Source organism: Cannabis sativa, chromosome 2 (genome assembly GCF_029168945.1).
Source record: "Cannabis sativa cultivar Pink pepper isolate KNU-18-1 chromosome 2, ASM2916894v1, whole genome shotgun sequence".
In the NCBI taxonomy this organism is placed as follows: Eukaryota; Viridiplantae; Streptophyta; class Magnoliopsida; order Rosales; family Cannabaceae; genus Cannabis; species Cannabis sativa.
In genome coordinates, this window is record NC_083602.1 from 29002019 (window position 1) to 29074107 (window position 72089).

At 33.4% G+C, this 72089-nt stretch overlaps 4 protein-coding genes across 6 annotated transcripts; 2 read left to right on the forward strand and 2 right to left on the reverse strand.

The window, feature by feature from the left end:
- The first annotated feature begins 13825 nt into the window (after positions 1-13825).
- LOC133034913 (uncharacterized) lies at positions 13826-15029 on the forward strand. 2 transcript variants are annotated; one of them, XM_061110425.1, is made up of 4 exons: positions 13826-14127; positions 14226-14364; positions 14494-14611; positions 14736-15029. In XM_061110425.1, the coding sequence occupies exons 1-4, from the start codon at positions 14043-14045 to the stop codon at positions 14787-14789; spliced, it is 396 nt and encodes a 131-aa protein (XP_060966408.1). In that variant the 5' UTR covers positions 13826-14042; the 3' UTR covers positions 14790-15029. The 2 variants fall into 2 exon arrangements, with proteins under 2 accessions (XP_060966408.1, XP_060966407.1); XM_061110424.1 differs by having other exon boundaries at positions 14494-15029.
- Positions 15030-15080: 51 nt separating this feature from the next.
- On the reverse strand, positions 15081-17149 carry LOC115718415 (uncharacterized). 2 transcript variants are annotated; one of them, XM_030647192.2, is made up of 5 exons: positions 16757-17149; positions 16565-16637; positions 16402-16450; positions 15986-16109; positions 15081-15404 (listed from the first exon to the last, which is right to left on the reverse strand). In XM_030647192.2, the coding sequence occupies exons 1-5, from the start codon at positions 16772-16774 to the stop codon at positions 15318-15320; spliced, it is 351 nt and encodes a 116-aa protein (XP_030503052.1). In that variant the 5' UTR covers positions 16775-17149; the 3' UTR covers positions 15081-15317. The 2 variants fall into 2 exon arrangements, with proteins under 2 accessions (XP_030503052.1, XP_060966409.1); XM_061110426.1 differs by having other exon boundaries at positions 15081-16109; positions 16757-17111.
- A 504-nt stretch (positions 17150-17653) lies between these two features.
- LOC115719752 (uncharacterized) lies at positions 17654-21396 on the reverse strand. Its single transcript, XM_030648931.2, has 10 exons — positions 20703-21396; positions 20249-20290; positions 20017-20161; positions 19705-19934; positions 19469-19526; positions 19048-19125; positions 18860-18948; positions 18547-18628; positions 18066-18251; positions 17654-17973 (listed from the first exon to the last, which is right to left on the reverse strand). Exons 1-10 carry the CDS (start codon positions 20882-20884, stop codon positions 17836-17838), a joined length of 1230 nt encoding a protein of 409 aa, XP_030504791.1. The 5' UTR covers positions 20885-21396; the 3' UTR covers positions 17654-17835.
- Positions 21397-48712: 27316 nt separating this feature from the next.
- On the forward strand, positions 48713-51864 carry LOC133034914 (uncharacterized mitochondrial protein AtMg00810-like). Its single transcript, XM_061110427.1, has one exon. The coding sequence runs from the start codon at positions 48713-48715 to the stop codon at positions 49703-49705; it is 993 nt and encodes a 330-aa protein (XP_060966410.1). The 3' UTR covers positions 49706-51864.
- Positions 51865-72089: the final 20225 nt, after the last annotated feature.

Here is a 72089-nt window from a genome sequence, read left to right on the forward strand (position 1 = left end):
ATTTTGAAAATTATTCAAATTTAAGTGGTTATGGAAATTTTAAAAAAAATTCCAACTTACAATAAATCTCTATTTAATTAAATATCATGAAAATAATAATATTTAAGTATCATGATGAAAATCAACTTAGATATTTAATTTTTAATTTAATTAAATGTATTAAATTCAAGAAATAAATAATTAAGTATAGAGGAGACTTAATTATTAATTCTAGTTTAATACTAGGAAAATATACTATATTTAGATTGTTCCAAAATCAATTATTAAATAATTAATTTTGATCTAAAATATTTTCCTATTTAACATTAGAAAAATAACTAGTATTAGAAATAACTATCTAGAATATATTTCAATTAACTAAGTGTTTTTCTAAAATTTGAAAAATATCTAATTTAAGTTGTTATAGAAAGAATCTAAAAAACAACTTAAATATTTTCAAACAAAATTTAATTAAATATCATAATTAGGTTGTAACCACCAAATAAAAAAAAATTCTAATTTAAGTTGAGAGAAATATCAACTTAAAAAAAATATCTTAAAAATCTTCAATAACCAATTCCTAGAATTCTCAACTTAGTTTTAAATTCAAAAGATATTCAAATTTAATTTTAAATGAAAATTAGTTAGAAATAACTAATTTATAACTTAAATAGGAATATTTAATGAAATAATTAAAATAAGCTTCAGAAAGAATCTAGTTAGTTTTAGTTCTTTATTTAATTAAATACAAGAAAAATACAGATAGTTTATCTAGAAATAATTTCATTAAACTAAGAGTATTTTTCTTAAAATTAACTTTAAAATATTAAAATGAAAAATAAATTTCATATATTTTAAAAGTTAATTATGCTGCTAATCAATTTTATTAGCTTAAACTAATCCAAGTAACCTAGTATAGTTATCCAAATCAGGCAAATGAGCCTTCACAGTTGGGGTAGTTCATGTGAGGGGGAGCTAGGTTCAGTATGTCGTACCCACTACTATTGGCCCCCAACTCTCACACAAGGCCCAAAAGAGAGGAATTTAACCTTAAAATGAACAACTGTTATTAATTGAATAGGCCCAAAAACTAAATGGGCCTAAATAAAATCTATCATGGTTTGACATTTTATTTAGCAACCTAGTTCATTAAAAAAATGAACAACCTATATGCATCTATAACAAAAAGTAAACATATAGGCTCACACAGGTACACAGATTTGGATGGATCCTATCATGTTACTAGGTCATACACAGATGAAAGAAGAATGTAAAATTTACCTGTTACAAATTATTTACTCAACCTATTGACAATTGAACCATGGGTTAAAATCAGATCATTGGATCTGTCAACAAGTTAACCATGGCAATTTAGATCAAGCAATAATAGGTTTTATAAAACTTACACACAAGCTAAAAACACATACTTCTGCAACAAGTTGAATTGGATAGTTGGATATAGGATTTATTTAATTTTAAATTAAAAAAAATCGAAAAAATAATAAAAAAAATATTTTTTTTTGGTTTTAAATAAATTTAAATAAAATAAATTAATATTTAAAATTAAACCTACAATTTTGAAAAATTAGGCTTTAACAAACCTAAATATCATTTCAAAAAATTTGCTAACCCTCTTTTAAATTTTTCATGTTATTTTATAAATTAAATATTCAATAAAATAAAATGATAATTAAATATCCTTCTCTGATTTTATAATTTAATTTAAATAAAAAAATAACAAAATTTAAAAGTTAGCAAACTATCTTATTTCTATTCAAAATATCATGATTATAGTAATCTTATTTTAAATTTAAATAAGGTCAAATAATTTAAAAATAGAATAATTTAAAAAAAAAATTAATATCTGACCTTAAATTTAAAAAATAAGGTAAAATAATCAAATTTAAAATAAGATATAAAATTAAGCAAAAAGGATAGATATTTACCTATTTTCAAGTTCAAATTACATTAATATCATAAATTAATTTTAAAACATCCAATTAATTTAATTCTGATAATTAGAATTGAAATAGGAATAGTAAATATCTAAATACAAAACTACACAAAAAATCAGAAGTTAATTCCATGAAACAGCATGAAAACTTCAAAAAATCATAACTAATTCAAATAAAATTGAAATTAAGTTCTGTAAAATAGTAAATTGCTTAATTTTTTCCAAAATATCCAATAAAAATAATTCTAAAAACGAAAATTCAATTATTTTTTACAAAATTTCACAAGCATCAATCAATCATCATATAACACACAGATCAACATGAAACCATCCAAATCACACACAAATCGTTTTAAGTCCAAATTTCTTGCAAGCAAATCAATTACCATGGCTCTGATACCAGTTGTTAGAATTTATTTTACCAGGATCTTAGATCTACTCACAAGTATGTTATTTTAACACCCTAAACACGAACTTCTAAAATGATATGAAATAAACACATATAAAGTATAAGAAACCTTACTGTGGTTGCAGCGGAATATAATGTCTCCTTCCACTCAGATCTCTAACCCTTGTATCCTTTCTGTCACAGAGTATCACCAAGATCTGAGCCCGAATGTCCTTCTCTTCAGTTTGGATTCTTCACAATCTTCCAAACTATGATGAGATACCACTTGATGTGTGTGGGCACTACTCTATCATTAAGGGTTTCGAAAAACTAGAAGAAGGAAAGAGAGAGAGAGAGAGAGAGAGAGAGAGAGAGAGAGAGAGAGAGAGAGAGAGAGAGAGAGAGAGAGAGAGAGAGAGGTCGGCTATAGAAGAGGAAGTGAAGGTTCAAATTTTTTTGAAAGCAAAATTTCTGATTTTCAATCACTCTACAAGTGTGAGCCATCACTATCTATTTATAGGTAACCACTAGGTTTAGGTTAGGAATTATTGGACATTAAAATAATAAAAATATTAATTGGAAAAACCCAATTAAGTGGCCGGCCAAGGTGTAGTGGGCCCCACTTTGGTATTTTGCAATTTTACCAATTTTCATTCTTATTTTCTCAAAAACGCTAATTTTCCAATTCTAACCATTTAATTGCCAAAACTAATTATTTAATAACTAAAATTAATTATTAAATAATATTGTCATTTATTATATTTATTAATTAGACTTAATAAAGTCTTCCAATTAATAAACAAAACCTAGAATCTCTTTTCTTCACAAGTTTGCCCTTGCTTAGTGAAAATTCATAAACTAGACATAGTCTAATCTTAGAATTATAATTGATTAATTAAAATCAATTAACTGAGTCTTACAAGCAGTATGGTCTTAACTAGAATGGGGACCATGGGCCTATACTTCTGAGCTTCCAATAAGCTGATCAAGAATTTACCAAGTAAATTCACTAGCTTATTAATTCCTTGTTGCATCCACTCTTGGAACTTAGAATTGCACTCTCAGTCATATAGAACCCTCTATATGTTCCACCATATAGATACGCTATCACATTTAACCATTATTATAATCTAAATAATCAAAGATCCTCTATATAGATTATTTACACCGAGTAGGGACTAATTTACCGTTTCACCCCTCAATGTATTTTGATCCTTAAAACACTTAGCTACCTGTAAATGATATTTAAGTGAACTAAAATATAATCACAGAAATAAGAGCTCTTTCATTTACATCTATTTAGCTAAGCTCGAAGGAAATCATCACTTTACTTTTAAATACCTGTAGAAGTTATAGATTCCATATTTATGTTTAGCGCTCCCACTCAATCATACTATCATGTTCCTAATATGTACGTATTACCTTGACCCGAAAGTAGGTTTAACTAACAAATCAAAGAACATGAATAGTACTCCTGAGATTGAACCTAAGCATATTAGGATTAAGATCTTTTGATCTAAGATCAACTAGTGATATTGACTTGGAAAGATATAACGGTAAGTATTATAATATCTTTACTAAGATCAATATCGGTCCAGTCCAATGTATACTCCATACATTCGAGACCAGTATACTATGCCAATGTTTTGGAAATAACATAACACTTATACAAAGTGTAAGTACACTTCATTGCTGATTATCACATCAGTGTAAATCCAATGCACTGATGAAACATGGACTTTGTCTTTCGAAGCATATAATCACAATCACATTCCACTGTATTGACATCACTGTAATTGTGTATGTCTATATGTCCTGGACTTAACAGATTTTGTGTATATATATACAAATTAAACCATAAACATGAATAAAACGTGTAAGCATAAATGATTTCAAATCCTTTTATTGTTGACAAATCAGATTAGATTGTAATGGGTTTTATTTAGGACATAAAATCCTAACAATGTGATGGCGTTGAGGTGCAGGGAGAAGGCACTTATGTATGTTAGCGGTACGCCAGAGTTTTCATACATGAAGCTACCTGAATACTTGTACATGTTGGAATAGAAGAATCCATGTACCATTACTGACTTGTATTTAGAGGATGAGCGGTTCAAGTACTATTCTATATCACTCGGTGCTTGTAGAAGGGGATTTACTTTCTATCGTCCTGTTTTGAGTATCGATGGCACATTCTTGAAGACGAAGTATGGCGGTATAATGTTAGTTACTGTGGCATACGATGACAACAACCAATTGTTTCCAATTCCTTTTAGTACCGCTGACAATGAGAATAACGACTCTTGGACGCATTTCTTACAAAAGTTGAGGGAAGCAATTGGGGTGGTTGAGAACTTAGTGTTTGTGTTAGATAGGCATCAAAGTATTGACCATGCTGTTTAACTTGTTTTCCCCAAAGCAATCCACTATGCATGCTATCACCACATTGTTATGAATGTGAACTCCAAGTTTAAGACTGATGCTTTTCACAACCAAATATATAATCCACATCGTTCATATTTAATGCCATGATCTAGTTATTGTTTTGGAAATCTCCGGATGCATAGAGTAACAATAGCAATAGATCTTCCTAGGTCTAAAAGATGGCTTTCATGTCCTTCCAATTACAAATGCTGGAATCACAGTTGTACACATTAATTTTCTATAACTCAATGTTGACTTCAACAGCCACCCAAAGCCTTTGCCTGGGAAGATGCATAATGAAGTAAATGAACTCATTACCCCCCATCTCGGATAGAATTGGTCCTATAATTATGGAGAACAGCTAAACATTTAACAAACTATAATAAACTTGTAATTATAGTTGAAACTTTAAAAATTTTCTAAAACAATACCTAATGAACACATCTGTAGTACTCCATGATATAATCCTCCCAGATGAAGTTTTTTCTGGAACCCCTGTGGTTTGTTCATGCACTGCTGATAATAGTCGTGACATATGTTGAGAGAATGATACCCTTCTGACGAAATATCAATGGAAAGAAGTAGTATCGCCTCCTCAGCATATGGACGGCTACATTTATATGTTGCATATAAAGGTTAGAGGAAGCATTTAGACAACCAAATATATTAATTTTAGATTACTTGACTTATAAAATGTAGTAAAATTGTAGATTAGTTTACTTTCTGTAAGTCATTCCTGCAATGTCAACAACTTCCAAAAGAACGATGGACCATAATCACCAGTTTTCAAATCCCGAAGTCGATGGTTGGGAATAAGTCCAGAACACCACTTCCAGAAAGTATCCAACAATCGCTCATCCGGTGGAGCCAGGGGATCAAATGTTGAAGAAGGCCTTTGTTTCTTCTTCATCTTTGTATAGTCTTTAAATCAAGTAGGAGAATTTCTCTTTCGCTTGCCAAACTCAACCCCTCCAAGCGGTGCCTCTAAAGCCAAAATGTCACCATGTGACTCACTGTCACCTATGGAGATAATAGATGCATCGATAGGGGTATTTGGAGCATCCTCATAGGGATCATACTCGTCGGGAAAGACCTCATCATCTTTACCCATAGCAGATGGTGAGGGTGATGCAGCTACAGATGGCCCCGGTGCTGGATCTGCCATTGGCGTACGATGCAGCATGCTCAATATAGTTCTGAGTTGCTCCATAATGAGGTTCTGACCACCCTTTAGCTTTATATGGCTATTCTGATATGCCTCATTTAGCTCGACATGACAAGCGTAAAGACCCTTCTGCTCAGCCTTGATCCTATCCAACCTCCACACTAATTCTCTGTACTCGGCACCACTAAGTCTTGAAGATGATGCAGTGGGTTGAGGGTAAAATATATACCAAAATAATACAGTAAGCATACAGTAATACAACAAATTAATTAGATAATTATTGACATAGTGTCGATAACATGTCAATATACCATCAACAATATCTTAAAAAACAAAAAACCAAATGACTGTCGAAAATCAATCGACAACATGTCAAAATACGATCAAAAATACCTTTAAAAATAAAAAACTAAATAAATGTCGACAGCCTATCGACATACCTTAGAGTTAAAAAATACAATGTCGATAAACATTCAACAACCTATCGACATACAATCGACACTATCTTCAAAAGCAACAAACACAAACAAATGTCGACAACCTATCAATATCATATCGACAATATGTGAAAAAAATATAATAAAATAATCAATGACAAATAATATTAATTAACCGTGAAACTAAACAAAATGTCAACATTCTATCGATATTGTAATGCCCTAAATAATTAGGCACGCTACTCAAGTCACTTATTAAATCCTAATCCCCTAAACGAGATTACTAATAACAATAGGAATGAAAATAAACTTGTAATACTTTAAACTTTATAAACTAAAAGTTACAGATGTTGGGATCCCAAAAACATTTACAAAATATTATTACAAGTCCTTTTCTTTATGCCGGCCTAAGCGGCAAAACAGAGTTTCAAAAACACAACACTGGTAGACCCCATCCCGCTTGGTCTGATATGGCCCGGACATGTACATTCTTCGTCCAGCTCCTGCACTCATGGCTGATCAGCAATAGTCCTACCCTTTCCTGCACAGTAGAGCACCCGTGAGCCAAGCCCAGCAAGACAGTATAAAACATATCAATAATATGCTCATCATATAATATAAACAACAATGCCATTCAAATTTGTTTGTGTGACACAGACCTGCATGTTGCGCTCACATGCCTATTTATGTCTACGTGGCGTAGACCTACGTGTTGCGCTCACACGTCTAAATACAATAAGGCCTTAGAACAGTTCATCTCGGTTCTTGGTACCGAGTCCAACCTGATTATGCCTTGAACTCATAACCCTTAATCTCAACATATATATCACATAATTAATGGTGCCACTGCACTATTTGTCTATTTGCTATAGACCTGCGTGTTACGCTCACACGCCTATATATGTCTATGTGGCATAGACCTACGTGTTCCTCTCACACGTCTATATATGTCTATATGGCATAGACCTACGTGTTACGCTCACACGTCTATTTACAATAAGGCCTTAGTAAGGTTTATCTCGGTTATAATTACCGAGTCTAACCTGGTTATGCCTTGCTCGCATAACCCTATTCATATATATTTACGTAATCCATACATTACATTCTTTCAGTGGTTTATCCTGATAATATATACCAGGTCTAACCAAGTTATGTCTTATACACATAACTCTTGATATATATACATACATTCCATATACACTATAACATATAAAATCTTAGGGTGATAACCCTAACTTGCATACCAAATAGTCTCTCATATAACATATTATTGCATGCTCAAAATAACACTATAGAGATTAATAACCCTAATTCATGCTTTCACTTAATTAGCAATATTATTGTACATCATCGCTTTCTTACCTTCACATAAATTCTAGGGTAATAACTCTAGACCGCATTACTCTCAAACTCAAGGTACTAACTTACCGAGTCTAACTTAATTATGCCTTGTGCGCATAATTCTTTATTACAATATATTTAGCATGGCATAGCATTTACACATTAATAATTACTAGGGTAATAACCCTAGGCCATTAAACCGCTCACTTTAGGGTAATAACCCTAATCTCGGTTTCTAATTTATCACCAATATAATATTCAATATAAGCACCACCGTGCATATCTCTACGTGAAACTACTGTCTTACCTGTTGTCCCGCAAAAGAAGAGATTCCAAATCCCTGGGTGCTCATGACCAGGTGTCGGTAATCCTCAATTCCTTTAATTCAAGGTACAAAGCTACTCAATCTTCAAGCAATTTTCTCAACAATTCTCAAGTGATTTTAAGTGAAAAGAATTAGGTTAAAAAGAGAGGAAGAGGGTTCGGGTATGAGGGAAACAAACTAGAAATTCAATTCTCAATTCCCAAAATTCCATTCTTTTATCAACATAACATAAAGGTCTAAAAGACCAAATTGCCCTTAGGGCCAAAATGCACACACATAAACACTTAAGGGAAAAATATCATTTCATGATTATTTAAACACAAATAAATTTCAGATTAATCATTATTAAATAAAATGCCAATATTTCAATTCAAATTGCATTTCGAGCCTGAACCCGTTCGGTCCAAAATACCCGGTTGTGACTATATCGCGCCAACCTATCAGAACACACCTGAAAAAGATAACATAGGCATACTATATAATAATATAGTCCCAGAAGTACGTAATTTAATTAATTTCATTACTTTACCCTTCCCGGGTCATAATTACTAAAATGCTCCTGGCTCACCAACGGGGTCTTAACATATAATTAATCAAATAAATTCTCATATATTGAACTATATAATAATATAATTCCTCAATTATTCATAATTATCTCATTAGGGTTTTGCTAATCCATTTCTTAAATCTAAGGTATTACAAATATCTTATCAACAATGCATCGATAAAAATTGATAACACAATAAACTATAAAATAATGACTGAAAACCTATATAAATTACAACTAACCAAGTAATCACAACTAATGTCAAACAATATTCATAAAAAAAGTTAAAAAAAAAATGGTACCTGAGTCTCTACCTTGGGCAAAGGAGCATTTTTGACATATTCTGCTGCTTTTTCTGCTTGTCTTCTGAGAATAGTTGGATCTTGGGTGTCCTCCTCAGCCTGTGTGGCATCCACACCAACCTCAACCAAGATCTCCACACCATCATAAGAGATGGTCCTCACATATTCCTCCTCTTCTGTGCGTGGAAGTAGCCCCTTCATCACTTTAAGTTGCTGTTTAAGATTCAAAAAATATAAGAGAAAAATGATTTAGTATTTATTACAAGTATTTATCTTGAATAATTACTCTAAACATAAAAGAAATTCATACCCATGTAGAAAATAATGCACTGAGCTCCTTCTTCCTTATCTCACCCTTGCTCGTCTAGCTAAGCATCCTCAGAAACCGAATCTCATGATTCATGCTATTCCTCTTCCCAACCTCTAAAATAGCCTCATGCACCCAATATTGTACTGTAGGTGTGAAGCCATAAGCTATGTATTTGCACTCATGCTGAACTTCCAAACTCAGCTTCTTCTCGTAGTTGGCCTTCTATTTCAACATATCATTTTGAAGCAAGTGCATAAGTCTAACGAATGAGTGCTTCCCCCAAGGAACATAGAAGAAGAACTCGAGATCTTTGACGTACCTAAGTATGTCAGTCGTAATCAAAACATTACTCTCACGACCTAGTAGCACTACCTCAACAATCAGACTGGTTGAAATATTTGTTGATCAATCGGTCTAGCCCTGAGCGACCAACCTGCATAGCCTTCTCCTCCTATGTTGGCCCTAAGGTAAAGTTCAAGCTTGTAATGAGTGCAAACTCAATCACTCTAAATTTGAGCCCCTTTCGACCAATGTAAAAACGCATCTCCTCCGCCTTCTCAACATCAACCTTCATCTTGTGTAACATTACTTGGTGAAATAACATTGAGGAAAATGTGAGAGGTATGGTATTCCAAAAGTTGCTGAAACTGCTTGCTTTCGCCGTGTTATTCAAATTGTACTCCTTAAACTACATCTTGACTTTTGCAAAAGCACTGGTGCCTCTATATGTGACGTGGCCAGTAAAATACTCGAATGCTGGAACTATGAGTCGTGGAGCCATCTAAAAAAATATATAACAAAAGCGTACGTTAAGCACACCATCAAAGATGCCCCACAAAAAATTGTCGAAAAAAGTCGACATCCTGTTGACATTCTGTCGATATTATCACAATTAAAAAAATGAAAACAATAAAATTGTTGACAAAATGTCGACAACTTGTCGATATTATTGTTAACATAATAAATCAGATAATGCATAAAATTGTCGACAACATGTCGACAAATGGTCGATATTCTATCAACATACATAATATATTCTAACAGAGTATATCTTAACAAAAATTGTTGACAAACCATACATATCTTGTCCACATCCTATCGATATACAGTTAAAAAAATTGAAAAATCTAGTTATGCTCAAATAAAGAACTACGATCGACAACATATTGACATTTCATCGACAACATATCGATATATTCAATAAATTCCAAAAAATATATCCTAATCAAAAATGTCGATAAACTATAGATAAGATGTCGATAACCTATTGATATACTGTAAAAAAAACTAAAAATAGTTATGCTTGAACAATCAACTATCCATTTTTATTTTTGGTCAACATACTATCGATATTTCATCGATAAAATTGTAACCAGTTCATGCAAACAATCAACTACCCCATTTCAATTTTCGGTCGATATTCTATCGATATTTCATCGATAACACTGTAAAAACGTATACATACCACCGAAACATATCCAAAATCTACAAAGAATCAACTAGTCTGAAGAATATACACAAATTCGCATCCAAATCAATGAAAATTTAAATTTTTTATTTAAAAAAAATTACTTTTTCATTGAGCTTAGTGGTGGCGATAGCAACGGTTTGAATCTAGATTCTCTCGGTGGTGGCCTGCTGTCGTTTTGAGCTACTAGTTCATGCTCGCGGTCATCATGAAAAACTCTTGTTCTACGTGGTCATGGTGGTGGTGGTGGTCGTTGGGTTGCCTGTGGGAAATGGAGAGAGAGAGAGATATAGATAGATAGAGAGAGAGAGAGAGAGAGAGAGAGAGAGAGAGAGAGAGAGATGCTAGAATGAGAAAGATGGATGGGACTTTAGGCCTTTGGGTGGGTCTGTAGCCGTTTCGGGGGTTCGTTTGGGCTCTCGGTGGTATGTTCACACCTGTTGGGTTCTCAGTGTGGTGGAGAGAGAGCACGAGGAAGAGAGAGAAAGTCAGAGAGGGAAAATTAAATAAAAATGGTATTTTGGGTAGTTTAGAAAAATAATGGCATTATTTTGTACAAATTAGTAAAATGTATAAATTTTGATATAGGAGATTTTATTATGTATAAATAGGGAAATTTCCCAAGTTAAAAATAGTGGAATATTAAGTTAAATAAAGGAATATTTTGTTAAAATTTAACCAAAAAAAAAAAATACTATCGTTAAATAAAAAATTGTCGTTAGATAACTACTTTTAATATATAAAGAAATAATTTTTTTTTAGAGAATTTATGAATTCCTATATATATACATATTTAAAAAAAATATATATGAAATTATATATTTAAAAAAAAAAAATCAAGTGAAATGAATTCTTTTATATATATATATATATTCACTTAATGTATTTTTACTATATGAACTTAATTTTATTTTATTGTACACATACATATATAAAATGACATTAAACATTTTTTTATTGTAATATAATTTTTATTAACTACTAATAATTCAATATTTATGTCAAATGTTAATAATTAAAATTATTATTCAAGTAAAGTATAATTAAAATAATAGTTATTTATTCTTCTATTTGTCTTATACACTTAATTAGAGTTTATAAATTTATTTAAAATATAAAGATCAGTTTCTTTTTATTTAGTTTAAATTGAAAAATATAATATAATATGTATAGTTATTATGCAAATATTTCAATGTTATGTCAAATGATAAATAAGTTATCCTAACAAAATATAGAAAAGATTTAAATTAAAAAATAGAACTTGTACTTTTAAAGTTAAATATTTAATTCAAATAATGTCTTTTAATTTTCAAAACAATAAAAAACAATTTTACAAAAAATGAGCTTACTAAATTAAATCGTTAATGATGAAGTTATTGATGGTGTAAATAATTAGTTTAGATGTGTTTAGTAATTTTGGTATAAAATTATAGTTGTTAATTTGTTTAGTATTTTTTGTTGGGTCGAGATACAAAATGATCTTAAATTTAAAGATTAAGTTAGTAAATGTCATTTTTTTAAAAAAAAAAAATTAAGAAAATGATCAAATATAATAAATTAGCTAATAAAGATTATAAAAATATTTTTACTACATATTATTTTTTTTAAGGAAATATACAATAATTAAATTAAGCTATATAATATTTTTATTGCATATTATTATATTGTTACAAAAATAAATAAATATATTCGATCATTAAATATATACAACAATATTAAATATATCGCATCACTGAAAATTAATATATCGTAGTAATAAAATTATATACCACAAAAAATTATAACAAAACTAAATTAATACTCAAAATATATATATATATATATATATTATATTAACAAAATTATATATACCACTATTAAAATATGTATACATACTAAAAAATTTATATATAATAAAATAAAAATTAAATATTATCTTAAATAAATGATATACTATAAACAACAAAAATTATATACCATACAACAAAATATATATACCTACAATAAAAAATAAAATAAAATTATATAATATTATTTAAAAAATTATATATGTTATATTAAAATTATATACAACCATAAAATAATTATACCATACTTACAAAATTATATATCACATTTATATATAATGACATAAAAATTGAATATGTACGATCTAAAATAAAATAATATACTATACAATAAAACTTATATACCATATAACAAAAAATATATACCTTATAATCGAAATATAAATATATATAATAACAACAAATAAAAATAAAAATATATAAGATGTTAATAAAATTATATATCATGTCAATAAAAGTACAATAGAACATAAAACTTAAATATTATTTAAAAAAAATAATGTACTATATAACAAAAAATACATATATCATTCACCAAAAATATATACTAATAATAATAAGAATAAAAATATATATTATTAATATATATATGTGTATACTATACTAACCAAATGATATATCACAATTAAAATATATATACCATAACAATAAAATTATATACCACCATTATATATAATAAAATAGAAACTAATTGAATATTATTTAAAATAAATATACATCATATAATTAAAATATATAAAAAATAATAATTAAATATATGTAGCATGCCAATAAAATTATATACATACTTTAAAATATTTGTATTATGCTAACAAAATTATATACCACTATTATACATAACAAAATAAAAAATACATATTATCTAAGAATAATAATATGTTATACAACAAAACAAAAATATACTGTACAACAAAATCTATATACCAACAATCCGCAATAACTCATAAAAAATTAAAAAAAATTGACATAACTTTTAAATAAAAAAAATTTTAGCAAAACTAGTATAGATATACCATAATCTTTAAGTAATTTACTTCTAATTCTAAAAAAAATTATTGATTTTTTTTTATATGGCCAAAGATAATATAAATACTATGTTAAACTTTAATTTAAACTAAAACATTATATATTTAAGTGCCCATAAAAATTAATGACACGTATAGTTATATAAAAATATTGCATAAAATACAATTCAAACCAACCCTAATGAAGCAAAATTATGCATCGTCTTCCTTTATGTTTATTACACATACGAACATAAATTTATATCTGCTTTGTTTTTTTTTTTTTTTTTTTTTGTTTTTTAAGACGTAAATCTACTTTCTTAAAAAAAAAAATGGATGTATAATTTCTAAAAAAAAAAAAAAAAGAAAAGGAGGGAACAGTTTATTTTCAAACAAGGAACCCCAATTAGTTCTCTTACCTGTTCTCCTTAACATACTGTGTTCATTCGTTATTCAATTCCTTTACACAAATAATGGTTTACTTCTTATCAGACTAAACGTTCTAAACAAATTTTATTAGACTAAACGTTCTAAAGGAATTAAGTTGAAGAATCTGGCCTACAAACTTCAATATGCACAAGGACAAAGCCTCGGTCGGGATCACCCGTACATCGCCTTTGTCGGCGCTGGCAGAGCAACACCAGCCACACAAGCAAGGTCAGTTTTTTAGTTTTTATGATGGAATGGAAATGTAACTATAAAGATAAATGAAGAAAATTGATTAAGAGCTACAGTTGTGGTGGTTGTTTATACAGGTGAAATTTTCGAGAATAATAAAGAGATGGAAATGCAAATTCATGTTGAAGGAGGGGACATTTCTTTGTTAGATTCTTCTTCTGGTGGGATTTATGAGAAGTCTCTCCCATGTTTTGGTTGTGGGATTGGTTGGTTCTCGTGAGTACTATCACATTAATATCACTTCCATTGTTTACTTCAATTCAACTGTATCATGTTTTTGAATCAGAGTACAAAGACATTAATTCTCTACTAGTATTTTTTTTCCTGTCATGTTTTTTTGTACAGGTTTCTACTGGGGTTTGTATTTCCACCATTATGGTACTATGCTACAGTCCTTTATTTTGGAAACTATTACCTTAAAGATCCTAGGGAAAGACCAGGACTTGCAGCATCAGCCATTGCAGTAAGTAAACAACACAAACCAAAATACCTTCTGTCTTGTAGAGTTGGTCAAATTTGGTTTTTCTATGTGTCAATGGTTTTGTTTTATTTTATTTTTACTGGCTAATGATGATGATGTTTTGCAGGCTTTAATTTGCTCAGTCGCTATCTTGGTTTCCCTAATTGCTGTTTTCTGTTAGTTGGGTTTCAGTTTTTGACTGGACACAAGGAAAATTCAACCACATGTGTTGAGTTTCCAGTACTAAATTTGGTCATACTAGTATGTATTTAGATCAATGTAAAAAGTTTACTATGAGACCCATAGTAACAGTAACACTTTTAATGAATAACTCTATTTCTAGGAAATTAGGACATGTCTTAGTCAACTTGTTGGAAGTGTATTTATTTACTTTGTTTTATCAAACGCATTATTAGGAAAATTATATCAAAATAAGTCAAAAAGCATCTATTATAAACCACGAGAAGATCTAGAAGGAAAGACTAATGATAATCAATGTATTTATTTTCAAATGAACTACATTTAAACACTGCATATTCTCATCAAATAATGTAGGTAAGGCGAGGAGCCCAACTTCAAGGAAAATGGGTCTTGCTGTCTGATAAAGATACAATCATGCAACTATTAAGGAATAATGCTTCCTAAATGTAAATTCATATATCATTAATGAATTATTGTTTGTTTGACAATGTAATAAACTCTGTCACCTTCAAAGCCTATCTTTTTGAGTCTCACCATCAGAAGACTCCTTGGTCAAAGATGGTTCTTCATTGCACGAACTCTTAACCTCCTCCAACTGCATTTAGGTTTGCGGTCATAACATGTTTAACGCGGGTAAAAAAATAGACAAGGTAACAGACAATAAAGAATCATAAGAAATGGACCACATACAGATCAGAACAAGCAAAGTAAATGTCCTAAAACATCGGTGATGAGGCTAACTAAGTTTCTCTTACTTGGAGGCAAGGTCAGGATCAACACACATAACACATGTACCATAATTAATTCTAAGACATCACCAGCTCATGCTCTGACATTTTCATGTACAATGCATACTCTATCATGTGTGTCCTGTTATTTGCTAAGATCGACCCTACAGATGGTTGTAATAGCAATCCATAGACATACACAAAAACACATATATTCATTCAATGTCGACCATATCATGTAATAATGTACACCTTATTTTCTTATACTAAGCATCAGCCAACCACAACTCAATTGTACTTAAGTCATTACTTTTCATGTAACTACTACTTCAACCAAACTTTGACAAAGTTAAAATATGTGAGAATTGGGTCTTGACTTTTTATTTGTGAAATCATTGGCAACAGCAAGTAAGGGGAGAAAAAAGCAGATTTTGCAATGCAAGCAAACCTCTTTACAGATTTCTTGATGTGAAATGGAAAGCTGGTTGAACTTAGTTTTTAAATCTGACAGTTCAGCTTGTAACTTTTCATAATCAGAGGCAGATGGTCCCCCTAGTTTTTGTTGAATAAACCTGTCACAATGAAAAACAACCACCTTAAATACTCACAAAACCATCTCACCAGGTAAACGTCTCTTAAGAGTAATAATTGAGATTGACTGTATGTCTTTTTCAAACTAATATGTATATATATATATATATATATATATATATATTAACCAGAAAAAAAATCAAGTATACATATATGAAGCCAGATCTTCAATTAACATAACTGGAGCAATAATTGTCTACAGAAAATCAAAGTAACAAAAAACCCTAAACTCATATTAAAAAAGGGGCCTGCAATTCATAGGAAAGAACTTACTCGAGAGCAGCGGAAGGCTTCTCATTTTGCTCATATAAAGAGACCAGAGCTACCAAATAGATAGAAGAATTGTTTATCAACAATCATAAATAATATGAGATTACAAACCCAAAAACAAGAATCAACCCAGAAGAGATATTGACACAAAAATGTAAAATTAAACCTTTGGTGAGAGCATCAACAACACCACTGGACTCTAAATATTTCCTGAAAGCTTCTTTCTTGGCATCTTTTTCCTATATATAAGCACACATTTTACAATTGAATTGAATTGAATTGAGTGATGTTTCTGATAAGATCTGTATAGGCAATAACAGAGAAAATGCAAAATGAGGAAGACATGGGAAAAGCATACCTCTTTAAAGGGTATCATGGTATTGGATGGAATTGCTCTGAAAATGAATTGAAGCTCTTTCTTCCACTTTTCCTTGTTCTTCTTCTTCTTCTTGTCTTTCTTCTCGTTTGGCCATGGAGTTAAGTAAAGTAGTGAGTGTTACTACTTATCAGCTCCAACCAACCTTACCTCAAACCCCACCTTACTCCTTTTAATTCACTAAAAATAGAAAAACATATATGTGATCTCAAGACATTAATGATAAATTTATCGATTTTATTTATTTTTGGAAAATAAATTTATAATGTAATTATTCATAACCAAAGGCCTTTTTATTATATTCAACTCAAAACACAAACACTAAAGAAACAGATTTTCGTCAGATTTCTAAATAAATGAACGCATATTTTTTATTCTTTAAAAAAAATGTACGCATATAATTTCATATATAACTTGTTGGGTATGAAAATGAAATAAAATTTTAAACAAACTTTAGTGAAGTTGATTAGATTCTTATACAAAGTGCTTAGGACTTTTCAATATATTTACGAATTATAATTAATTTTTTATTACATTCTTATAGAACCCAAAGTCATCACTTAAAATATATATATGAATTTGTCATTTTATATATATATTTTGGTTAATTATGAAGTAATCTCTATTAAATTGACCATACATGAAAGCACAGCCTATCCATTTTGAGCTAATTAGCAAAGCCTAGACTAATTAGTACAACTTTACATTTGAAAAAAAAAATACATTAGATCTTCATTATGCCTCAGTATTATTTGTTTGGCTTTGGCTGTAGCCTGTAATATCGCCAATCTACTTTTTTTTTTCTCTTTTTAATTTGGTAATACAATCTTATCTAAGGTATAAAGCACCAATGCAACTGTAGCTCAAAAAAAAAAAAAAAAAATAAAACATTATAAGGAATTTATTATGGAATGTCACTTGAGCATCTTCCTTCCTCTATAAAAAGACCAAAAATCTACGTAGACAATGAAAAAATATAGGGAAAATACTGTAAAAACCCATATTGGGTTCAACTGGCCCAGCATCAAGGGTAAGAGATTACATATGCTCAAAGCTCAAAACTATGATAACCATGAGGAAAGAAGCAACAATGGAAGCATTATGAACAAGCCATAGTTCACATAAGAATCAATATCTTCAATTCTATCAATGTTGCCGTTGAGGTTACTCATGAAACGTGTGAATGGGCACGGTTGTTCCTGCAGAATTATGTTCCTTGTGTTAATAACAATGTCAACAAGAGACCAGGGTGCACGGATGAAAATCTGAACGGAAAAAGTCAATAAGTTACCCCTGGTTTTGTATCAGGAAGCTGATCTGAGTCTGATGCTGTCAGTTTTCTTTCATTGTTGTTGGTTGATTTATCTGGAGAGATCTTGATATCAGATTTGCTAGAGGTTTTTCTTGATAGAGCTTTGTAAGCTGAATCAGTGTGTATTGTTTCCATGACTGAACCAAAAAAGTTTGTGACAGGTACCTATGCAGAGTAAAGGATAGGTTAGTAGGATAATTTGACCTCATTTATGCAAAAGAAAAAAGAGGTTTGTTACATACATAGTGGAAGCTTCACAAAAACAAAAGACAACCAAATATTTGTCTTAATCATGTGAAGTTCAACAAGGGTGACAATGATACTCAACAGAGTTATATTAGTTTAGATTAGATAATTAACGTATATTCTATAAATAAACATGCCTTTTCAGTTACATTAAAAAGAAGATCCATGACTTCTGAGATGCAAAAAAAGCAGGGTCTAAGAGAAACCTTTCTACCTCTTCCAATTGTCGTTGGTACAGATCTGTTCGATAATATGCGGTTGACATCAGCAAGTTTGGGTTATATGATTTGAAAAGACTGCCCAAAAAGACATTATGCCCACAGTTAAATAGGAAAAATAATTGCTCTTCTGTAAGAAGTTTTCCTTAGAACTTTGAAAATGGAAAAAAGCATTAGTCCCTCAGGAAATGAAAAGGTATTTCAAACATGTGATTTCTGCAAAGAAGATACATAGCTTAAATTTCAAGATCTACGCAACAGTGAAGAGATAAGAGATGTGATCATTCAGGTAAATTAACATCAACGTACCTGCTCAATGAGGCATTGTCATACATATTCAGCCTCTCAAAAAAGGCAAGGGTATAATATGTGAAACGATCAACTACAGAAACACCAACCTGTATTTGAAATAGAGACAGAGAAGAAATGATAGCATGGTCAGCCCGGTATATATGTTACTTAGAATGATCAGGAAATGATAACACATTCATACATACATCAGAGTCCAAGTGATGAGAGTATGAGTTTTCTCCTTTCATGCTACTCCCAATAGTCAAAACTCCAGGCGACTGAAGCTGCAAGAAATATGATGTTTTGTATAAAATTAAACTCAATTTTCAGGTAGTCGGTTCTAAATCAAATATTGGATATTCTTGAATCAAAATGTTGAATACAGAAGATTTGAGGACAAGCATGACCAAGACAAATATCAATATAATACATAGCTCTTGCCGGAAAATAAGCTGAAGAGACAGACCGCGGATAAAGCAATCACCATCAACATACTTTAACGTAGAGCAAGTTGTGAAAGCAAATGGAGACAGAGATAATTTATAAATTTATAAAATCAGGTAAATCTATGCAGGCAAAATATCAGTGTGGCAAAATTCAGAACTGAAAGACAAATCAAATTTCAACCTGAGAGAAGAGTGTGGCAGCTTGGCAAGTGTCCACCATAATCATAAGCTCCTTAAATCTAAAATCAATACACATACATGAAACAGCATATGAGTTCCTACTCTAAAAACAAATATTAATAATAAGTCCAATAATGTAATTGTTCAATAGAACATAACAGATATGTACAACAGGTAAACAACATTTTTCCTAGCAAAGTGCAAAAAGGGAATGCAGAAATGCCAAAGCCAACAAACCTACGCTTTTCTTTCATTTGTTTGACGGCATCAGCTAAGTCATGACTTTGGAGCTCTTCTGAGTCCTGAAACTTCAAAAACTCATCTCCCCCATGTCCTGTCATATACAAAAGAATGTGGCTTCCCTCATCACTTAAAAGACGCTTAGACCTTGGAACAGCATTTTCATGACGCCCGGTCAGTACTCGTAAGAAATTTTCAACAGTCACTTCATAACCTCGATAATCCACCTAAATAATTTAATAAATACTTTACATTACGCACACGAACAAGTATATTAATTAAAAGCAAGTCATGGAACAGAAAACTAACCTCAACATTGTCCCCATACAAGTTAAGCTTGTGATTCTCATTGTTGAAAACTTGAGCAGGATACTTGTTTCTAGCATTACAGGCCATATCATCAGCCAACATAAGTATTATCCTCTCATCAGGTATTCCCAGTCGCTTAACGGTCCTGGAAGACAACCATGCAAATCATCTATTAAAAAGAGAAGAAAGATGATCACCTAGACCAAAGGGGGACAAAATCTTTCTTACTTACCTATATAAGGATAAAGTATTTGCCATATGTCGATAGTTAAACCTGGACAAAGACATGTCAAATAAGTCAATCAGTCATGACTCATGAACTACAACGATTAAATCTTCAATTGCCCTACGCTTAAGTTTATCTAAACAAGCTCTTTTGCACATTTAACGCTGCCTAGAAGAGTTTTAGTTCATTCATATTGTATGAATTGTTGCCAATATCGCAAATTTGATCAAACACAATTCCATAATCAGACATCCAGTTCAAATTCTGGCATTAAATTACAACTTAAAGCCAGAAAATTAAGGAAACTAAAGAAACCCCTATCATCTGAAAAGTGAAATTACCCAAGTAACAGAATTCAGAAAATTCAAGAAAATAAAAACACGAAGAAATGAGAAATAACATTAAGATGCATACACTAGATAGTAAGAAGAAGAAGAAGAAACTAAAGTTGATTTGGTACCAGAAGCGAGAGGTGCAGACTAAAACAGCCCAGTTGTTAGTGTGCATAGTGGTCTCAGTTTCAGATGAAGAAGACAAACCAGATGCCACGCAATTGGAGAAATTACTCAAACCCAGAAACAGAAGCAACGCCAGCACCGCCATTGAATCCAAAAACATTCGCATCTTCGACGGCATAAGCATGAAAATCACAAATTATTATGGCCACATACAACTCTGGTCAACGTCTAAATATAAAAAAGGAGTTATATTTGGTCCAGCATTTGAGTGTAGGAAGGAAACCCTACTCACGCCAATTCCAATCTACACCATTACAATTCACAACTTCGATCATAATGGGGGAAACAGCGAACAACCTCCATAGAAGAGCTTGATTTACATCTATTATGAAGGGATGAATCAGAACGGAATGTGTTCCTGAGAAGTGAGAATGATGAGGATCTGATTAGATCGCCAGTAGAGATAGGCTAAAGAACCTTCGGATTTTAGATTTTATTTTGAGAAAATGTGAATTTCCATTAGGCTAGCATCTATCGGTTTGATCGGTTATTTTTCTAAATAAAAATGAATTCGATTTTTAGTTTGGATTAGTGCAATCTGAAAACCGACACATAAGTTCAAAACCTATCCGTTCTACAAAATATAACTACAACTATACAAATTAATTGGGTCGAGCCTTGTCTGCCCTTTAGTTTGCTCTGTGGCAGTTTGTCCGTTTTTTTCATTTTAACTGTCTTGCTTTGCATTTTTCCCCCTCATTATTCGAATATAACTGTTCCCGCCTGCTTCCTCTTGCAATTTTTTCTTCATTTCTGGGTTCAACCAATGAAGAATTTCATCCCAACCATGTCTGATGCATTGTCAATCCGAGAGAGAGATCATTAACTTGTCCAACTTAAACATCCCTCCTCCAAGGCCTGTCAGTAATCGACTGATCTGTAGGATATTTTCCAAGAAAGGATACAACCCCAAAACTCTTAAGAACTTCATTACCAAACAGTGGGTTGGTCGTTTTGCTGTAGCCATTTCGGACTATGATGCTTCAACAGATTCATACACAGTTTTTTTCGGCTGTGAAGGAGATCTTAAGAGAATGATGGCTAAAGAACCTTGGCATTTCCACAACTTACATATGATCCTATGTCCACCAAGTGTTCTGCAAAATGCTACTTTGGAAAGTTACACTCTTACTCCTTTTTGGATTCAAGTGTTCCGATTGCCCTTTCTTAGCAAAACTGAAGCACTTGCAAAAATCCTTGGCAATATGATCAGCAAGTTCCTTGAAGTTTTTGAAGATTCTCTAAATGAAGGGTGGGGGCCTTTTCTTCGAATGCGTGTTGAAATTGATGTCTCAAAACCTCTTTTACGTGGTCAGTTTGTTACTTTTCCTTGGATGAATGATGAACTTTGGATCGATTGCCGTTATGAAAGACTACCGGACTTTTGTTACGAGTGTGGAATCATTGGACATGTTTTTGATAAATGCTCTCGGTTTTTAGAAAAAATAGATGAAGGTGTTGAACCAAATCTGCCATATGGTCCTTGGATGGAAGGATCTTCCCTTCCAAGATCTAGTTATGATCGATACCGACAAGATTTTTCTAAAGAGGGTCCTTGGCCTTTTCTCACTCGGCTGGCTCGTAACACAATCAATCTGATTCTTGAGCACCCACGACATCTTCCTGCTGCCCCTGCCAATGCTACATCTTCAGAGAAAGGCAAACAAGTATTGGATTCCACAAACATCATTGAATCCAATAACAAGAATTTACACTCTTTGCAACTCACTGGTGTATCTTCTCAATCTCCCAAAAGGCTCTCTGTTAAGGATCAGGCTTCTTCATCTTGTTTTAAAGAAATTCCAATTGATAAGTTATCTCCTTCAAATAACAGTGGATTTCATACACCTGCTTCTGCAATTGAATATCCCTCTCGGAGTGCCGCCATCAGCCCCACGGTATCACATATAACACCTAATCTTAATCCATCATTAGCCTCTACTCCAGTGGCCACATACCCCCCCCCCCCTTACCTCCACTCACTTCCAAAAACCAGTATCTCTTTCTATGCCAATCCCTCCAGCCTATATTCACATGTCAACTGAATTCAGTACACGATCCACTATGTCTTCTTCCTCTGTCATCTCAACGTCCACTGCTGCAAATTCACCACCGGTTATTGAGAACCGTATGTCCTCCCTCTTCACCAAACGACAACTTTCAACCTCAGGAGGGAATGTTCGTAATGTGCTAAAAAAATTTCGCACAAGGGGTTCACCACTAGCTGATACTACCAACATCAACTTGCTTCAACAATCAGATTCTTCGTCTGAATATTCAGACAATTCACGGATAGATGAGGATTGTGTTGCTTCCTTGGTGAAGGCTGTTCCACAGCCTCGCCAATTGCCATGAATATCGTCTCTTGGAATGCTCGGGGCTTGAGTAACCCGAGAGCATTCTGTCATTTGCGTTTACTCACCTCTCAGTGTCATCCCGATGTTATTTTTATTATGGAGTCTAAGTTAAAGTTAGGTTCTATTACTAAGTTTCGAAATGCATTAAAGTTTCCTAATGGTATTGAAGTTCCTAGAGTAGGTCTAAGTGGTGGTATTTTATTTCTGTGGAAGTCCAATGTAAATGTATCTATTCTTAATTATGGTAAAAACTTTGTTGACTGTTATATTGGCTTTGTTGATGGTCCATCTTTTCATTTTTCTGGTTTTTATGGTGCTCCATGTTCTTCTCAAAGGCACTTCACTTGGGAATTACTAAACAAACTAAAAGATACAGCACCTCTCTTTCCTTGGTTAGCCATTGGAGATTTTAATGAAGTCATATCTAACCAAGATAAGCTTGGTGGCCCTTTGCGTGATGAGCACCAAATTGATGCCTTCAGATCTGCCATTGATAGTTGTGGTTTACAAGAAATTGATTTCTCTGGTGACAGATTTACATGGCATAACAAGCACACTCAAAACACAAATGTCAAAGAAAGGCTTGATTATGGTTTTCTTAATCAATACTGGTTTGATGTTTTTGTTACTCCAACAATTGAGCACTTGGATTTCTTTGGTTCCGATCACAGAGCACTACGAGTACATATTTCCGTGCCTTCTGCAACACCTGTTCAGAGATTTAAATCTCGGTTTCGCTTTGAAAAAATATGGCTAAAGGAAGAGCAATGCCTCGACATCATCACCAACAATTGGCTTAGTACCGAGACTGATCCCACCAGCAACCTTCTTAATAATCTGTCAAATTGTGCTTCTCAGCTTCAGCAATGGCATCGCTCCAAGTTTGGTGATTTACCTAAAAAAATAAAAATTTCACAGCAAAAGATTGAAGCTCTCAATAATAAACACGATACAAGCACCAGCCATTTTGAAGAGATTAAATTGAGTGAGTCCATTCTTGATGAATTATTAACTCAAGAAGAAGAGTACTGGAAACAACGTTCTCGAATCTCATGGTTGCAATCAGGTGACTCTAACACCCGATTTTTTCATCAAAAAGCATCAAGTCGCAGAACCAATAATACTATCCGCATGCTCACTGATGACCAAGGCATTGAACATACTTCAACTGATGGAATTACTCATGTTGTCCAGTCTTATTTTCAATCTTTATTCACCTCTGAAGGTATTGATGCTGCTGCTCTCCATCAGGTTATTTCCACAGTCCCGAGTCTCATCACAGCAGAAACCAATCAGATTCTAACTCGGCCTTACACAGCTACTGAAGTATACGAGACTCTTAAATCCATGCAATCTGATGGCAGCCCTGGAATTGACGGAATGTCCGTCATGTTTTACACTAATTATTGGGAAATTGTTGGCGATCTTGTTACTCAAACTGTCCTTAACATTCTCAATGATGGAGGTGACCCTTCAAGCTTTAATCAAACAGTCATCACATTGATCCCAAAGGTGAAACGGCCAACCACTATCACTCAGCTTCGTCCCATAAGTTTGCGTAATGTGCTTTATAAATTGGTCTCCAAAGCAATTGTTCTTCGATTACAACCGATCCTTGGTGATGTCATTTCTGAATCTCAAAGTGCATTCCTCAAATCAAGGCTAATCACGGATAATATTCTCATAGCCTTTGAACTTTTGCATTCTCTTAAGCACTTAAAGAGGGGCAAAGAAGGATATGCTGCTATCAAATTAGACATGAGCAAAGCATTCGATAGGGTGGAATGGCATTTCATTCAGCATATGATGTTAACTTTGGGTTTTGATCCTTCAGTTGTCAATCTTATTATCCGATGTCTCTCAAGTGTCTCCTTTTCGTTCCTCATTAATGGCTCTATTCAAGGTAAAGTTCTTCCTACTCGTGGTATTAGACAAGGGGACCCTCTATCCACTTATCTATTTATACTGTGTGCTGAAGGACTTTCAAGGCTTCTACAACATGAAGAATCAAGAGGTAATTTACATGGTCTAAAAGTGTCTCGGCATGCCCCTAGTGTTTCACACTTGTTCTTCGCTGATGATAGTTTGCTTATATGTCGGGCCAACACCAAATCGGCTACTGCTCTTAAGGATTCCCTTGATGTTTATTGTCGGGCTTCAAGCCAAAAGCTTAATCTAGACAATTTTCACCAAATACTCTACCTTCGGTTCAAGCTCATTTACATCAAATTCTCCAAATGCCAGTTAAACCATGTCACGAAAGGTATCTGGGGCTCCCATCATACTCAGGAAGGGATAAGAAGGTGTTGTTTGGAGACATTAAAGAGAAACTTTGGAAACAATTATCTGCTTGGCAAGAACAACTGTTCTCTATTGGTGGAAAGGAAGTTTTGCTAAAAGTCGTAGCTCAATCCATCCCCACGTATGCAATGAGTTGTTTCAGACTCTCCAAGTCTCTTATTCACCAAATTGAGGTCATGATGAATAAATTTTGGTGGGGTTCAAACTCTTCTAAATCGGGTATCAATTGGAAGACTTGGTCTGCTCTTTGTCAACCAAAATCTGAAGGTGGAATAGGTTTTAAGAGTTTCATTCACTTCAACCAAGCTATGCTAGCTAAACAGGCTTGGCGGGTTTTCTCTAATCCCACTTCTTTGCTTTGTCGTATTCTCAAAGCTAGATACTTTTCCAATTCTTCCTTTCTGGTTTCTAACAAAGGCTCCTGCCCTTCTCTTACTTGGCAAGGAATTGTTTGGGGTAAAGAACTTCTTGTAAAGGGACTCAGATGGAAAGTTGGTTCTGGTCAAAGCATTTTGTGTAACTCTGATCCTTGGATTCCTGGTATAACAAATTTTTTGCCTTTGAGATCAAATGGGATTGAACCAGATCAGCGTGTATCTTCCCTCATCACTTCAGCAAGACAGTGGGATTTGGAGGTCTTAAATGCCTCTTTTCTTGCTTCAGATGTGGATAAAATTCTTCAAATTCCATTACCCATTTTCCCTACTGAGGATACTCTAATCTGGCACTTTGAAACAAATGGTGCGTACACAGTAAAGACGGGTTATACATTGGCCACTAATTTAGAAGAATAGCAACCTGTTGTCTCGGGCATTCAAGTTCAAAGCTGGTGGAATAAATTCTGGTCTTTCTCTCTTCCATCTAAAGTGCTAATTTTCTTGTGGCGGGCTCTAAATGATTGTCTTCCCACAGCTGCAACACTTCATCATCGACATATTGCTGATTCTCCTATATGTCCAATCTGTAAATCAGCTACTGAGACCACTATTCATGCATTGTTTTTCTGCAAGAGACCAAAAAAGATATGGCCAACTTCATCCTTTTCTCTTTCCCATGTGATTACTGAACATATGTCCCTTACATAAATTCTCCTTTATGCTTCGGATTCGTGGACAGATCTTCAGATGGAACAATTCATCACAATCCTTTGGCTACTTTGGAATGAGAAAAATAAGGAAAATCATGCTAATAAAACAAAGTCGTATGACATGCTTACTTACTTTGCTCTATCTTATTTGGAAGATTATCAAGCAGCTCAGAAGCAATGTTGTAGCTCTGTTCTCTCTACTGCAGCTTCTCTTGACAGAATGCAACAAAAAACTGAAGCCTCTTGGCTCAATCCTCCCACAGGTCGGCTTAAATTAAATACTGATGCTGCCATCAATCAGGAGACTCGTGTTATAGGTTGTGGAGCTATCCTTCGCAACTCAGATGGAGACATTGTTACAGCCTTTTCAAAGCCTGTTGTAGGCTCTTTTCGGCCTGAAGTTATGGAAGCTCTTGCTTTAATGTATGGATTGCAATGGTTAATTGATAATGGTCTGAATGCTCATTACATAGAGACTGATTCTCTTGTTGTGGCCAAAGGACTACAATCCCCTATTACTTCAGTGTCAGACTTTCATTGTCTTTTATCAGACATTATGCATCTAGTGTCCTACTTCCCTGGAGTACAAATCGGTCATGTATACAGATCTGCTAATTCGGCGGCTCATCTACTTGCCAAATATGCTCTCTCGGTGGACTCTATTTGTTCTTGGTTGGAGGAAATGCCTCCCCCGTTAAATGCTTTTGTATTATGACTGTTCATTTAATATAAAATGCATTTCCAGCTCAAAAAAAAAACTATACAAATTAATTGTTCAAAATTTAATTATCTTATTCTTTTAATTGTTCAATTCCAACCGTGTTTGACAAGTTGATTTGAACAATTTTTTAAATTTTCTGAATTTTATGCTCAGTCCTAATTTCTGTTTTCATTATTTTAAGAAAAATTGTAACTTCTAAAAAGATATAACAATTGCAAAAAAATAAAAATAAAAAATTTGGTCAGAACTCCTCTTTTATTTTTTTATTTTGAGTTTTTGAAGTAAAATAAAATAAATTACATGCATATACGTCTTGTGTTTTAACATAGTTTGAATAAGTTTTGTCTTTGTTCTATTTGTTTGCCTCTAGTTATTTGTCACATGACGTTTGTGAATGTTTCTGATCAAAATATGGATATGCATTATGCAAAAAATGACTTTATGGATGAGAATGATAGAAGATTACTCATCGATGATGGAGAAGGAAAAATATAGATGATCGATAGTGTTTAGTTGGTCGTTTCTCACTAAAAGAAGCATAGACTTTCAGGCCATGCAACATAAAATGGCATCGTTTTGGCAACCTGAGAGAGGTACGTATGCTAAAGAATTGAATCCAAATCATTTTCTCTTCCAATTCTATCGTGAAATCGACATTGAAAGAGTTATTGAAGGGAGTCTATGGACCTTTGATCGTGTCCCTTTAATCTTTGAGCGTGTGAAACTAGGAATAAACTCGCATCAAGTGGTTCTGAATAAACTCAATATCTGGATTCAACTCCACGATATGTCCTCAGGATTTATGTCCGAGAGCACGATTTGTAATGTGGTCAATTATGTGGGAAAGTTTGTTAAATCTGATCCTAACAACTTCACTGGTGTTTGGCAAGACTATCTTCCGGTATTCACCCCTATTAATATTGAAAAACTTTTGAAAAGAAAGATGCAATTGGAGAAAAAGAATGGGCAAACATGTTTGGTTCAGTTTAAGTATGAGGACTTGCCAATATTTTTGCTTTATATGTGGTGTCTTAGGCCACTCGGAACGTTTTTGTGAGTGTTTGTTTGATACACCACCATAATTAATTCAGAAACACTATGATCTCTCTTTAAAAGCAGCACCACAAATATGACAGCACACTATTGGGGGCCCTTGGCTTCCGGCAACCACAAATGGTGGTTCAGGTTCTGAGGCTGGGTTGACTAGTGGAAGATTACAGATTAATGGCGAGGAGCTATCACAAGAATTGGCCACGATTTCAGTTGACTTTTTTGGACAATAATACAATAATTCATGTTTATTCTAATCAAGCTATTACAACACAATCAATAGATGGTGTAGTAAATGCTTTAAAAGGAAATGTTATGATTACTAAAGGAAATTTTGCTTTAATTATCTCTAAAGTCAAAAGGAGAAGAACTCAAGTGGAAGGGTATGATGTTGGGCTTATGGAAGAGCAGCCTATGAACGGGGACTATGGACAGTTTGGGCCTGGGAGTGTTGGGCTTAGTGGTAAGAACATCATTGAGGGAGATGATGATGTCATTACGGTATCTAAAGTGGGCATTAATCTAACAAACTTATATGGGACGGGTTCTGTTTCTCAGGCCTGCCAAGCATTATGAATATCTTGTGCTAGAATTGTTGGGGACTTGGGAACCAACGGATTGTTCAATTCTTTAATTAGGTTATTTCTCATAAAAAAAAAACCCAATTTTGTCATTTTATGTAAGACCAAGTGTGGTAAAAATAGAGTGGAATGGGTGGGTCATTTGTTGGGCTTTGAGGGTATCTCTGTGGTCAAGGTCAAAGGACATAGAGGGGGTCTTACAATGTTATGGAAGAAGGAAAATGATGGTACGTTGTTGGGCTTTTCTCACAATAATATTGACATGAGAGTAGTTATGGGAGATGGTGTTAATTGGAGACTTACGGGCCTCTATAGAGAACCCAATCGAAGCCGTAGGTCCCAAACTTGGAATCTCTTGAAGCTTCTTGCTCGTGAGTCGTCTCTCCCACGGTGTGTAATAGGTGATATTAACAATGTGTTGAGTCAAGATGATAAATAGGAGGTCATCCTTACCCGAGATGACTTTTTGATGGTTTCCAAGAATGTCTTTCAGAATGTAGTTTAGAGGATATGGAACTATTAGGGAATCCCTTCACTTGGGAAAGGAGTCGGAGTACTGATACATGGGTGGAAATTTGTCTGGGCAGGGCATTAATCACGAACTCTTGGCCTGCAATCTTCCTGGGAGCAAAACTATTGAACCTCAAAACTTCTTGGAACCAATGGCTGACTAAAACTTTATCCCTGTCATCGTTTTTGCTTTGAGAACGCTTGGTTAAAAGAACCAATGTGTTTTCAAATAGTCAAGGACTGTTGGGAAACCAACAACAATATGGGAATCTCAAATTCATTGAAATTATGTGCCTCAACTCTTTTGCAATGGGGGAAGGAGATTATTGGAAATTTCAAAAGTAGAATTAAAAAATGTAAGGACCAGTTGAAGTTTCTCAAAGGTAAACGTGGCAATGACTCTAATCAACTGTATGCTGATGTGAAAAAAACATTTATTTGAGATTTTAGATCAAAGGAAAACATTTTGGAAGCAAAGAGCCAGATAATTTTGGCTCAAAGGAGGAGATAAAAACAATAAGTACTTCCATTTATGTGCAAGTAAACGTAAAATGCCATAATCAAATATCCAAGCTTAAGGATGATCATGAGAATTGGGTGGATTGGGATAATGGTTTATCCTCTGTTATGGGTAACTATTTTTCCTCTATTTTTGTTGCCTCAAACACCACCTGTCAAGAAGTTATTGATAGTATAACAAGTGTAATCCCTTATTTGGCAAACATGGAGTTTTTGAGACCTGTTTTAGAGGAGGAAGTCAAGAAAGCAGTCTTCCAAATGCATCTTGATAAAAGCCTAGGGCCAGACGGTATGACCCCGACATTTTACCAAAAGTGTTGGACCATTGTCAAAAAGGATGTGGTGTGGCTGTTGCAACATTTTTTTTTGAGCCCGGTTCCTTTGGGAATGGGTGTGGGGATGCAAATGTGGTCCTAATTCCAAAGAAGAAAAACCCACAATATATGAAGGATTCGAGACCAATTTCTCCTTGTAATGTCTTATACAAAGTGGTGACTAAGGTAATAATAAATAGAATGAAGCCCTTCATGGATTTGATCATTTTAGACTCACAAAGTGCCTTCACTTTGGGACGTCTAATCTCTGATAACGTGATGGTTTCCTTCGAAGTACTACATTATTTGAATGTCCTTTTTGGAAGCTATGTTGTGCAAGATGGGTTTCTCTGAGCATTGGATCCACCTGATTATGGTTTGTGTTTCTACAACCAAGTATAAACTCGTTCATGGTAACCATGAGGTGGGGCCAATTTTTCCAACCCGGGGAATTAGACAAGGTGATCCGCTGTCGCCATACTTAATAATTATTTATGTGGAGGGTCTTTCAGTCTTACTTCAAAAGTATGAGCATAATAGGTGGATTCATGCGTGTGAGGTAGCTAATGAAGCTCTAAGAGTTTCTCACATGCTCTTCACAGATGATAGTTATCTCTATTGCAAAGCCACAACTCAAGAAACTCCACGAATTCAAGAATTATTGAGGAAGTTTGAAATGGATTCAAATCAAAAAGTTGATTTTGTAAAATTGTCGATCTTCTTTAGCACTAATACTGATGCTATTTTGTAAAATCATATTTGTTACATTCTTGAAATGGCTGCTGCTGAGGAGGGGAGCTTTTATCTGGGTCTTCCAAGCACTATGACTCGAAACAAGTCTGTAGTGCTAGAATATCTTTGGAAAAAAGTCAGGAATCGATTGAAGACTTGGGAAGGAAAATTCCTCTCAAAAGGTGGTAAAGAAGTTCTCATTAAATCTCTGGTACAAGCTCTTCCTAGTTACGGAATGAACATTTTTTGTTACCTTTAGAGATTAGTAGAGACATTGAGCAACTGATAATAAAGTTTCGGTGGTAATCCTCTAAAGGTGATCGTGAAGGGATTCATTGGTTGGCTTGGAAAAGACTATGTAAGCACAAAAGAGGAGGTGGAATGGGTTTTAACATATCTCTTTTAGGCAAGCAAGGTTGGAGGCTCTTAACAAGAGCAAATTCCTTATCTTCGAGAGTGTTTAAGGCTCAATATTACCTAAATGGTAACTTTTTGAATGCTCAAATCGGATCTAATCCTAGTTTCATTTGGAGAAGTATTTTAGAAACCCAAAGCTTAGTGCGGAAAGGTGTCTGCTGGTTTTCTGGTGATGGCTGTAACATCCTAGTTCTTGGGGAGTCGTGGCTTCCTGATGTGGAGAACGCACAGGCTGTATCATATCATCTTGGCCTTGTTAATACTCGGGTCTACAATTTAATGAAATAAAAGGAGCTCGGTCGAGATGACGATCTGCTACACGATCTCTTTATTGAAAGAGGTTGGAAGCTAATTAAAAGTATACCATTGCTGTTGGTTTCAGCATGGAATCATTATATTTGGTCAAAGGAAAATGCAGGCATTTACTCAGTCAAGAGTGCCTATACCTTACACTAGAGATTAAAAGGACAATGGTGTGGAGATGTTGATTCAAATTTCTGGCCCATTTTATGGAGTTTAAAACTGCCTTCTAAGATTCAGAACATGTTTTGTCATGCCTGTACAACTTTTCTTTCTACAATGGTTCAGTTACGAACCAAGCATGTTTTGGTTAGCCCTTCTTGACCTCTTTGCCGAGAAGAAGATGAATCAATTCTACATGTTTTAGTCACCTATCAAGTGATTAAAAAATGTTGGGAAAGGGTGGGCATAGGTACTGCTATATCTGCAGGAAGCTTGTTCTTTGAATGGTGCACGTGTTGGGATTTTATGCCCTAAATAAAACCTATTTCAGTGTAATCTTATTTGTTATTAATTAAAAATTAGAAGTCATTTATGTTTACATGTATTATTCATGTTTATTGTTTAATATACAATTTTTGTTAAATCTAGAACATATAGTTATTCACAATTACAGTGATGTCAATACAGTGGAAGATAATTGTGATTACATGCTTCAAAATTTTATGTCCCATGATTCATTAGTGTACTGGATTTACACTAATGTGATAGTCAACGATAAAGTTTATTTACACCATGGATAAGTGTTATGTTCTTTCCAGGACATTGACAAAGTATGCTAGTATCGGATGATGGAGTATACATTGGACTGTGACGGATATTGATCTTAGTAAAGATATTATAATCTTACCATTGTATCTTTCAAAGTCAATATCATTGATTGATCTTAGTAAAGGTGTTCGGTTATCTCTCTGGTGATAATGAAATTGAACTCTCCGACACCATGCATATGTCTCAACTCACCTATCAACATGCTGCTCTCATGAGGTTTGCCCTATCCAATTGGTTTCCTTGCTCCAATCCGGTAAATGTTTCAAATGAACTTGCTTTCTTTTTGTATAAAGTTTCAATTGGTGCTAAAATTGATTTGGCTGACATGATTTGGGAGCAAATTGTTTCACTTCGAAAGGGTAAGAAACCTAGGCTCAATCTCATTTTTCCTCACTTAATCTATAAAATTTTATCTGATCAAGAGGAATTGATTCTTGAGAATGAATCAATAGAGATGCCTGCTGTTGGACCCACTTTCAAAATTCCTGAGAAGCCTCCTCAAGGAAAAGCTGCTCAAAGAAAGGCTCGGTCTGCTTCCCCTGGTCTTACAAATGATCCTGCTGCTGCATCTGCTTCAACTTCTGCTTCTACAGAAATGGCAGAATTCAATTTGCGTTTGGGAAGAATGGAGACTAGTCAGGCCCTACTTCTTAGGAAGATGGACAGCATCATGAAATACTTCCGACCCAATGATGATGAATAAGTGGTTCAATCTTCTATCTTTTGCTTTTTATTAATGTTTATTTGAACTTATGACTTTGTCCATGTTTGTTTTGGTTATCTTTGGCTCCTTGATAGACAAAAAGGGAGAGTAGTATTATTTTTTTGGATTCATTAAACTCTTTGTTACAACTCTGGACCCTTGGTTTTAGGGGGAGTTGCTTGTGTTGGGTTTTATGCCCTAAATAAAACTCATTTCAATATAATCAGATTTACTTATTAATATAGATCAGAAATAACATTTAATGTTGCATGGTTCACATGATTTATTTCATGATTATATGTACATAATGTATAAATTCATCTGAAACCCTTTTCACATACTTGATCCTGTTTATTGTGCCGGCTATACATTGGAAAGTAAACATGACTATGTGAATAAAGTTTCCTAGATTTATCAGACATAGGGTTTTACTGATATGATAATCTACAACAGAGTTTACTTGCATTTGGAGAAGTGCTATGTTCTTTGCAGAGCATTGGTTAAAGTAAAGCTCAGGTTGGATGCATGGAGTATGCATCGGAAGGGACCGATATTGAACTTTGACTTAGATTTATTAAACTTACCGTAAAATCTATTCAAGTCAATATCGCCAAGTTGATCCTAGATCAAATGTTCTTAATCCTGTTATGATTAGGCTCAATCTTGAAAGGCTATTCATGTTCTTTGATTTGTTAGTTAAGCCTACTTTTAGGTCAGGGTGATACGTACATTTTGGGAACACGGTAGTGCAATTGAGTGGGAGCGCTATCATAAACATGGAATCTATAGCTTCTATCTGGCGAATAGTAAGCAAAGGATGATCTCCTTCGAGCTTGACCAAACGAAAATAAATGGTGGAGTACTCATTTCACATAAGCTGAAATATCATTTATACGGGGTCAAGTGTTTTAAGGAATAAATACATTGTAGGGTGTAACGGTAATTTAATCCCTTTACAGTGTAGATCATTCATATAGAGGATCATTGATCACATTAGGATTATAACAATGGATAACTAATGATGTGTCTATATGGTGGAACATATAGAGCATTCTATATACTGAGAGTGCAATTCTAAGTTCTATGCGTGGATTCAACGAAGAATTAATAAGTTAGTGAATTTTAGTGCTAAATTCTTGATCTACTTATTGGAAGCTCGGTTATATAGACCCATGGTCCCCCCACTAGTTGAGATAATATTGCTTGTAAGACTCATGTAATTGGTTTTGATTAATCAATTATAATTCTCAAATTAGACTATGTCTATTTGTGAATTTTTCACTAAGTAAGGGCGAAATTGTAAAGAAAGAGTTTATAGGGGCATATTTGTTAATTATGATACTTTGTATGGTTCAATTAATAAATATGATAAATGACAATATTATTTAATAATTATTTATAGTTATTAAATAGTTAGAATTGGCATTTAAATGGTTGAATTAGAAAATTGGCGTTTTTGAGAAAATCAGATGCAGAAAAGGTAAAACTGCAAAATTGCAAAAAGTGAGGCCCAAATCCACTAGTATAGGGCCTGCCACTTTTGTAGGAAATTTAAACTGATATTTTCATTATTTTAATGCCAAATAATTCAAACCTAACCCTAGTGGAATGCTATAAATAGATAGTGAAGGCTTCAGGAAAATTACACTAAAATTTCACACTTAAATTTTCTATTTTTCCTTCAGAGAAAAACCTGAGCCTTTCTCTCTCCCTATCTTTAGCTGCCACTTCTTCTTTCTCTTCCCTCTTGAATTTCGAAATCCTTAGTGTATGAGTAGTGCCCACACACAGCAAGTGATACCTCAATCATAGTGAGGAAGATCGTGAAGAAAGATCATCAGCAAAGGAGATTCAGCATCAAAGATTCAGAGAAAGAGATCCAGGTTCAGATATTGATAATGCTCTGCTACAGAAAGGAATCAAGGGCTAGATATCTGAACGGAAGGAGTCATTATATTCCGCTGCACCCAATGTAAGGTTTCCTAAACTTTATATGTGTTTATTTCATCGTTTTAGAAAGTTCATATTTAGGGTGTTAATAAACATACTTGTGAGTAGATCTAAGATCCTGGTAAAATAATTTCCAACAACTGGTATCAGAGCCATGGTAATTGATTTACTTGCAAGAAATTTGGACTTTAAAACGATTGTTTGTATGTTCTTTGGATGGTATCATGTTGTATTGAGTGTTATTTGATGATTGATTGATGTTTGTGAAATTTTCGTGAAAAATAATTGCGATTTTATCTCTGGAATTATTTTTATTGGATAGTATGGAAAAAATTAAGCAAGTTAGCCTTTTACAGAACTTAATTTGGATTTTATTTGAATTAGTTATGATTTTTTGAAGATTTGGAAAAATCGGGGCTGTGCTGATTTTTTCCTGCGATCGCAAATCTGCCGTACAGTTTCGAATTTTTTTATTTTTCTTCGATTTTTCATGCTTTTTCATGGAATTAACTTCCAATTTTTTGTATAGTTTTGTATTTATACTATTACTATTCCTAATTCAATTCTAATTATCATTTTGAATTAATTTAATATTTTTTAAATTTAATTCAAGATATTAGTGTAATTTGAATTTGAATAGAATTAGTATCTATCTTCTTGCTTAAAAATCTATCTTATTTTTAAATTTGATTATATCTTTTTTTTTTTTTTTTAATTTAAGGTCAGATTTTATAAGATATTTATAAAATCTTTTAAGATATTTTTAATTATATCTTATCTTTTAAGATTTTTTTTTTTAAATCAAATCTTTTTAGATATTTTGACCTTATTTAAATTTAAAATAAGATATTTATAATCATGTAATTTTAAATAGATATAAGATATTATGCTAACTTTTAAATTTTGTTATTTTATTTATTTAAATTAAATTTAAAATCTGAAAAGATATTTCATTTATCTTTTCTAATTTTTATTTAATTTTTATTTTTAAAATAACATTTAATTTTTAAAAGTAGTTAGCAAATTTTTTGAAATGAAATTTAGGTTGGTTGAAACCTAATTTTTCAAAAATTGTAGGTTTAATTTTAAATTTAAATTTTTTAAATTTTCGAATTTTTTTTATTTTTTTAAATTTTCGAAAAATAAATATTTTATTTATTTAATTAATTATTTCGAAATTAATTATTTAATTTAAAATTAAATAAATCCCACATCCAACTATCCAGCTAACCTTGTTGCAGGAGTATGTGTTTTAGCTTATGTGTAAGTTTTTAAAACCTATTATTACTTGATTGCAAATAGCCATGGTTACCTTTTGCCAGATCTAATGATCTGATGGCTCCCTTGGTCAAGATAATAATTTGTAACAGGTATATTTACAATCTTCTTTCATCTGTGTATGACCTAGCAACATGATAGGACCCATCCAAAGTGTGCCTGTGTGAGCCTATGTGTTTAATTTTATTATAGATGCATATAGGTTAATGTTGCTAAAATAAATTATCATAGTTATTGATAGAATTTATTTAGGCCCATTTAGTTTTTGGGCCTATTCAATTAATAACAGTTGTTCTTATTAAGGTTAAATTCCTCTCTTTTGGGCCTTGTGTGAGAGTTGGGAGCCATAGAAGTGGGTACGACATACTGAACCCAGCACTCCCTCACACAAACCACCCCAATTGTGAAGGCCCATTTGCCTGATTTGAATGACTGTACTAGGTTAATTACACTGGTTTAACCTAATTAAAATTGATTAGCAACATAATTAATTTCATTTATTTTGAAATTAATTTAGAAAATCATAGTTTAAAGAATTTTATATTCTAAGCTAAACTATATGTATTTTCTTGTATTTAATTAAATATAGAATTATAACCATCTAGATTCTTTCTGGAACTTAATTTAAATTTTTCATTAAATATTCCTATTTAAGTTGATATTTAGTTATCTTCAACTAACCAACTTAAATCTGAATATCTTTTGAATTCAAAATTTCAAAATTAAGTTGAGGAATTTTAGGCATTGGTTATTAAGATTCTTTAGATATTTTTTAAGTTAATATCTTTTCGAATATTAACTTAAAATGGAATATTTTCAAATTAAGTGGTTACAACTTAATTTTTGATATTTAATTAAATTTAAATTTGAAAAATATTTAAGTTCTAGATTTTTTCTAATAAAACTTAAATTAGATATTTTTTCAAATTTTGTGGAAAAGATACTTAGTCAAATAAGATATTTTCTAGATAGTTATTTCTAGACTACTTATTATTTCTAATATTAAATAGGAAAATATTATAAATTGTGAAATTAATTATTTAATTAATTTTGGTACAATTTATTTTAAGTATATTTTTCCTAGTATTAAACTAGAGATTAATAATTAAGCCTTCTCTACACTTAATTATTTATTTCTTGAATTTAATACATTTAATTAATTTGAAAATTAAATATCTAAGTTGATTTTTATCATCATACTTAAATATTTCTTTTTTCATGACATTTAATTAAATAGAAAATTATTTTTAGTTGAAATTTATTTTTTCAACTAAATTTAAATAATTTTCAAAATATTTTTTTTATTTTATTAATCAATTTTCGAAATTGCATTTCTTAAATGCTAGAATTTCGAATTTTATCTTGAAAAATAGATTAAGTTGTAAATTAATTATTTATTTTAATTAATTCTTGGATCAACTTAAATCAATGATTTTTTCATTTATTGATTAATTTAATATAAATTAAATTAAAGTATATTATTAGAAATTGAATTAATTAGTCAAAGAAAAATCTAGATAGATGATATTTTTGCTTGAAGTATTTTTCTAGTGTATTTAATTAAATAAAAAATTAATATTTAAGTTGATTTTCATCATCATACTTAAATATTTGAAATTTTTCTTATATATTTAATTAAATAGGAAAATTATATTTTTTGTTGTAAATTAATTTTATTAATTAATTTTGGGCCAACATTAAATTAGAATAATTTTTCCAGGATTAATTTTTTATTTTAATATGTATTTTTCGAAAATTGTATTCTTATATACTTTAATTTTTCGAAATGCAATATATATTTATAGAAAATTAAATTTGAGTTGTAAATTAATTTAAATTAATTTTGTAACAACTTAAATTGAATATTTTTCTAAATATTTATTGGAAATTATTACTAAGATGGAAATAATTCATTTTATTTTCATATCCATCTAAGTAAAATTTATAAATATTAAATTAAAATTTATATTTAGAATTTTTCATTCTAAATTGGAAATTTTAAATAAATATATATTTAAAATAAATAAATTAAATAAAGAGAATCAAAGAAAATACAACTCACTTTAAATAATGAGCTTGATTATTATTAAGATATTCGATCTCCATTGTTGGTCTTACAAAAGTTAAATGTTTTCAATATAACCTCGAGACGCTAGACTTCGTCCCCCTATGGATGGTTATTCGTTGAACGCATTTAACACCGTAAGATTTCATTTGATAAGTGTTTTGTAAGTTTTCGTCTCTATTAGACTCTCCCCTACGGTGACTACTTAGAGATAAACTTATGAAACATGAAACAATGGTAGAGGCTCATGAAATGAGAATAACCTTGACTCTCGCCTACCGGGACAACGTTGGATTCTTATTTTGATCGAATAAAAGGTTGCTAGAATGGTTTCTATTTTAGATGAGCTGACAACTCTATTCAATAAATGATGCTTTGACTCTCGCCTACCTTAGGGACCTTTGTATCGAGTTTGTTGAAAACCTTGGAAATTATTTAGGATTGTATGCTTTAGTATTTTCACTAGTCATTCCTACTTGCTATATGTTTATAATTTCTGAATTGTGTATGAATTTATATTGAACCATGTTATTTTCTGTTATTAAGTTGTAGTTTAATTTCGAATCTTCATTGTTGGTCCAACATGTTTGTTTATCTAATGAGATAAATCCCTAGTGGATTTTCACCATTAGACATACATAATAGTGTAAGATCTCGAAAGATAAGTATTGTATATGCGACATCTAACTGTTCATCAATTGATGACACCTTAGACTAGTATTTTTACAATATGAAACAAGAAGATTACATAAATAAGATTACTTTGTCTTTCGCTAATCGAAGCATCGTTGGATTCTTATTTTAAACGAAATTATCCTAATTCCTCTTAGCTTATTCATTTCGAATTAGCTTTATAACATATCATTGGATGAATGGTCTATAAATCATTTCATGTCATTCTATATTTTCTCTTAAGAAATTAAATGACGCATATGATTATAATCCCGAAATTCTATTCCCAATTGATATAAATCCTCAATCTTAGAAATCTCCTACTTGTATGGGCAAATCTGACTTAGAGTTTGTATTAGTAGTGGTGGTCCAAGAAAGAATTACTCATTATATTTGGTTGAATTTAAGTCTTTGACTTTAATTTTAGAATCCAAACAGAAATTTTCTTATATTTCTAATTCCAGATACAATACAGTTACACTTTCTCAAGTGTTTAATATCCATCTTTTATTAATGGATTCAAATTGTATGGAATATGAGTTAGGTATTCGTGACCGGGATCCACTTGCACTATTCTAAGAACTCTTTGATGTAACTAAACCTATGTCATCAAAAGACACTACCACATTTTTTTTAATCTATGGCATTTGTATCTTGTTCATAGTGGATTTGACAAGATCAATCTCTGCAAAGAGTTAATATGCCTATATCCACTGAAAGTAGTTCATCTCATTCGCAGATGGATGTACATTCAGGGGTGGATATGAGTTTTTCGTTGTATTCTTCAAACGATAAGTCTAGATTATACCTTTTAGCAAGAAATTTGAAATGTTTGAAAAATTTCATTAATTTCTAGCAATGGTTAAAACCATTAAGGTAAGTGGTTAAAGATCTTGCGAACTGATAGGGGTGGAGAAATAGTTAGTAGATATGCAGTTCAAAGATCATTAATTTGATTTTTGAATTATATCCAAACTTACCTCCCCAGAAATTTCGAGTTGCATATTGATGATTAGTTACTAGTCGTTGCCTAATTCCTTCTATGGTAATACAATTTCAGAATGATGTAATGGTTGTATACTTAATGTAAATCATTACTAGATTCATGGATGACCTAATCAAAATCTTAAGAAAAGCTAGAACTGTTAACCATGGTTTGTTAGCTATTCTAAGTGATTAGGGGTGGACCATCCCATTGTCAATAGATAAGAAAGTGTTTGTTCAAACAAATACTACTTTTCTAAGAAAATGACTAAGTCTGAAAAACAAGTAGCAAATAAAGGAGATATTTAATTCTTGATTCCAAAAGTGTTCTATCATCTTATTTAACATATGATAATCCCACTGCCTCTGTTGTCTTGTTACAACCAAAGAGGTTAATACCATTTATTTTTCTTCGACATAATTCACGGTACCTTGTCGTAGTGGGAGAGTTTCTAGGAACTCACCTTCTTATGACTTGGGAGACACTAGTGATTAAAATCCATTGTGAGTTTAAACAAGTAATGGATTGTCAAGATAAGAAACTAAGAAGAAAGCCAATAGAACTATGGTTTAATCCATTCACATGGAATAACCTAAAGTTTTCTATTACAAGGACATAAAAGGAAATTTTAGTTAATAAGTCTATTCTATGGACTTAACAAACTTCCTGTTCCTAGTATTATAGGTTTGAGTTTATCTAAACCTATGGCTTGTGGTATACTTGGTAATTACTTACTCTAATGCAAGCAACTTACTTTAGTAAGATGCTGAAGCATTTTCTTTCTAATGGAAATCTATAGAAGCTTCACAACTTCTTAGGTATAGATTTTATTTATCTAAGGAAAAGTCTTAACTATTCCAGAAAAGATAAAGCCATGAAAGAATTTCTTATTTCAACAGTGAGAGGTCTTAGATATGCTTTTGTATGCCTTAGACCAGACACCTGCTGTTGAGTGGGAGTAATGAGTAGGTATCAGATTAATCCAGGAGAAGAACATTGGAAGACAATCAAGTAAATCCTAAGATTAAGAAGAGGAACTATATGTTAGTCTATAAGAGTGTGTTTAAAACTCTTAGACTACACCATGTCAGATTTCGAAATTTGCCTTTGTGCTAGTAAATCTTTCTGATAAGATGGTGGTTACTCTTGGGGTGGAATAGTGATTTTGGAGAAGTGTAAAAACCTATCTGAAGTCTCTAGGTCTAGCAGAGAGAGACTGAATGTTAAAGCTCCAGGAAAGGTACTTATTCAGTCTAAGGAAAGTTCTATACATCTTTGGCACCATTCCAAATTGCCTTAAACTACTAGTGTTAATTTCCTGATTAACCAAAAGTAGTTGCCAAAGATATAGAATCCAGTATCCCAAGAGAGTAGACATATAGAGAGGAATTTCACATTATCAATAATTTTGTGATTAAGGAAGCGTAATGGTGGAGAAAAGGTTGTGGTTAATTCAACCTTTCAGATCCTGTTACGAGGAGTTTACTACTACTACACTTGATTTGTATATCAAGGTGTTAAGATTATTTGAAACACACTTTTTGTTTTATATTAGTGCAAGTGGGAGTTTGTTGGGTTTTATGCCCTAAATAAAACTCATTTCAATATAATCAGATTTACTTATTAATATTGATCAGAAATAACATTTAATGTTGCATGGTTCACATGATTTATTTCATGATTATATGTACATAATGTATAAATTCATCTGAAACCCTTTTCACATACTTGATCCTGTTTATTGTGCCGTCAATACATTGGAAAGTAAACATGACTATGTGAATAAAGTTTCCTAGATTTATCAGACATAGGGTTTTACTGATATGATAATCTACAACAGAGTTTACTTGCATTTGGAGAAGTGCTATGTTCTTTCCAGAGCATTGGTTAAAGTAAAGCTCAGGTTGGATGCATGGAGTATGCATCGGAAGGGACCGATATTGAACTTTGACTTAGATTTATTAAACTTACCGTAAAATCTATTCAAGTCAATATCGCCAAGTTGATCCTAGATCAAATGTTCTTAATCCTGTTATGATTAGGCTCAATCTTGAAAGGCTATTCATGTTCTTTGATTTGTTAGTTAAGCCTACTTTTAGGTCAGGGTGATACGTACATTTTGGGAACACGGTAGTGCAATTGAGTGGGAGCGCTATCATAAACATGGAATCTATAGCTTCTATCTGGCGAATAGTAAGCAAAGGATGATCTCCTTCGAGCTTGACCAAACGAACATAAATGGTGGAGTACTCATTTCACATAAGCTGAAATATCATTTATACGGGGTCAAGTGTTTTAAGGAATAAATACATTGTAGGGTGTAACGGTAATTTAATCCCTTTACAGTGTAGATCATTCATATAGAGGATCATTGATCACATTAGGATTATAACAATGGATAACTAATGATGTGTCTATATGGTGGAACATATAGAGCATTCTATATACTGAGAGTGCAATTCTAAGTTCTATGCGTGGATTCAACGAAGAATTAATAAGTTAGTGAATTTTAGTGCTAAATTCTTGATCTACTTATTGGAAGCTCGGTTATATAGACCCATGGTCCCCCCACTAGTTGAGATAATATTGCTTGTAAGACTCATGTAATTGGTTTTGATTAATCAATTATAATTCTCAAATTAGACTATGTCTATTTGTGAATTTTTCACTAAGTAAGGGCGAAATTGTAAAGAAAGAGTTTATAGGGGCATATTTGTTAATTATGATACTTTGTATGGTTCAATTAATAAATATGATAAATGACAATATTATTTAATAATTATTTATAGTTATTAAATAGTTAGAATTGGCATTTAAATGGTTGAATTAGAAAATTGGCGTTTTTGAGAAAATCAGATGCAGAAAAGGTAAAACTGCAAAATTCCAAAAAGTGAGGCCCAAATCCACTAGTATAGGGCCTGCCACTTTTGTAGGAAATTTAAACTGATATTTTCATTATTTTAATGCCAAATAATTCAAACCTAACCCTAGTGGAATGCTATAAATAGATAGTGAAGGCTTCAGGAAAATTACACTAAAATTTCACACTTAAATTTTCTATTTTTCCTTCAGAGAAAAACCTGAGCCTTTCTCTCTCCCTATCTTTAGCTGCCACTTCTTCTTTCTCTTCCCTCTTGAATTTCGAAATCCTTAGTGTATGAGTAGTGCCCACACACAGCAAGTGATACCTCAATCATAGTGAGGAAGATCGTGAAGAAATATCATCAGCAAAGGAGATTCAGCATCAAAGATTCAGAGAAAGAGATCCAGGTTCAGATATTGATAATGCTCTGCTACAGAAAGGAATCAAGGGCTAGATATCTGAACGGAAGGAGTCATTATATTCCGCTGCACCCAATGTAAGGTTTCCTAAACTTTATATGTGTTTATTTCATCGTTTTAGAAAGTTCATATTTAGGGTGTTAATAAACATACTTGTGAGTAGATCTAAGATCCTGGTAAAATAATTTCCAACAGCTTGTTTGTAGTTTAACACTTTTCCGTTTAAAAAGTTGTGTTCTTCGGTTTGTAAGCTTTTCCGTCCAAAAAAAGTTCTTTGTTTTATGTGTTAGAGAGCTTTCATGCAGGGGGAGTATTTTCTATACTCTTGTATCTTTAAAAAGCTATTTGCTTTGGTTTCTAACACTTGATGCAGGTTTTCTCATAATAAAATGTTTTGTCAATCAAAGTGCCAAAGGGGGAGATTGTTAATTTCATTTTTGGCATATTTAATTGACAAAAATATTTATTATTCTTTGTATATTTCGGCTGGCATATATTGATATGGTTTCCCTATTTGTGTATATCTAAACTTGGAAGGAAAGTTGACTAGCTTTCCTATTTATGGAAATTGAGGTAAATATGGTAAGTTTTGATTACACATTGATTTTTTGCTAACCAGCTGTTATTCTGATCTTGTGTTGAGTTTCCCATTTTCTAAGATCAGGTTTCTTGAGGAGAAAACCAGAGCTAAACTTTCCTTTTCTATAAAAGGAAAGTTGTAGTTACTGCCCACGATTCTGTAGGTACAGAAACGGAAATTCCTGGACTGATTGAAGAATTATTTTAGGGAAGTTTCTAGTGGGTTGAGGTCTTGTTCAGACCGAATGTAAGCTGTCTATGAGATGTATATTCATTATAAATACATCTTATAGCTGCTAGGTTTTGTATCTCTTTCACACACTTAGAATTGTATTCATATCTTAAGGAAATAGTGTCTTTGTTTTGTTAACTCTTTTATTCACTTTCATATCATAAGAAAAGAGTGTCTTTGTTTTGTAGAGAAGAGTTGTTCTACTCTTACTCTGTTTATTTGTTGTTTGTATTGTCTTGAGTCTGTATTCAAGTCTACAACGAAGAAGAACATCAGTGCACCTTCGGGAGAAGGGTATTTACAAGCTTTCGGGAGATTGCTTTTGAAGTCTTGCATCGGGAGGATACAAGCACACAACCTTCGGGAGATGGTTGTATAGGCTTTTGGGAGATAGCCTTTAAGCCTTGAATCGGGAGGATTCAAGCACTCTTCAAGGTGATCGAAGGGAGTTCGAGCTCTTGAAGTTTTATCAAGATTCGGTTAGTAGGTGGAATACATCAAGCTTGTGGCATACAATAAGAGGGAGTCTATTTATGCATAAGTCAATTACTTTGTATTTTTGATACCGATCTAATGAATCTTATCTCTGGGCGTGGCCCCGTGGACTAGTAACAATATGAAAGGATTGTTGAAACCACGTACAAAAATCTTGTGTGTTTTTACTTTTATGCACTGTTTGTTTTTCTGGGTTTCTCTGGAGTTACGTAGCCGCATTCGTAACTACAGAAACCGTTTTCGCATCAGCTTTATTATTCCGCATTTAATTAATCATTTAATTAAATAATCAAACTGGGAATATTAAAATACAGAATTTCAATTGGTATCAGAGCAAGTCACTAAATTCTTAGTGAGATCTTGAGGTTATTTCGTTTAACTTGTTTTGTGTGAGATGTCTTTGTTTGCAGAAGGAAGTTCTATCTCTAGACCTCCTCTATTGAATGAGTCGAATTATCCTTATTGGAAGGTCAGGATGAGAGCATTCGTCAAATCGCAAGATGAGAAGGCATGGAGAGCTATTCTTACAGGTTGGTCTCAACCTACTGAAAATGATGAAAAAGGTAATACTCAGGTAAAATCTGAACTCAGTTGGACCACTGAAGATGAAAAACTGTCTGGTTATAATAATAAGGCTTTACATGCTATTTTTAATGGTGTTGGTGAAGGCTTTATTAAATTAATCTCATCTTGTGAATCTGCAAAGGAAGCATGGGAAATCCTTCAAATTCAATTTGAAGGTACTGCTGATGTAAAGAGATCACGATTTACCATGCTGCAAACTAGATTTGATGAATTGAGAATGTCAGATACTGAAACTTTAAATGATTTTTATGAAAGATTATCTGATATTTCTAATGAGTTTTTTGCCTTGGGAGAAAAACTAGATGAATCTGTCTTGGTTCGAAAAATTGTTCGAGTTCTTCCTGACAGGTTTGATACAAAGTTGCTTGCAATGGAAGAGGCAAAAGATTTTGGCAAAATGAAGGTTGAGGAACTCATGGGATCTTTAAGAACCTTTGAGTTGAATCAACAAATCAAGAAAAAGAGTAAGCAAAGTCTCTCGAATGAGAAAAGTAAAGGTATTGCCTTTAATGCTTCTGAAAATACTGTTTCTGATGATGAAAATGATGATGAAATGGTTCTATTGGCAAAAAAAATTCCAAAAATTCATGAAATCTGCTGGAAATAAAAAGATCTTTTCAAAGAACCCAAAAGGTAACATTTCTGGTAATATTCCCTCTAAACCTTTTTCATCTAACAATAAAAAAGGTATTAAATGCAGAGAATGTGAAGGTTTTGGTCACACTCAATCCGAATGTGCTAATACCTTAAAGAAAAATAAAAAGGGATTAAATGTTACTTGGAGTGATGATTCTGAGAGTAGTGAGGATGAAAAAGAAAAGGTTGTCCTAACAAGTGTTTTGTCAAGAAATTTGCAGGAAAAAGGAAAGAGCATTTGCTTGAACAATATCCTGATCAATGACAACAAGGAAGAATCCAGATCCGAATCAGATGAGTCAGAAATTGATGAGGATTCCATGGTTGAATCCTACAAGGTAATGTTTGGTAAGTGGTTGGAAACTTGTGCTGAAAATCGCTCCCTGGTTAAAGATAATAAAATTTTGTGTAACAACATTAATGAGTTGGAAGATAAACTTAAATGTTGTGAATCTGAATTGTCTTTAAAAGAGTCAAAAATTATTTCTTTAACCAAGGAAATTGATAACATTAAAAAGAAGGTTAAAATGCTAAATCCAGGTTCCACCATCTTTGAAAAAATTCAAAAATCTGGCCAAATCAATCATGCTGGGCTGGGTTATGTTCCAGATCAACCTGTTTCTAATACCACTAATAGTTTTGTTTCTGGAAGAACTGTTTCTACCTGGCAGGTTTCTGTCTCTACAGCAAAGCACTCTACTGTTACAGAAAAGAAGCAGCACGATAAGTTTGACAATTTCAAAGGGACTGGAAGATGTTTCATTCCTATTTGCCATTTTTGTGGAGTAAAAGGTCACATTCGACCTAAATGCATAACCATGCATAACATGTTTAAATCTAATTACATTGGAAATAAACATGTTTTACAAAAACAAAAATGGGTTGTCAAAAACAAATGCTTGGTAGGTTCTACTTGTTTTAAAACTGCTGCTTCTAACATGTGGTATTTTGATAGTGGTTGTTCTAGACACATGACAGGTGAAAAAGAATTTTTGTGAACATAAGACCAATGCACTGTGGAGAAGTTACATTTGGTAACGGTCTTACTGGTAAAGTCATAGGAATGGGAACTCTCAAGTTCGAAGGGCTTCCTAAACTAAAGAATGTCATGTTGGTTGAAGGACTAAAAGCTAATCTACTTAGCATTAGTCAGATTTGTGATCAGGGTTATACTGTGAGCTTTGATAGCAATCATTGCTATGTATATAATATTCTTGATGAAATTGTGTTACAAGGGTTGCGATCTAGTGATAATTGTTATACTCTCACTACGTATGCCACTTGTCATTCTGTCATTGAAAATGTTACTGACCTATGGCATGAAAAACTTGGTCACATCCATTTTAAAAATCTGAAAAAATTGTCTGTTTCAGGGATTGTTCGAGGATTACCTAAATTAGGTAAAGAGTCATTGGGAAAATGTGGACCATGCCAGTCAGGTAAGCAACTGAAAATTTCTCACAAGAGTGTCCCGGATGTGAATACTTCTAGAGTTCTCGAACTCTTGCACATGGACTTAATGGGTCCAATCCAGGTAGAAAGCTTAAATGGTAAGAGGTATATTTTTGTTTGTGTTGATGATTTTTCTCGATTTTCATGGGTGGATTTTTTGAGAGAAAAATCTGATACTTTTGAAGCTTTCCAATCTTTGTGTTTGAAATTACGAGTTGAAAAAGATTGTAACATTGGTAAAATTGTTAGGATTAGGAGTGATCATGGTAAGGAATTTGAAAATACCATATATGATGAATTTTGTAAAGCTAACGGTATTTCTCATGAATTTTCTGCTCCTAAAACTCCTCAACAAAATGGAGTGGTTGAAAGAAAGAATCGTACTCTAACAGAAATGGCTAGAGTAATGTTGAATAGCAAGAAGCTCACAAAGCGTCTCTGGGCCGAAGCTATTAACACTGCTTGCTATACCATCAACAGAGTATTCTTACGTCCAGGTACTCACAAAACACCTTATGAAATCTGGAAAGGTAAGAAACCAAATGTAAGTCACTTTCATGTGTTTGGATGTGTGTGTTATATTTTACGAGATCGTGATTACATTGGTAAATTTGATGCTAAAAGTGATGAAGGTGTTTTCTTAGGATATTCCACAAATAGTAGGGCATATCGTGTGTATAACATGAGAACCCAAACTGTTATGGAATCTGCTAATGTTGTTGTTGATGATCTAAAAGATTTTTCTGAGTTTTCCACAGAAGAACAGATTGAAGATTTACTTGAAAAGCCTGCTGCTGAGGAAAAGGAACCTGACGAAGCTTCAGAAGCAATCGTCGAGGCTACTGTGCAGGAATCTGTTGCTACAGAAAAACCAACAACTAAAGAATCCGAGTATCCTTTAAATTCAATCACTGATCCAATACAGAGGGAACCATCCTCCAGGGTTAAAAAGAATCATCCTTCAGATCTCATCCTCGGAAACTTGGATGAGAGCATGGTTACAAGAAGAAAATATGCCAATATAATTCAATTTTTATGTTTTATTTCTTCTTTAGAACCTAAATCTGTAAAAGAAGCACTAATGGATGAAGATTGGTTTTTAGCTATGCAGGATGAGCTTCATCAGTTTGTTCGAAACAAAGTCTGGAAAATGATTCCAAGACCACCGTTTGTGAACATCATTGGAACCAAGTGGATCTTCAAAAATAAGAGTGATGAGTTTGGCACTATCATTCGAAACAAGGCAAGGTTGGTTGCCCAAGGATACACTCAAGTTGAGGGTGTTGATTTTGATGAAACATTTGCTCCAGTAGCTAGACTGGAATCGATCAGGTTACTTCTTTCCATAGCTTGCATTCTTGGTATTAAATTGTATCAAATGGATGTCAAATCCACTTTTTTGAATGGGCTGTTAAAAGAAGAGGTGTATGTGGAACAACCTAAAGGGTTTGAGGATCCTCATTTTCCTGATCATGTTTATAAGTTAGACAAGGCGTTGTATGGTCTAAAACAAGCACCACGTGCTTGGTATGAGCGTCTAACTGAATTCTTGCTTTCTCATGATTACAAGAGAGGAAATGTTGATAAAACACTTTTCATCAAAAACATTAATTCTGATGTGATTGTTGCTCAAATATATGTTGATGATATTGTGTTTGGCTCTACCTCTAACTCTGAAGTGCATGTTTTTGTTTCCCAAATGCAAAAGGAGTTCGAAATGAGTATGGTAGGTGAACTCACTTATTTTCTCGGTCTTCAAGTGAAGCAATCAGATGAGGGAACTTTTGTCACTCAAAGCAAGTATGCAAAGAATTTGGTGAAAAAGTTTGGTCTTGAGAAAGCCAAACATACCAACACTCCCATGAGCACAACTTTGAAATTAAGCAAAGATGAACAAGGAGTAAGGGTAGATCAAACTTTGTATCGAAGTATGATAGGTAGTTTGCTTTATCTTACTGCTAGTCGTCCTGACATTTGTTATAGTGTTGGTGTTTGTGCACGATATCAGGCAAATCCCATGGAATCCCATCTTTCTGCTGTGAAAAGAATCATTCGCTATGTAAATAGCACTATTGATTTTGGGATTTGGTTTTCAAAAGACACTAATTCTAACCTTGTTTGCTTTAGTGATGCTGATTGGGCAGGTAATGCAGATGATAGAAAAAGTACTAGTGGTGGATGTTTCTATCTTGGAAACAATCTGGTTTCATGGCATAGCAAGAAGCAAAACTCAATCTCTCTGTCCACAGCTGAGGCTGAGTACATTGCGGCGGGTAGTTGTTGTACCCAATTGTTATGGATGAAACAAATGATGGCTGATTATGGGTTTGATTTGAAAACGTTAACCATCTTTTTTTTTTTTTTTTTATGATGAATCAGAAATTGTATTAGCTCAAAAACAATTGATTACACCCAAATAGCACCCAAAGGAGGGCCTAAATAAAAACAACTATACAATGTTAATATATTTACAAACTTTGAAACCATTGTGTATCTCTCTTTGAAACTTTTTTTGGCCAAAACATCTCAATTCTAAGCTTCAAGTTGGCTTTTAATTCCTTGAGTAAAGCTGGGATTAGTTGTTCCTCTTTGGTCCATAGAACCGTATTTCTCAGCCGCCAAATGCTGTAAACCAGGCCGGCTACAGCTGCTGTGTAAACTTGCAGCTTGAACTTTGACTCTTTTGATCTTCCAAGCCATTTAATGAGGTTGGGAAGACTTGTGTGTATTGTTCTCCAATCCAGCCACCTTTTGATTTCCTGCAAACATTCCTTAGTTCTCAAACAATCAAAGAAAAGGTGCTCTGAATTTTCATCTCCATTACAACACAACAAGCAACTTGAATCGGTGGTGATCTTCATTTTGCATAATCGGTCTCTAGTCTTTAGTCTTTGGTGCATAGCAAGCCAGAGAATGAAACAATGTTTTGGAGCATTAAACCGACTCCAAACTTGCCTTGTCCATTGAATTTTTGGTGGGGTTTGTACCAACATCTTGTACCCAGCCGAGATACTGTATTGTTGTAGTGCAATGGACTGATTTTTTTCTTTGAACTGATCCTTGAGCCTCACTAGACACCTCCAATACCAGCTGGTTTGGCTTGGTGTTTCATAGGCCCACCAATCACCATCATGAATGTAAACACTGTTGATCCATCTCATCCACAAGCTATCTTCTTTGTTAGCAATCGCCCAGATATATTTCCCCATGGCCGCTCTATTCCACATACCAATATTCTTGAAACCTATACCCCCAGCAGCTTTCGGTTGGCATATGAAGTCCCAAGCTATTGCACCTGGCCCATAATACACAGCTTTGGCATTCCATAAGAAGTTCCTGCATATTGCTTCAATATTGGACACAACTTTTTTAGGCAAAATCAGAACTTGACACCAATAAGAGTGAATGGCCATCAAAACAGAGTTAATGAGAACCACTCTCCCTGCAAAAGAAAGATTTCTAGAACTCCACAGTTTGATTCTTGCTGTCATTTTCTCAGCCAGGATCTCACAATCTTTCCCTGATATTCTTTTAGCACCAATTGGGACTCCCAAGTAAGTGAAGGGCAAGGATTGATGCTGGAAGCCAGAGATAGTCATAATTCTCCTTACTTGATCATCAGGCATATTACTTGTGTACATGGCCGTTTTTGTAGCATTTGGAATCAAGCCAGATGTCACAGAGAAAAGTTTAAGGCCCTGAAGTAAATAGTGAACACTTTTGGCATCCCCATTGCAGAATAGTAACACATCATCTGCAAATGCGAGATGGTTTAGTGATATATCTGCACATCTGTCATGATAGTGGAAGTCTTCTTTGTCTCCTATCCTCCTCATTATTCGAGAAAGATATTCCATTCCCAGCACAAATAACAGAGGAGACATTGGATCGCCCTGTCTAAGACCTCTTTTCGACTCAAAATAACCATGCAAAGTACCATTAAACATTAGAGAAAACCGAGGAGTTCTCACACAATTCATGACCAGTTTAATGAACTTAGGTGGGAATAAGAGACCCTGCAACATTTCCTCAATGAAATCCCATTCTATAGTGTCGTAAGCCTTCTGCAGATCTAGCTTTATAATACAAGAAGGCTTATTATTCTTTCTCCCATAGTGTCTCAGCAAATCCTGACAAATCATTATATTATGCCCTATGAATCTCCCTTTGATGAAGCCTCCTTGATTCAAGGAGACTAGATTTGGGAGGATGAGCTTGATTCTAGAGCACAACAGCTTTGTTGCAATCTTGTAAATCACATTGCAACAAGCTATTGGTCTAAAATCTTTAACTGTATTAGGACATTTCATTTTAGGCACTAATGTCAAGATTGTAGAATTAATCTCTTTAAGGATGTTACCTGATTCGAGGAAAGATGTCACAGCTTGAAATATGTCATCTCCCACTATCTCCCAGCAATCTTGGAAAAAGAAACTCGAGTAACCATCCGGTCCTGGAGCTTTGTTCCCAGGAATGTCAAAAAGTGCAGTTTTAACCTCATCTTTAGTGAATTGCATCATCAGGTTCTCAGCTTGTTGTTTAGATACAACCACACCTCTGCTGACAAGCCTCTTTAGCACTGGTCTTCTGTTAGCCAAACTTGTTCCCAACAACTCCTTATAGTAATCAACAAAAGCTGCAGAGATCAAATTTGGATCAGTGATTCTGGTGCCATTCTTGCTTTCTATGGAGAATATCTGATTGTGTCGAGCCCTTTGCTTAATACTTGCATGAAAAATTGCAGTATTTAGATCACCATTTTGTACCCAAGTAACCTTGGCCTTCTGCTGTAAAAAGGCTGAGTAGTCCTGCTGCACTTGAACTAGCTTAGCTCTAGCAGTTATTTCTCTATCAATCATCCCAACATCAAGAGGATCATGCTGTAATTGTTGCTGCACACTTTCAAGTTCATCCTTAGCTCTCTGGACAGCCGAATGTATATCAGAAAAACCAGCTTTGTTAATCTCTTTTAGGATCGGTTTAAGAGATTTAAGTTTGGAGACCACCTGGTACATCTTAGTCCCATATATCTGCTTATTCCACATTTCATACACTTTGCTCCTGAAGCTCGGGTAACTACTCCACATCTTGAAGTATCTAAACGGCTTCCTCCCCTCATCTCTCTTTGGATACAAGGACAATACACAAGGAGAGTGATCAAAGGTCCCTTCATTCAAGAAATTTACCTCTGCTGTTCGGTATTGATCTAGCCATGCTTGATTAGCCATGACTCTATCAATTTTAGACCAAATTCTATCTTGCCCCTGTTGTTTATTCGACCATGTAAAAAAGTTCCCAGTTGACTTCACATCTTCCAAATGACACTGTTCAACACAATTTGCAAAAGCTATGTCTGGATAATACTTGACTTTAAGGCCTATTCTCTCCTCCTTAGAAAGAATATCATTAAAGTCCCCCATTAAAAACCAATTATCATTGGTTGCTAACGCAGTCAAGTCTTTCCAGAGCATCTCTCTCCCATTTTTATCATTGAAAGCATATATGATAGTAGCAAAACTACTAAAGGTATGATCCATTGTAGAAATTTTTAAATGCATTAATTGACTTGTACATTTAATAATATCTACAATATATCTTACCGGATTCCAAGCAATGACAATTCTTCCTCCACGATGCCACGCAATATTTGTTGAAAAACACCATCCATCAAACACATTAAGATACAAGGTCCCCAATTTGTGAACCTTGATCCTTGTCTCAAGGAGCCCCACAAAACCAACACCCTGATTTTGAATGAATTGCTTGATAGTTCTTTGCTTTTGAGTGTTGTTGGCCCCTCGGACATTCCAGCAAAGAAACTTATCCATTTCCAAGAGAGGGATCTCCCCCCTCTCTTGTATTATTCTGTTTTGCCCCAATTTCCACTTCTTGGAAGTCCTGTTTCTCACCACCTGCTGCTATTAGCACACTAAAAGTGTTCTGCAATTCGGTTTCAGCAGGTGCTTCTTGTACTCTGCTTTTCTTCCCTCCAGAGACCGGTTGAAAGCCCTCCTCATCGAGTATAATTTTTTTGTTGACTCCCCTGTTATCCTTCTTCACTATCCATTCTTTCTTAGGCTGAATCGTCTTCTTACATTCGGCTGTCACATGTCCCATGCCATGGCATTGTTGACATAAGGTTGGCTTCCATTCATACTGTACAGGAACAGTAGTGGTGCTTCCATACTCATTCACAAATTCAATCAAGCCTGGAAGTTCTTGCTCAATACTAACCTCTATCAACACCCTTGGAAACATAAGCCTTTCTCGTTCCCTTGTAATCGCATCCACCATAATAGGTTTCCCCAATTGCCCAACTATTTTGAACAAAGACTTCTCCCCCCAATATTTGAGGTCTAAGTCCTCTAATTGTATCCAAATTGGCACCATTTTCACATCTTCTTTCTTAATACTAGCATTCGGGTCCCATGGTTTCATAATGACCGGTTTTCGATTGAAGAAAATATAACCCCCATTCAAAACTTCATCTCTTTGTCCAACCGAATGAAATCTAATCAAGAACACTCCATAGGCTAGCAATTTTACTTTATCCACATTGTCATTCCATTTACTTTTTGCAAAGCCTTCTAATACATGTAAAGGTGGATTTGCTCCAAGAACATAACACACCAATGAAGGTTTCCAGTAATTAACCTCATCTTCTATATCCTCTAATTCAATCTTCACCATCCTATCTTGCTGTGAATTTTTAAAAGAGTTTTCTAAATTCCTCACAACAGTTGCAGATCTCAGAATAGGAGGAGTAGAGTTCATACCTTTGGCTAGGTTACTGTTGCATTGCTCCGTAGCTCTGAGAAAGCTCACGAAGTCACGTTGTACATCCTCCTGCCGTTGGATTTCTCTGAGTGAGCTTCGAGGAGACAGAGGTTCTGGAAAAAGGTCCGCCTGATTCAAGCTCGAACACCTTCTCCCCTGGGCGATTTCATCTGGTTCATCCTCACTTTCAGTTAGCTCGAGCGGTTCAATCTCATCAGGAAGATTGATTTGAGATTGCCTCTCCATTTGGATATCACGCTTTCCCTGGTTCTTCGACTTCTTAGCAGCTGATTTCAGTTTCCCCCCTCTCTTCGACCGAGTTTTTGCCATGGCTTCAGCAGAGAGCTGCTCGACCTAGCAGAGAGAAAAAACTAGTTTGTTCAAAATAACGTTAACCATCTTTTGTGATAACACTAGTGCTATAAACATTTCTAAGAACCCTGTTCAACACTCTCGCACAAAGCACATAGACATTCGTCATCACTTTATTAGAGAGCTTGTGGAAAATAAAATTCTTGTCTTAGAATATGTTGAAACTAGCAAACAAATTGCAGATATTTTTACTAAAGCTCTTGACTCGGTCCGATTTATTTCTTAAGGAAATCCTTAGGGGTTTGTACTGTGTAATGCTTTTATTTTTTCATAATCCTTGATATTTGAGTTGTCTTAGAGTTCATAATGTCTTGTCTTTGTCCTAGAAGAAAATTTCAACCTTATAAGAATTTCAGTCATTATTTTATTGCTAATGTTGTAATATTATGATGTCATACAGGTTTGTCAGGAAAATTATTCACTTCTCACAGGAATATTCAGGTTCATCAAACAGTGTTATGTAAGCTACCATTTTCGAATAATGTTGTTCAAAAACTGTGTGTTCAAGCTCCATTGGATGAATAGAGCTACCTATCTCAATGTGTGAAAGCCATCTCTGAGTAAGTTGGAACTATGTAATTAGGAGTTATGTAGAAGATACGCTACCATTGAAAAGGGCTACCATTGAGGTAGTGTGACAGCGTCTCCTATGGGTACAATTTATCAGAAAAAGTCTTTTTGACAAATTTGGCAATGTTCCCTGCTTACACTTTCATACACTAATGCTTGACACAGTTTGTGGTAAAAATTATTTATTCTCGAAAATGGTGTTATAAAGCTGTTACATACTGTTTGATGTGCTTTAATATTCTTGGTGACTGAGTCAATTTTTCCTGTGAACTGGTATGACCTCATTCTATTACTTCATTAGCTTGATAAAATAATTTCTGATTATTCTTATGAGTTTGAATTTTGCTATAGGGACAAAGACAAATGGACATTGTGAATTCTAGTTGCAAAAATATCAAGGTTATTTTATTTTTCTGTCTTTTAATCAAAAAATAAAATAAATAAATAAATAATAATAAAAAAAAGTGGTTCGTGATCGAGTTGTCAAGTGAGCTTTGTTAAAAATTCTTGTTATTTTTTTTTTGTTATGTTTCATTATATTCTTGGACACCATTTTTTTTCTTAAGTGGTGATTAGTGCTTTTTGTGTCTTTGTGTGTTCTCTTGTTCATTGTTTGCAAATTTTTTTTTTTTCTCTTGGGGGGCATTTTTTGAAAAAATTAAAGAAAAAGGGGGGCATATTTTTCTTTTCGAATTTTTTTCGAATCCTTGTAAATTTTTTTCTTTTATTTTTTCATTTAATGGAAACATGTGTTAATTGTATACTCTATTTTGTGTTTCTTTTATTTGTGGAGATTTGGTCTTATTTTAGGAAACTTGTTCTTAAATATTTAATTATTTTTGGTTTCCTTTTTGGTGGCAATTTCGGATTTGGTGGGGTTTTTATTTCTTAGATTTTGTGGGAATATTTGGTTTCCTTTTTTCCATTTAAGGAAACATTGACTATAATTGAAAAACCTTTTTTGGTTTCCTCTTTTTCCTCTCCCCACGTGGTAAGTAAGGTAAGTAAGTTACTTTCCTTTTTACAATTTTTTTCTTATTGGGTAATTAAAATTGAAATGTTATATATGCTTAACCACCCATTCACCCACGATCACCACTCTCTTCTCTTTTCATTTTTTTTCTTTCAAAGGCCAAAAATCTCAAGGAGAATCCCCCTTCAGTCTCTTCCTCGGATTCTGAACCAGAAGAAAGTGAGGAGGATCATGATTCAGAGGGCTTGTCCGATTCAAGTGAAGAATTTGTGCCCAAAGATCAACCTGCTGTTGATGATTCTGGATCCGAGAGTGAAGAACCAGAAACTGAGCCTGTCACTACAGAACCTGTTCCAGTCCCTCCTGCAGTTCCAAAGAAGGACAAAGGAAAAAGGCCCATTGTCTCTACAAATCCTGTTCTTCCACAGAAAAGAAAGAGGCCCTCTGGTATTTCTCTTGATAACTTCAAGCCCCACTCTCGTTATTTTTGTTATAATGATCATGCTAGAGATATGAAATTCTATGAGAATAGGAATTTTACTGTGGAGAAAAATTTTAATGTTATTGCTCATAAGCCTTTTGGAGTGTATAACATGTTGAAAGAAAGACAATGGGTAGATACCTTGATCGGTTTTGATGGGTATGTGGATAGAATTGTGAAGGAATTTTATGCTAACATAACTGATGAGTTTCTCAATGAGGACTCTTTCATGTTTGGCAAAGTTTTTGTCAGAGGACACTGATATTCCTTTACTGTGAAGGATGTTGCTGAGGCTCTCAATTTGCCTATGGGAATTGAGCCAACTGATGTGGAGTTTGATCGTCAAAAGGTGTTCGGTTATCTCTCTGGTGATAATGAAATTGAACTCTCCGACACCATGCATATGTCTCAACTCACCTATCAACATGCTGCTCTCATGAGGTTTGCCCTATCCAATTGGTTTCCTTGCTCCAATCCGGTAAATGTTTCAAATGAACTTGCTTTCTTTTTGTATAAAGTTTCAATTGGTGCTAAAATTGATTTGGCTGACATGATTTGGGAGCAAATTGTTTCACTTCGAAAGGGTAAGAAACCTAGGCTCAATCTCATTTTTCCTCACTTAATCTATAAAATTTTATCTGATCAAGAGGAATTGATTCTTGAGAATGAATCAATAGAGATGCCTGCTGTTGGACCCACTTTCAAAATTCCTGAGAAGCCTCCTCAAGGAAAAGCTGCTCAAAGAAAGGCTCGGTCTGCTTCCCCTGGTCTTACAAATGATCCTGCTGCTGCATCTGCTTCAACTTCTGCTTCTACAGAAATGGCAGAATTCAATTTGCGTTTGGGAAGAATGGAGACTAGTCAGGCCCTACTTCTTAGGAAGATGGACAGCATCATGAAATACTTCCGACCCAATGATGATGAATAAGTGGTTCAATCTTCTATCTTTTGCTTTTTATTAATGTTTATTTGAACTTATGACTTTGTCCATGTTTGTTTTGGTTATCTTTGGCTCCTTGATAGACAAAAAGGGAGAGTAGTATTATTTTTTTGGATTCATTAAACTCTTTGTTACAACTCTGGACCCTTGGTTTTAGGGGGAGTTGCTTGTTTGTAGTTTAACACTTTTCCGTTTAAAAAGTTGTGTTCTTCGGTTTGTAAGCTTTTCCGTCCAAAAAAAGTTCTTTGTTTTATGTGTTAGAGAGCTTTCATGCAGGGGGAGTATTTTCTATACTCTTGTATCTTTAAAAAGCTATTTGCTTTGGTTTCTAACACTTGATGCAGGTTTTCTCATAATAAAATGTTTTGTCAATCAAAGTGCCAAAGGGGGAGATTGTTAATTCCATTTTTGGCATATTTAATTGACAAAAATATTTATTATTCTTTGTATATTTCGGCTGGCATATATTGATATGGTTTCCCTATTTGTGTATATCTAAACTTGGAAGGAAAGTTGACTAGCTTTCCTATTTATGGAAATTGAGGTAAATATGGTAAGTTTTGATTACACATTGATTCTTTGCTAACCAGCTGTTATTCTGATCTTGTGTTGAGTTTCCCATTTTCTAAGATCAGGTTTCTTGAAGAGAAAACCGGAGCTAAACTTTCCTTTTCTATAAAAGGATAGTTGTAGTTACTGCCCACGACTCTGTAGGTACAGAAACGGAAATTCCTGGACTGATTGAAGAATTATTTTAGGGAAGTTTCTAGTGGGTTGAGGTCTTGTTCAGACCGAATGTAAGCTGTCTATGAGATGTATATTCATTATAAATACATCTTATAGCTGCTAGGTTTTGTATCTCTTTCACACACTTAGAATTGTATTCATATCTTAAGGAAAGAGTGTCTTTGTTTTGTTAACTCTTTTATTCACTTTCATATCATATGATAACTCTAGAAATTAGAGTTATTTTTCACATTTTTTTTACTAAAAATTGGTTTAGTTCTTAAGTTTTTAATTAATTTAGTAAGTTTTTAATTATTTTTGGATTTATTAGATTTATTGTAATTTTATATGTTTTTGTGTGTTTTTATAATTATTTTATTATAATATGTTATGTAGTATTTATTTTTAATTTTATTTTAGTTTTCTAATTAATTTTATGAATCTTTAGGTGTATTTGGTGGATAAAGTATGGATTAATTTGAAGAAGATGTGAAGAAATTGGGGTCAAAATGCAATTTTAAAAGCAAAATCAAATCAGCCCAAGAAGAAGCCCACTCACGGTCAGAGAGTTGACCCAATCTGAGCCGTTCTTTGACTGATCGCACGGCCCAGATGGGAGAGTGTAACCCACACCCGACAGGCGCGAGTGAAGCCTTCCGCGTGGTCCCCAGCAGCCATCAGCTCCCTCTTCTCCTTCCTTCCGCGTGGGACCCAACCGTCAGCGCCCAGCCTACCAGCAAGCGCCACGTCCGCCTCGTCAGCCTTCCCAACGAACCAGCTCGCGCCAAGTGGCACCTGCAGAAGAAAAAGAAGAAGAAAGAAATGAAGTGTTAATTGATTTATTTTATCTGAAAATTATATTCCCAAACACCAAAAATTGCATTTTCTCCCACATATTACACATAAATACTCTATTTACTCTTCCCAATTTATTTCACCTAAATAAACATTCCTATTTTATTTTTTACCCTATCCTTTCACTACTTTTACATCCTTACAAAACATTTATTTTTTCCAATACTCTTACACATACTCTATTTATCCATTCTCTTCCCAACACTAATTAAATTAATCATTTTATTTATTTAATTTGATTAATTTAATTCTCTAATTTTGCCTATAAATATGGTGTTGGAAGACCATTTCAAAAGACATCTCTTCACCCTCCTAAACACCTCTTCAACCCAAAACACTTCTCCATTCCACACTCTTCATTTTTACCATTTTCTTTCTACCATTTTTACACTTTGAAGAGCATGTCAAGTATGTTTATTTTTTGTAATTTTTATCTAGTTATGAGCTTCTAATCTTTTTTCAAGATTATTAAGATGATGATGAAGCAAAATGTAACTAGATAGTGTTTATGTTTGTATGTTGATTTCCCATTTGTGCTATAAAGTTCATGGATTTTTCTATCAAAAATATGTCTTTTTCATCTTCAATATCATGTATTTTTGATTGTTAAAGCATATTTCTACTTAGTTCTTCATTATGCAAAAATATAACACTCTTTGATTAAATGTCTTTCATTAAATTGTTTACATCTAATTCTTAGAATATAAGTGTTATATTTTGCCTAAACATAGTTTCTTTGATTTTGTGTAGTTTCATTAAATTGTAACACATTTAATGCTTAGAAATTATACGTTTTATAAGTGAAGAAAAATCCTACCTTTTTGAAAATAACTTGTACTTAAATTAAAAATATATTTTGGAAAATATGGTGAGATTTATTTCAACTATATCTAAAACTTGGGAATCAATATACTTATAAATATTATTGAACTTGCATTTTGTGGATTCTAATATCTTAATAATCTTATTTTACACATCTTGTTTGAAAATCATTTTCATACTCACTCATCTTTAATCTTAAGTATTTTAGTTACTTGTCTTTTATTTTATTTTGCAAAACTAAAATCCCATCAAATATTTGGAGCTAGGTTAGAATATTCTTACTTTGTTTGAAATAGTTTCTTTTGATGTTAGTCAACTCCCATGGGTTCGACCTTGCACTTACATGAACACTATATTCCGAAACGATTCGTGCACTTGCGAGTATAAATATTAAAACACTCACTTTTGAGGACAACATCATAAGAAAAGAGTGTCTTTGTTTTATAGAGAAGAGTTGTTCTACTCTTACTCTGTTTATTTGTTGTTTGTATTGTCTTGAGTCTGTATTCAAGTCTACAACGAAGAAGAACATCAGTGCACCTTCGGGAGAAGGGTATTTACAAGATTTTGGGAGATTGCTTTTGAAGTCTTGCATCGGGAGGATACAAGCACACAACCTTCGGGAGATGGTTGTATAGGCTTTCGGGAGATAGCCTTTAAGCCTTGAATCGGGAGGATTCAAGCACTCTTGAAGGTGATCGAAGGGAGTTCGAGCTCTTGAAGTTTTATCAAGATTCGGTTAGTAGGTGGAATACATCAAGCTTGCGGCATACAATAAGAGAGAGTCTATTTATGCATAAGTCAATTACTTTGTATTTTTGATACCGATCTAATGAATCTTATCTCTGGGCGTGGCCCCGTGGACTAGTAACAATCTGAAAGGATTGTTGAAACCACGTACAAAAATGTTGTGTGTTTTTACTTTTATGCACTGTTTGTTTTTCTGGGTTTCTCTGGAGTTACAGAGCTGCATTCTGTAACTACAGAAAACTGTTTTCAGTACCAGTTTTATTATTCCGCATTTAATTAATCATTTAATTAAATGATCAAACTGGGAATATTAAAATACGGAATTTCATAGAGCAATCTATATAATTAAGAGTACAATTCCAAATCTATAGTGGTGCAAGGAGGAATTAATAAGTTAGGGAATTTACTTGGTAAATTCTAGATCTACTTATTGGAAGCTTGGTTATATAGACCCATGGTCCCCACACTAGTTGAGATAATACTACTTGTAAGATTTAGTTAATTGATTTTAATTAATCAATTATAATTCTAAAATTAGACTATGTCTTATTCTTGAATTTCACTAAGCTAGGGCTTAATTGAGAAGAAAAGATATTTTAGAGTTTATTAATTAAGTAAGAGACTTTATTAAGTCTAATTAATAAATAAATTAAATGAAAATTTTATTTGATTATTAATTATAATTATTAAATAAATAGTTTTGACATTTAAATGATTAAAATTGGAAAATATGGCATTTGTGAAAGAAAAGATAAATTGTTTAATAAAATGGCAAAATTCTAATTTAGTGGGGCCCATCTTATGGCCGGTGACTTAAGGGTAATTCTAGCCCATTTTTATCATTTTTTAATGTCATATAATTTAAATCTATCCCTAGGAGAAATCCTATAAAATGAATAAGATAGTTCTCATTCTATCCAACTTAAGTTTACCTAGTTTTCATTCTCTGTCAAACAACTAGAAAATTTGAGAACCTCCTTCTATAGAATTTGAATCTCCCCTCTTTTCCTTTATAATTTTGAGCTTTATAGTGTAAGAGTACATGCCCACCCATAGAAAGTCAAGTACTCAATCATAGTGTGTAAGACTGTGAAGAATACAACACCTGAAGGAGAGTCGGGCTCAGATCTTGATAATACTCTTTGATAGAAAAAAACAAGGGTTAGAGATCTGGGTTGAATGAGACATATTATTTCGTTGCAATCAATGTAAAGTTCCTTAACTTTATATGTGTTTAATTCTATTATTTTAGTGAATTCATATTTAGGGTGTTAATCAACATACATGGTAGTAAATCTAGATCCTAGTAAATTAATCCCCAACAGTACGGTGGTGTTGAACAATGGGCCATATGGGGTGCTAGAAATGATCTAGTTTGGAAGGAGAAAGTGGTGAAGGATGAAGACATAGTTATGTTTACAAATGATTATCTTGAACAATGGAGAAGTACTCAAAGTTCTAAGTTGGAATCATCATGGTCTTTCTTTCTAACCAGTGATGTTGTTGAGTATTAGACTTTACCATAAGTTAATAGCATCAAGATTAATGTGGATGCAACTTTATTTAATAATTGCAGAAGCTATGGTTTGGGTATTGTTGTGCGTGATGCCTTAGGACTACTTATTGAGGGTCATACAAAACTTTCCCTTAGCTCAGTAGAACCGGTTCTAGTAGAGGCCATTGGTGTTCAAGAAGCACTTAGTTGGATTAAAGATTGTGGTTGGTGCCAAGTGTATGTCGAAACCAATTGCCTTTATGTGGTGCAAGCTATTCAATGTTCATTAAACATGGTTTCCTTATTTGGACTTGTCATTCAAGATTGTAAGAATTTGCTTGCTAATTTACATAATGTTTATGTCTCTTTGGTTAAACGATTAGCTAATATAGTGACCCATTCATTTGCTAAGGCCACTATGTTATATCTTGATTGTTACTTTAGTTTGGAGTCTATTCAACTATTTTGCTACCTTACTTAGTAGCAGAAGTGGTTGCTTAATGAAGATTAATCTTTCATTCAAAAAAACAATTGCAAAAAAGTGCAAAATTTACACACTAAAGTGATATGTCGTCGAGTGCTCTCCATACAACCTAGGCAATTTTGAAATCGCCGCTCCTCTGAGCTTGCGTGTGGGTTTTGAGCCTCTTTTTGGCCAGTGTGCATCGATGCTCCATTCCACACTCCTCTTCTTTTGTTCTCGTCTTTGCGGGTTCCTTTCTGAGAGTAGTTTTTAGGTTTGTGCGAGGGGTTTTTCAATTGCATGTTTGAAGATATGTGGTGTTCCCCTGGTGGTCCAGTTCTATTTTTTGGGTCTTCGTCCATGGCATCCCCAGGTGCTCGCCTAATTTTGGGGTTTTATGGGGCATCTCGTTCGGAAGGCAAATTTTTATGGTTTTGATTTGGGCCCTTCTTTTATTGTTATGGCTCATTATCTCGATGCAACTTTTGATCAGGTCTCTTCATTTTCTACTTTGGGGTATGTGCTTCTTTCTCTCCTGTTTGGTTTAGTATGATGTTTCTTCTCTGCCTTTTGCTAGTTTTTGGCACCGTGGAGATGATTTAGCTTTAAAGGTCAATGAGTTGTGCCTATGGGAATTGATCGATGTTTGTGGAGTTCTGGTTTCCTCTAGTTCCTATGTTGGTAGTGGCACGTTGCTAGTTTCCTTGAGGGGTTAGGAATTGTTTCCTCTGAGCCTTTTTAAGGCTTTGTTTCTATGTGAGTGTTTAGAGCTCTCTTGTGGCTAAGGTGGGTCATGGGACTACTGTCTTGGAGCTATTATGGCCTTAGGTAGTTCATGACAGTTATGGCCTTACAGGGCTTGGTGATTCAGGAGGACGTAAATATTCTGATTTCAATGGAAACAAAGCTAATGCTTCCCCGTATGGGAAGATTAGGGCATAGTCTTGGATTCTTTAATGCAGTTATTGTGGAGCCTTTGGGCTCTATTGGGGGACTTTGTCTTTGTTGGAAGGCAGGGATTCAAATTGATTTAATCTCATCATCTCTTTCAAGTATTGAAGTTAAATTCAACAATGTTTTTCAATGTTGCTTATTGGTGGTGTGGACTTGTGTAGTGTTGGCACTTTTTTTACATGGACTAATGGCAGAGATTTCTAGCATCTTATCATGGAATGCCTGGATCAAGTTGTTGGAGCTCCAAACTGGGTTTTAGATTTTTCCAAAGCGAGGGTGCAAACCCTTACTATTAAATATTTTGATCATGCTCGTCAGTGTTACAACAGTGCCTTAACAAAGGAAAAAAAAAAAGACCAGTTTGCCCAAAGCTCTAAAGCTGAAAAAGTTAAAACAAATAGGGACCCGACAAAGACAGGACAATGACATGGATCCTCTCTATGGGGACTCTAATCTAGAAATTGGACCCGCGGAAGAATTAGAAAAAGTTGAAATAGATTTGTTAGGTTTTGTGCCCTAAATAAAATCCATTTCAATATAATCATATTTATTAGTTAATAAAGATCATGAATCATTTTTATGTTGCATGGTTCACATGATTTATTTCATGATTATAAATTCTATTAGGTCCAGAACATATGTATTTGTTCATGATTATAGTGTTGTCAGCATAGTGGAATATAATCATGATTATATGTTCAAAAGTTTAATTCCCTGATTTGTCAGTTCACTAGATTTAGACTGGCATGATAATCAGTGATAGGTATGCTTACACCTTGGATAAGTGTTATGTCCTTTCTAGGGCATTGGCAAAGTTTACCAGTATCGGATGTATGGAGTATACATTGGAAGGGACCGATATTGATCTTGATAAAGATATTATAATACTTACCGTTGTATCTGTTGGATATATTTTACCGGGATCTAGATTTACTAAGAAGTATGTTTCATTTGTTGGAATTTATTTTACCAGGATCTTAGATCTACTCACAAGTATGTTGATTAACACCCTAAATATGAACTTTCTAAAACGATGAAATAAACACATATAAAGTTTAGAAAACCTTACATTGGGTGCAGCGGAATAATATGACTCCTTCCGTTCAGATATCTAGCCCTTGATTCCTTTCTGTAGCAGAGCATTATCAATATCTGAACCTGGATCTCTTTCTCTGAATCTTTGATGCTGAAACCTCCTTCTTGCTTAAAGTCTTTCTTCACGATCTTCCTCACTATGATTGAGGTATCACTTGCTGTGTGTGGGCACTACTCATACACTAAGGATTTTCGAAATTCAAGAGGAAGAGAGAGAGAGAGTGGGTTCGGCCAAAGATAGGGAGAGAGAAGGCTCAGTTTTTTCTGATTCAGAAAGTGTTAGAAAAAAGTGTAGAAATTTAGTGTAAATTTCCTGAAGCCTTCACTATCTATTTATAGCATTCCACTAGGGTTAGGTTTGAATTATTTGGCATTAAAATAATGAAAATATCAGTTTAAAATGCCTACAAAAGTGGCCGGCCCTATACATGTGGATTTGGGCCTCACTTTTTGCAATTTTGCAGTTTTATCTTTTCTGCATCTGATTTTCTCAAAAATACCAATTTTCAAATTCAACCATTTAAATGCCAATTCTAACTATTTAATAACTATAAATAATTATTAAATAATATTGTCATTTATTATATTTATTAATTGAACCATACAAAGTATCATAATTAACAAATATGCCCCTAAAACTCTTTCTTTACAATTTCGCCCTTACTTAGTGAAAAATTCACAAATAGACATAGTCTAATTTGTGAATTATAATTGATTAATCAAAACCAATTACATGAGTCTTACAAGCAATATTATCTCAACTAGTGCGGGGACCATGGGTCTATATAACCGAGTTTCCAATAAGTAGATCAAGAATTTATTACTAAAATTCACTAACTTATTAATTCTTCGTTGAATCCACGCATAGAACTTAGAATTGCACTCTCAGTATATAGAATGCTCTATATGTTCCACCATATAGACACATCATTAGTTATCCATTGTTATAATCCTAATTTGATCACTGATCCTCTATATGAATGATCTACACTGTAAAGGGATTAAATTACCGTTACACCCTACAATGTATTTATTCCTTAAAACACTTGACCCCGTATAAATGATATTTCAGCTTATGTGAAATGAGTACTCCACCATTTATGTTCGTTTGGTCAAGCTCGAAGGAGATCATCCTTTGCTTACTATTCGCCAGATAGAAGCTATAGATTCCATGTTTATGCTAGCGCTCCCACTCAATTGCACTACCGTGTTCCCAAAATGTACGTATCACCCTGACCTAAAAGTAGGCTTAACTAACAAATCAAAGAACACGAATAGCCTTTCAAGATTGAGCCTAATCATAACAGGATTAAGATCATTTGATCTAGGATCAACTAGGCGATATTGACTTGAATAGATATTACGGTAAGTTTAATAAATCTAAGTCAAAGTTCAATATCGGTCCCTTCCGATGCATACTCCATGCATCCAACCTGAGCTTTACTTTAACCAATGCTCTGGAAAGAACATAGCACTTCTCCAAATACAAGTAAACTCTGTTGTAGATTATCATATCAGTAAAACCCTATGTTTGATAAATCTAGGAAACTTTATTCACATAGTCATGTTTACTTTCCAATGTGTTGACGGCACAATAAACAGGATCAAGTATGTGAAAAGGGTTTCAGATGAATTTATACATTATGTACATATAATCATGAAATAAATCATGTGAACCATGCAACATTAAATGTTATTTCTGATCTATATTAATAAGTAAATCTGATTATATTGAAATGAGTTTTATTTAGGGCATAAAACCCAACATCATTAACATCCTAATATGAATTCTAAAACAATGAAATAAACACATACGAGTTTAAGAAACCTTACATTGGGTGCAGCGGAATATAATGACTCCTTCCGTTCAGATCTCTAACCCTTGATTCCTTTCTGTAGCAGAGCATCACCAAGATCTGAACCTGGATCTCTTTCTCTCCTTCCTTTTGATGTTGAATCTCCTTCTTGTTGGTTGATTTTCCACAGTCTTACACACTATGATTGAGATACCACTTGATGTGTGTGAGCACTCACTCATTCACTCAAGGATTTCGAAATTTAGAGAAGAAAAGAAGAGAGAAGGTGGCGGTTAGAAATTTTCTGTTAAGGAATGAGATGTATCATCTTTTTTCTGAAGCTATCACTACCTATTTATAGGTAACCACCTAGGTTTAAGTTAGAATTATTTGGCATTAAAATATTGAAAAAATAAATGATAAAAGCCTACAATAGTGGCCGGCCTGGGCTTTGGATAATGGGCCTCACTTATGCAATTTTGCTGTTTTATCATTTCTGCATCTCATTTTCTCAAAAATGCCAATTTTTAAATTCAACCATTTAAATGCAAATTCTAATTATTTAATAACTAAAATTAATTATTAAATAATATTGTCATTTAATATATTTATTAATTAGACATATAAAGTCTCTTAATTAATAAATAAACCTAGAATCTATTTTCTTTACAATTTTGCCCTTGCTTAGTGAAAATTCACAAAGTAGACATAGTCTAACTTTAGAATTGTAATTGATTAATCAGAATCAATTAACATAGTCTTACAAGTAGTATGGTCTCAACTAGTATGGGGACCATGGGTCTATATATCCGAGCTTCCCATAAGCAGATCAAGAATTTATATCTTAAACTCACTGACTTATTAATTCTTCATTGAATCCACGCATAGAACTTAGAATTGCACTCTCAGTATATAGAACGCTCTATATGTTCCACGATATAGATACGTCAATAGTTATCCATTGTTATAATCCTAATTTGATCAATGACCCTCTAATAGATGATCTACATTGAATAAGCACTAAGTTACCGTTACACCTTCAATGCATTTTATCCTTAAAACACTTAGCTCTGTATAAATGATATTTCAGCGAAGTGAAATGAGATCTCCACCATTTATCTCTGTTTAGCCAAGCTCGAAGGATATCATCGTTTCACTTCTAAATTCCTATAGAAGTTATAGATTCCATATTTATGGTAGTGCTCCCACTATATTATACTATCATGTTCCCAAAATGTACGTATCACCCTGACCCAAAAGTAGGCTTAACTAACAAATCAAAGAACATGTATAATACTCTTGCGATCGAACCTAACCATATCAGGATTAAGATCATTTGATCTAGGATCAACGGGTGATATTGAATTGAATAGATATTACGGTAAATTTTAATATATCTAATCAAAGTTCAATATCGGTCCCTTCCGATGTATACTCCATACATTCGATGCTGGTAAACTTTGCCAATGTCCTGGAAAGGACATAACACTTATCCAAGGTGTAAGAATACCTATCGCTGATTATCATGTCAGTCTAAATCCAGTGAACTGACAAATCAGGGAATAAACTTTCGAACATATAATTAAGATTATATTCTACTGTGTTGACAACACTATAATCATTAACAAATTCATATGTTCTGGACTTAAATAGAATTCATACATTATGTACATATAATCATGAAATAAATCATGTGAACCATGCAACATAAAATGTTATTTCTGATCTTTATTAATAAGTAAATCTGATTATATTGAAATGAGTTTTATTTAGGGCATAAAACCCAACAGTATCTTTCTGAGTCAATATCACTGGTTGATCTTAGATCAAAATATCTTAATCCTAACATGCTTAGGTTCTATCTCAGGAGTGCTATTCATGTTCTTTGATTTGATAGTTAAGCCTACTTTTTGGTCAGGGTGATACGTACATTTTGGGAACATGGTAGTATGATTGAGTGGGAGTGCTAAACATAGATATGGAATCTATAGCTTCTATCAGGACATAGAAGTGAAACGATGATTTCCTTTGAGCTTGGCTTAATAGAGGTAAATGGAAGAGCTCTTATTTCAGTGATTATATTTTAGTTCACTGAAATATCATTTACAGGAAGCTAAATATTTTAAGGATAAATTACATTGAGGGGTGAAACGGTAAATTTATCCCTACTCGGTGTAAATCATCTATAGAGGATCTTTGATTATTGAGATTAGAACGATGGTTAAATGTTTATAGCGTATCTATATCGTGGAACATATAGAGCGTTCTATATGACTGAGAGTGCAATTCCAAGTTCTATGAGTGGATGCAACAAGGAATTTATAAGTTAGGAAATTTACTTGGTAAATTCTAGTTTTGCTTATTGGAAGCTCGGTTATATAGGCCCATGGTCCCCATACTAGTTGAGGCCATACTGCTTGTAAGACTCAGGTAATTGATTTTAATTAATCAATTATAATTCTAAAATTAGACTATGTCTAGTTTATGAATTTTCACTAAGCAATGGCTTAATTGTGAAGAAAAGAGATTCTAGGTCTTATTTATTAATCGAAAGACTTTATTAAGTCTAATTAATAAATATATTAAATGACAATTTTATTTGATAATTAATTTTTAATTATTAAATATTATTTTTGCCATTTAAATGGTTAGAATTGGAAAAATAGTTTTTTTGAGAAAATAAAAGAAAAATTGTCAAAAGTGGAAAAATTCCAAAGTGGGGCCCATTAGTGTGGCCAGCCACTTGAGTGATAATTTACACTTAATTTTTATATTATTTTAATGCCTAATAATTCCTAACCTAAACCTAGGTGATTGCCTATAAATAGATAGTGATGGCTCACACTTAAAGTTGATGAAATTTTACTTTCAGAAAATTTTCCTGAGCCTTCCTCTTCTATAGAATTCGAACCAGCCCCTCTCTTTTGTTCATCATATTTTCATACCTTGAGTGATAGAGTGAGTGCCCGCACACATCAAGTTGTATCTCAATCATAGTGTGTAAGGCTGTGAAGAATCCAGAATTAAGAGAAAGACATTCGGGCTCAGATCTTGGTGATACTATGCTACAGAAAGGATACAAGGGTTAGAGATCTGAGCAAATAGAGCCATTAATATTCCGCTGCACCCAATGTAAGATTTTCTGAAACTTTATATGTGTTTAATTTCATTGTTTTAGAAATTCATATTTAGGATGTTAAACAACATACATGGTAGTAATCTAGATCCTGGTAAAATAATTCCAACACTTACCATGCCGACCTAAAAAATCAAGACCAGACGAGGTTTGTTGTAAGAAATAAAATCCTCTTTGATCAAATTTTTGAGAGAAAACCTCGATGTATTCGCATGGACACATGATGACATGGTTGGAATCGATCCATTTATAGTTTTCCACGCCCTAAATATAGTCTCTCACAAATTTCGTCCAGTACACCAAAAAAGAAGGTTGCTGGATAAGGAAAGAGCATGTGCACTCAAAGAGGAAGTTGAAAATCTCTGAGCCAACAAATTCATTATGGAGGCATTCTATCTTTTATGGTTGTCCAATCCAGTTCCAGTGCCAAAACTTAATGGCAAGTGGTGAGTCTGTATAGGTTCATTGATCTTAACAAAGTGTATCCAAAGGACTGTTTTTCACTGCCAAGGATCGACCAGCTGGTGGATGCAACTACAAGGCATGAAACTTTGAGCTTCATGGATGTATACTTCGGGTACAGCCAGATTAAAATGTATTTGCTCGACCAATAACATACAAGCTTCAAACTGATGTTGACTTATATTGCTACAAGGTTATGGCGTTCGAATTAAAAAATACTGGCGCAACTTACCAATGTTTATTAAATTGAATGTTCAAGGATCAAATAGGGCATAACATGGAGGTATATGTGGATGACACGCTTATCAAATCCAAAAGAGTTTTGGGCATATAGAGGACTTGGACGAATGCTTCAAGACTCTCCGAAAGTATAACATGAAGCTTAATCCTCTCAAATATTCACTTGGGGTAAGTTCAGACAAGTTCCTAGGCTACGTAGTTAATGCCCGAGTAATTGAGGCTAACCCCAAAAAAATTCATTCTCTTTTAGATATGAAGTCTGTTGGAATATATTTTACCAGGACCTAGATTTACTAACAAGTATGTTTTTAACATCCTAAATATGAACTTCTAAAACGATGAAAATTAAACACATAAAAGGTATGAGAAACCTTACATTGGTTGCAGCAGAATTAAATGACTCCTTCCTCTTAGATCTCTTAACCCTTGTATCCTTTCTATAGCAGAGTATAATCAAGATTTGAGCCCGATACTCCTTCACTTGTTTGAATTCTTCAGTCTTACACACTATGATTGAGGACTAACTTGCTATGGGTGGGTATGCACTTAATTACTAAGGCTCGAATTTTGATGGTGAAGAACACTATGAATTTTGAAATAGTAGAGAGAAAAGAAGAAGAAGAAGAAGTCTCAAAACACTAGTTGTCTTACAGAATGAAAACTAGGTTTAGAAGCATTAGTTGGATAATGAGACATTTCTTTTCTTTTTATACTTCACTTAAGATTAGGATTGAATTATTTGGAATAAAAAATGATAAAATAATAGCAAAAGGACCCTATGGCCAGCCACATGTGGGCTCGCCACTAGTTAGATTTTTGCCACTTTTCTCAATCATTTATCTATTTTTTACAAACACCACTTTTGTAATTTCAATCCTATAAATGAAAAAACTATTTATGTAATAATTAAAATTAATTATAAAATAAAATTGTCATTTATATTATTTATTAATTAGACTCCACAAAGTCTCTTAATTAACAAATAAATCCTAAAATTCTATTTCTTCACAATCAAGCCATATCTTAGTGAAAAATTCATAAACTAGACATAGTTTAATTTTAGAATTATGATTGAATAATTAAAATCAATTAACTAAGTCTTACAAGCAGTTTATCTCAACTAGTATGAGAAACATGTACCTATATAACCGAGCTTTTAATAAGCAGATCTAAAATTTACCAAGTAAATTCTCTAACTTATTAATTCCACCTTGTACCACTATAGATTTGAAATTACACTCTCAATTATATAGAATGCTCTATATGTTCCACGGTATAGTTATGCTATGAGATTATTCATTTGTTGTTATCCTAATAATCAATGATTCTCTATAGATGATCTACATTGAGTAGGGACAAATTTACCGTTACACCCTTCAACGTATTTTATCCTTAAAACACTTAGCTACCTATAAATGATATTCCAGTAAACTAATATAATCACTGGAATGAGTACTCAACCATTTATCTCTGTTAAACCAACCTCAAAGGAAATCATCGTTCCACTTCTATGTCCTGATAGAAGCTATAGATGTCGTATCCATGATTAGCGCTCCCACTCAATTGAACTACCATGTCCTTAACTTATATGCCACGAGAAGAACCATTTGGCCGACTTTAATGAACAGATTTAAGAACACAAATAATACAACTGAACTAGAACCTAACCATCTCAGGATTGAGATCATTTGATCTAAGATCAAATAGGTGATATTGAATTGAATAAATATTACATTAAGTTTATCATATTTAATTCAAGTTCAATTTTGGTCCCTTTCGATATATACTCCATACATCCAACCCAAGCTTACTTTAACCAATGTCCTGGAAAGGACATAACACTTATCC

Bases quoted from the DNA above. Each gene is read 5' to 3' on its own strand.
- LOC115718415 (XM_061110426.1), bottom strand. The intron at 16,451-16,564 runs GTTTAATTTTAC...TCTATTTGGTAG, and splicing joins TGTTGATGCTCTCACCAAAG to CTCTGGTCTCTTTATATGAG. The intron at 16,110-16,401 runs GTAAGTTCTTTC...TCATTGTGACAG, and splicing joins AAGCCTTCCGCTGCTCTCGA to GTTTATTCAACAAAAACTAG.
- LOC133034913 (XM_061110424.1), top strand. From the start codon at position 14,043: ATGCACAAGGACAAAGCCTCGGTCGGGATCACCCGTACATCGCCTTTG. The intron at 14,128-14,225 runs GTCAGTTTTTTA...TTGTTTATACAG, and splicing joins ACACCAGCCACACAAGCAAG to GTGAAATTTTCGAGAATAAT. The intron at 14,365-14,493 runs GTGAGTACTATC...TTTTTTGTACAG, and splicing joins TGTGGGATTGGTTGGTTCTC to GTTTCTACTGGGGTTTGTAT.
- LOC115719752 (XM_030648931.2), bottom strand. From the start codon at position 20,884: ATGCTTATGCCGTCGAAGATGCGAATGTTTTTGGATTCAATGGCGGTG. The intron at 18,949-19,047 runs GTATGTATGAAT...TTTCAAATACAG, and splicing joins CTCATCACTTGGACTCTGAT to GTTGGTGTTTCTGTAGTTGA. The intron at 18,252-18,546 runs GTAGAAAGGTTT...TACTCTGCATAG, and splicing joins ACCAACGACAATTGGAAGAG to GTACCTGTCACAAACTTTTT.
- LOC133034914 (XM_061110427.1), top strand. From the start codon at position 48,713: ATGGATGTCAAATCCACTTTTTTGAATGGGCTGTTAAAAGAAGAGGTG.